Here is a 59,736-nt window from a genome sequence, read left to right as displayed (position 1 = left end):
AGTCTAGCTGAACTAAACCATCTTCAGAAAGGAGCAAGTATGGCACCAGTAGTTCTTTGGGTTGGTAACAAAGAAATTGGCATTTCCCTCCTGAACACGGTGTGTGCATTGTCCCCTTAAATTCCCTCTGTGTCTTTCCCAATGGGAACCCCTCTCTCCCCAGCGGACACTGCCTGCCCTGCAAACTTCTCAAGGAGATGTGCTAAGTAGCTACCTTGCTCTTGTCGGCCACTTCCAGATCGGTCTACCTCTTCCCTGAAACACTCACTCTTTGGTCTCATTCAACCTCTTCTCTCCATTGTTGGTGCTCACTGCCCGCCCTGAGGTCACTGGTCACTGTTACTCTCGTCAGCTCTCTTTCTGCCCTAATGACTGGCCATTTTAACATCCACATAGATGACGCTTCCACATTCATCATCTTATCGAGTCCCCTGACCTTGCCTCCTCTAGTGATCTTGCTCCTCCACTTTTTCTCCGTCACTCATTCTCATGGTTATTCCCTAGATCTCACCATTACCCATAATCACAATCCCTCCACTATCTCCAGGCCATGCATCCCACTCAAGGACCACCAGCTCCTGTCCTTCCAGCCAAATCCCTTTCCTACCTGGACTCCTTTCCTTCAACCACACTGGGACTCCAGGGCATCTCTGGACAGTGCCTTTTCATGTCCTGTCCCTCCTGAATCCTCACTTCCCTCCTTACCAGCTTATTGTCCATGGGCAATACTACAAGTTCTCTCTTACGTATCCCTGCAACTCCCTCCTTTAATGGGTTGCTCTCAGTTGGCCAAACCGATAACCCCAGCTAAACAAACATCACGTCTAGTCCATGCCTGTACCCACGCATATAAACATAGCTGTAGAAATCACACAGCTATTCTGAGGGCTCTTCCTTTAAATTCATGAATATGAACGTCAAGTGAGCCCTTACTATTTCCTGGCAAAAACACCTGATTTCTCTAGTTTCAGTCTCATACTCTCTTAAACCTCCTCAAACGTCTAACATCCCCTCCCCTAGCCCCACACTCAGCTGATGACTCTCCTTCCTCCTTCACTAAGCAATGAAGTCATTAGAATCTAATATCCACAGACTCCCACCAGCACATGCATCCACCTACCACACAGATGCATACGTTCTCCCTTCCTGTCTATTGCTACAGAGGAGTTATCCAAAGCTGGTCCTTCCATTTCTACACTAGATGCCATCGTCTCTCACCAACTCATATATTGCTCCAGGAATTCTCTCCTCTCCCTCCTACGTCAACATTTTTCCTACAATGTCATCATAAAAACATGCTATTATTTCTTCTATCTTAAAAACCATTCTAGCTACTGACATATTTCTCCACTCCACTTCACAGCAAAGCTCCTAAAGCATTGTCTCCACTCACTATCATAACTCTCCTCTTCTCTCATGAACCTTCTGCAGTAAGGCTTTTACCCCCATTCCCCTGGGCCTACATGAGTCTTGCCAGGTTACCAGTGATCTCCACGGTGCCAGATCCACTGGTTAAGTCTCAGGCCTCATCTTATTTGACATAACTGATGACTTTCTCCTCCGTGATATCTTTCTTCACTTGGCTTCCACTGCCCCAAACTTAAACATCATCCATATGCTGACAGTTCCCAAACTTTTCTCTCTAGATTTGTCACCTAAACTTCAGTCTCCTAGAGCCAACTGACTACTCACCATCTCCATTTGTATATTTGTATAATAGGCACCTCAACTTAACATGCACACAATACAATTCCCAGTATTCTCTCCCAATCCTGCTCCCTATTCCCTTGCATTTTCATCCTTCAAACTGCTCAGCCAAAAACCGTAGTCAACTTTAATTCCCCTCTTTCTCTATAGACAAACATTAGAAAATGTTATTGACTCTGTTCTCAAAATCAATCTATCTACCTGCATGCATACTCTTTAATGCCCTGAAGAAACCCACGTACATATGGCCAATTAATTTACAACAAAGGAACCAAGACTATGAAATGGGGAAAGCATAGTGTCTTCAAAATTGTGCTGGGAAAACTGAACGGCACATGCAAAAGAATTACACCATAATACACAAAAGCAACCCCAATAAAGACTTTGACTTAAGACCTGAAACCAAAAAACTCCTAGAAGGAAAATATAGGGGGTAAGTTCCTTGACATCGGTCTTGGCAATGTTTATTTGAGATCTTTCTTTTTTCTTAATGTAGACCCTTCTTCTTGTAAATTTCCCTCTAAGATATATTCGTGCTATATTCCATACGTTTTGTTATGTTGTTTCCACTTGCATTTGTTTCAAGCTTTTTTTTTTCTTTTTTTTCGCTTCTATGTCCTTAAGGATGACACTCACTGCTTTAGTCTCAATACAATAGCTGCTTGCTGCCTAATGCTCACCAAAACCTAGAAAGGGGAAAGGTGTCAACTGACCTACATGCCCTGTTAGAGCAAAGGGATAGATAAGATAAAGGTGTCCGAAAATTCCTGTGTCAAGTGGTAGCAAATGCCTAGCATATAGTAGGTGCTCAATAAATGTTTTCTTGACCATCAAACAGGACGAGTAAGCCTATTATGGAATTCTAACAGTGTACGTGGCAGACGTGATGGTGTGAATAACATCGTGGAGTACAAAAGACAGGAGGGAAAGAGGTGTGCGTGTATGGAAAAATAGAGGAAGGGGAGGGGAGAAGAGTGAGGTGAGGAAAAGAGAGGAGGGGAGGGAGGAGAGAGAGGAAAGAGAAAGAAGAGGGGAGGAGGGGGAGCAAGGGAGGGGAGGAGGGAGGAGAGGGGAGAGGAGGGGAGACGAGGGAGTGGAGAGGGGAAAGGAGACGGGAAAGGAAAGGGGAGAAGAGAAGAGAGAGGGGAGAAGAGAAGAGAGAGGGGAGAAAGAGGAGAAGTGAGGGAGGAAAAACAGGGGAGGGAAGGGAAGAAGGGGAGGAAAGGGAGGGAGCCAAGGGAGCCAGGGGAGCCAGGGGAGGGAGAGAGGAAAGAGAGACTGTGAGATTACTCTGAACCACCAGAGGGCAGTGTGTGGTCACATGTGAAGACTACTCTTGACCAAGGCAATCACTCTGCCCAGGAGGCACCCGGCTGCTACATCTGTTAAAAAATAGAGAACCTGGACATCAAATGCTACTCACTCCTTTTACATTACTAATAAAATATACAATCCTTGATGATGACAAATACTGTAATTGGATTAAAATGTGTTAAAACGGTAGAAGGTGTTTCATATTCATAACTCTATAATTGTCTTTTTCTAACGGAACAAATCTCCACTTCCTAATCATTTATAATTTTCATCACTCAGCTATAGGTCACAGCAGGTACTAATATCAGGTGAGAAGGAGTCTTCCGGCTTCTACTCAGCATTTATGCTGTTCAAGCACTTCCAACCGCTGCTTCCTTCATACAGAATAGTCTTGTTTCACCTCATCATAACTCATTGAGACAGATGAGAGGCAATTATCATTTATTGCTTGGCAGATAAGGAACCACGGAGGAGCTTTCTGCGGGTTGGGGAAGAATTGAAAATGGCCACCCAAGTTTGACAGGCTGCCCAGAATTCACTCAACTCTGCCAGCCAAATGAACAGGGCTTGGAGCACTGCCATTTCCTGGCAAAAGTCAATGACCAGGTGCTTTCACGAGTATGTTATCTGAGACACCTAGAGTTGTTATTCCTGGCAGAGCACTTCAGGACCTGTATAAAGAGCTTAGAGCCTGTGCTTGGCCCAAAGGAGGTGGTTCCCAGAAGCCTCAGCAACATCTTCACGAAGAACCATTAATGGGAGAGCACAGATACTGTTCTATGAATAAAAAGTCATAAAAGTTGGAAGGAAATAACCTAGGCTTTGCTACCTGGTTGTTCAGTCACTGGGCTTTCATTAAACGGCACTGCAGGAGTCATTGTGGGGAGAGCAGTGTATAAAATACTGTCCTTACCCTAAAGGAACTTAAATCTAATTATGAGAGCATGGCACACATTCATAAAACATGTGTTAATAATAATATAAAACACACTCTACTTCTGTGTGACAGAGTTCAACAGAGAGTGTCAATAAATATTTGTCAAACACTTGCTAAGTTCTAAATATGAATGAGATGCAAGAGTGGCTATAAAAGTCACTGTGCTTGCCCTTGCAGACTTTACACTCTACTTGTAGAGAGTATAATTTATATTCTGTTAATTTAGTCAGGGAAGATTAATGGACTACCTATAACATACCAGTGGAATATCACGCTAAACGAAAACGATACTGAATAACCCACAATCCCACTCAGGAGGAACTCAGTCTGGTAGGGGATGCAGACCTGTAAAAAAAATCACTTACGTTCAATGTATTTTGAGATTATTATATATATAAAATCTCAAAAAAATGTACACACTCTAAGAATGGAACTATATTAAAATTACGCTGATGGTAACCACTTTAAGCACCTCTTATAATTGCAGAAGTCAAACATGACTTGCATTCATCTTTTGTTATTGGTATATATTGAGTATTACAATTTTAATAGTTTTTGCCTTTCTTAAAATGTGTATACACATTTTTGGCACTGTGTGTGTGTGTGTGTGTGTGTGTGTGTGTGTGTATTTACTTTGAAGATTAAATGATAGACATAGAAAGAGAGGGCGATAAAGCTCAAGATGAGCATGAGAACTGGAAGAAATATCACCAAAAGGTGACATTTGAGGAGAGTCTTAAAGGTGTTTTCCAAGGTGGAAGGGTCTTCTAGGTAGAAGGAACTGAGTGTGCAAAAGCACAGAGTCCGGAAATGGCATGGTGGTTCATTAAAGACTAAAGCTCAAAGTAAAAGTTGAGCGATGATAGGAGTTGAGAATAGCAGCGGAGCAGAGACTAGATGGCAAAGGGAAGGGGCAGCTTTACACAATAAAAAGCCTTTAAAACACCAAGAGAAGACTAAGACAATTTCATTTGTGTGTTGGTAAGATTATTGTAATTGCTGTACGGAGGATGGTTTGGAGTAGAACAAGATTAGAGGCAAGTAATCAAGACAAAAGCTAATGAGAGAGATGGAATAAGGAATTATTTAGGAAATAGAATCAAGACAACATGGTAGCCAATCGATATTGGAGATAGGGGCGAGAAGTGTCAACGATTACGAATTTCTATTGAGTATTCTTAATTGCTATTGGGTCATGTCTTCAACTCACCCCTGGCCGCAACAATAGGAGAGGAACTATAAGAAAATGAATGGGAGTGGTGGATAAAGAGCTCAAGTCTAAATATATTGAGTTCAAGGTACACGTGAAACATCTAATGGAGATGACCTATAAACAGCTGAAAGCCAAGGTAGTCCTAGCATACTTTCTGAAAACATTTGCATTAATCTAGGTCTAGAAGAATGGGGTGGAGGTGGAGGGGAGGGAAAGAGTTGGGAATGGGGGACATTCCAAGTAAGGGAACATTCTTAATGAAGGCAAAGAGAAAGGAAAGGGATAGATGAGACCAACCTGAACAAAGCAGAGGAAAGAAAAAAGATGACATTCTACAGACAGAATACATCCAAGGTTGTGGTGAAAGTAAGCTCTGACAAAGAATATTCTGGTGATAAGATGCAATATGTGGTTTAGAGACTAGAAAATCTAGATCGGAGTGGCAAATGGAAGGTTAGTAAATTTTTCAAGGCATAAAAAAATAAGATGATGCTATTTATTTCCCTTAACAAAGTAAACGGCAGAACCTCCAAAATTTAGTACTGAAAAGTAGAGTTTTCTGGTGAAAAGGAAAGGTTGATACAATATTTATTATAAGGTAGGCACTGTTTTAGGCAGTTTACATATATTAATATATTTCATCTTCCTAGCATGTTGAATGGATATCATTATTATTGGTATCTTATGGAGACCCCGAGACACAGAAGTGTCCAGTAACTTGATAAAGATTATATGGCTAGTAAGTGGTGCAATAGGAAGGAGTCTGTCTATGCAGACACATCTTCAGTCGCTTCACTACCTTGCCTCCCAAGCCCCGTAGCTGCTCTGACTGGGGACCTTCCCTGTGAGCCCATGCACCACCACCACCACCACGCTGATTCCAGGGGAGGTCTGCTCTGTCCTCTTGCAGCACTGACACAAGCCAAAACTTGTAAAAGTCTTTACTAAGTCATAAAGGAGAATAACGTGGAAACACAGGAAGAGTGCTGAGAAACCTAATCTGACTAATAAAACACAAGTCTCTGATATTTTTATAGTTCGCTTGCACTGTTCTTTATGACTTCCTCTGAACCCAACACTCACCCCAACAGCTGATATCCCTACACTCCTGAAACCCTCACCTTCTAGCCTGTTCCATGCGGGTAAAACCATCTTTAACACAGGTGATATGGCGCAACTGCCGGCACATCTACCTTAAAGAACATTCCTGGAAGCGGAACGCCTTCCTCATTCGCACAGCTTTCCGTGAGGGCCCACCTGTTCTCCAGCAGGTGATGAACATCACACGTGACTTCAATCTATCAGTGAGGTCTCCTGTTAGGACCCCCATGCCCACGACCTTCACCTAGAAGTGTGCCTTCACGCTGCCAAGCGCGAGAGCATCCCCTAATACACTGAACCAAACAGTGTCCACACAGGAGGAATTACACACCTGTGAGATGGAAGTATTTCCTCATAAAATCATAGGCCTTAGACCAGGGAGGAAGCCTTGGCATAGAAAGGAAAGGACTGGACTTGACTAAAGGTGAATAAGTGCCTTGATATAAGAACTGAAGGTGAACTTAAAATTTCAAGTCCAGGGAGGTCCAAGACGGCGGTCATGGAGGAGGACAATGAACTCATCCCCTCCCATGAGCAAAATCAAAAACACAGGTGAGCAGGTAGCAAAGACTCCTGAGAGACCACTCAGCACTGAACGGACAGCGTCTGACGAGACAAAGAGATGGAACAGAGAAGGCTGGGGGCCCAGGGAGCCCTGCGGGAGCCGGGGGAGTCTCCTGGCCGGAGGAGCTGGTGGCGCCATCATTTAGGCTCCCGTCCACCTTGGCAGGAAGGCGGGAACTCTAAGGGCGGCCTCGGCCTACCTGCAGGCTCACCGCAGCGCCTGGAGCCCTCCTTCCGGAACGCGGAGCAAACCGGAACAGGAAGACGCCCGCACCGCCGCGGGCCTCCACACTGAGCGCGGCTCCTCCCGGCAGGCAGTGCGCCCGGCGCCTGGAGCGCATGCTCAGCGCCAAGCGGCTTCCCTCAGCTGTGGGCACTTAGCGCCTGCACCGGGGTCTCTTCTACGCAGGACCACGTTCGTTCGGTACGATAAACCAGAGAGAGTACAGAGCAGGCTGGGAGCGGGGAGCGCTCCAGAGTCAGAGGGGCTGGTGAGCATCATGGCTTCCGTGCCCCGACACCTCCAGAGGGCCAGGGAGGGCTCTCTCCAGGAGCTCTGGCCTGCCTGCAAGGTTGCTGCAGTGTGTTACCCGACACATCCCCCACGCCCGTTTCCGCACAGACAGAGGGAGCAGGCAGGATCAACAGGGCGTTACTACACGCACCTGGCCTCCCTACCTGGAGCGGCTCCCGCTCACTGGGCCAGTGGCCCGGAGGCCACTTGGCTCCGATTGGCCTGCCCACACCACCTGCACACACAGCCTACACAGAGGCCACATCTACAGAAGACCACTTCTCCAAGACTGGGAGAAGTAGCTGTTTTGTCCAATTCATATAAACGAACTTAGAAAGTCAAACGAAATGAAGAGACAGAAAAATAACTCAAATGAAGGAACAAGAAAAGTCCCCAGAAAAAGAACCCTAATGAAAAGGAAATAAGTAATTTGCCTGATAAAGAATTCAAAGAAACGGTCATAAGGATGCTTACACCAAACTTAAGAGTGAAACTTCAACAAAGAGTTATGAAGCATAAGAAAGAACCAAGTGGACCTAAAGACTACAATAACTGAAATGAAAAACACGTTAACAAGGAATCAAGCAGATCAGCTAACAGAAGAGCGGAGCAGAGACCTGGGAGAGAAACTAATGGAAATCAACCAATCAGAACAGCAGAAAGAAAAAAGAATTTAAAAAAATAAGGATAGTTTAAGGGTTCTCTGGGATAACATCAAGCACTCAAGCATTCACATTATAGGACTCTCAGAAGGAGAAGGAAGAGAGAAAGGAACAGAAACTGTATTTAAAGAAATGGCTTAAAACTTTTCTAACCTGGGAAAGGAAACAGACATCCAGGTCCAGGAAGCCTAGAAAGTTCCAAACAAGATGCACCCAAAGAGACCCACACCGAGATATATTGTAGTTAAAATGGCAAAAATTAAAAAGTTAAACAGACCATCTTGAAGGAAGCAAGAGAAAGGAGTTACATACAAAGGAAACCCTATAAGGCTAACAGTTGATTTTTCATCAGCAACTTTACAGGCCAGAGGCAGTAGAGGATATCTCTAAAGTGCTGAAAGAAAGGACCCTACAATCTAGAATAGTTTACCCAGCAAGGTGATCATTCCGAATTGAAGGAGAGATAAGCAAAAACTAAAGGACTTCATCACCATTAAATCAGCTTTATAAGAAAAATGATTAGGGGTCCTAATGGCAAAAGGAAAGAGATCCCAGTGTGTGTTTGGCAGCTGGTAAATTGTCTCCAAAACAATTGTCACCAGTGGTCTTCTCAAAGGATGCCTTATTTTGGATCACTTGGCAACTCTCTGCTTCCACTTCCGTCCCCTCTGTGTTAATTAATTCCTGTTAGTATCAACTCTATCTCTTTAGCCATTTAGGAATCTCATAAGTTTGTTCAATCACTCATTTTACAGAAATTTTAGTTCAACTATCTATGAAAGTGTAGAACAAATATCACCTTAGATTCATTTCTCTTTATCGCCACAAGCGAATACCACAATATTTCTAACCATAAATCAATCCCCAGTTCCATCTGTGTAGACACCTCATGAGCTCATTATGAGAACTAACTTAAGCATAAATATAAAGTGATTAGAGTGGTGCCCAGTGCATTGAAAGACTTCTATCAACATTGGCTATTATTAACCATTATTATTCATGCGCATTTCTCTTTTCATTCCACTCATGTGAGCCTCTTTTGAGGATGGAGCACTGAGTCTGAAGACTGAACATAGCATTCTAACTGCACTGGCACCTACCTACAAGAGTCTTTTTTTTTTTTTTTTTTTTTTTTTAGATTCTGTGCTTGCTTGCAGTAAATCTGGCTTTATTTTATTTTTTTCTGTGTAAATTCTTTTTTCTTTTTACTTTTTTTTGTTGTTGTTGTTAGTGGTCTAGTGGTTAGGATTCGGTGCTCTCTCTCCCTACAAGATTCTTAGAGAAGGACGAGCCCTCCCTCCTCCATGAAGCATTCCATCCGAAATAGCCCTGCTCTGTCCCACCGGGAGATCACGTGGCACACAAGGACCTCATTGGCTTCCCATGATCACCATGACTACTTTAACATTCCTGTCCTTGTCATTGCTCCTAGAGTTTAACATACACTTTGAATTATTTTTCTTCAAATTTAAAAAAAAAAAATCTTCACAGTTTTTTTTTTAATTGGTTCAAGTCCTTCACTACTATTTACTATTCCTTCAATTTAAAATTACCTAGAAGTTGTGATGCACTGATTATGCTTATTTTTTAAGTTAAACAGGTGCTGATTGGGGGTAAATACACAGGAAGACATGCAGAAATATTTAGTTAAGACAGTTGATTATACGCTGAGTGCACAGCACTGTTTTTGGAAAACATGACTGATACTTAAATATTGATTGATTCCTACCATGTGCAATCACTATGGCAGGTTTCTCACTTGGAAAAAAAAAAGTGTCATTTATGGGAAAAGGTAGTTTTTAACTAAAATATAAATATGCATAAAACGTCTAAGATGGTAACAGATACCTGCTATAAGGAATCACCTGAGGTAGCTCACCAGGAATCACTTGCAAAGGCCAATGATCTGGCATCCCCATCCTGAGCTCACGGCAGAGATCCGTGATTGATGTGGGTCAGCCAAGATGCATCCTGGGATCCTCAACATAGCTCCTCAGGCAATGGACATCCATCTAGAATTCATCTAGTCATTCATTTATTCAATAGTATTTATTGAACACCTACTCTGTGCCAGGCATTGTAATCCATGTTGGGTGACAACAGCACACAATGCAGAATATAGTCCCTGCCCTCCTTCAGGGTTAATGCAATGAGAGGCTGGCATTTAATGCAGAAGGTATTTCCTCCCTGACTTAGGCTATCCATGTGCTATTGCATCTTCTCCCTTAGAAAACATAAGATGAGAAAAGGGAAACAGACACAATTATTCTTACCATCTGTTAATTCAGGGTCTCCAGGACCTGAACTTCTGGGTAAACAGACTGGTAAAAGAATATTCTAGATTATGCACTAGAAAAGAGGCCTATTAATCAAGATCTCTTTGGCTGTAAGTTAACAGAATCTAATATTTTAAACGGTAAAGAAGTTTACTTCCTCACTGTGTCAGAGACTGAATTGTCCCTCTATATCCCATAGTCATATAACCCCCATTATCACCTGATGGCATCTACTGTCCCAGGCTCCCTCACACAAAGTTTTAGCCAACAACTTGTCGGATACAGGTTTTAGTGTATCTGACACCTTCTAAGACTCTTCCTCAAGAGACAGACGGTACATACACTTGGCCTTCTTCTGGTACATACACCATTCCTCCTTCTAGCTGCCTGACAAACAGATGCCATTACCTTGGGCCTCCAGGGTAAGGGCCACATCCTAGAGAGAGTGGAATGATAATCTTGAAGAAACTTCGGTCTCTGAGGACTTCACAGAATGTGGTCACCACACCAGCCCTGACCTGCATTCTTACAGACTTTTACATGAAAAAGAATTGAGCATTTAATACTTTTAATTCCATGTAAGTCATTGTTACTTTAGGGTCTGCCATGACTCACAGCAAAAGGTGACCATAGTGATGTATCCACACGACAGGAAGTCCTGCAGTAGGGTGGGCTTCAGGGGCGGTGTGACCTGGTGGCTCTGGCTACACCCCTCTGTGACACTCTTGGCTTCTGCTCTCCTCCGTGAGAGAGACTCATTTCGGACTGGTAATTATATAGGTGTAGTGCTTCTGGACCTTACTTCTGCACATGACAAAAATCTAAAGGGAGAGGGGAAAAGTTACTTCCTGAAATTTTCTCAGAAGAACATACCGGCTAAAAAGAACAATATACGGTACAAGATCTCCAGGAAATATTGTTGATTTAAAAAAGCAAGTGACCGAACAAAACACATCGTATGACCTTCCTTTTTGTAAAGCAAACATACATACATACACACAGAGCAATGTCCCATAACCCCTACAAGTGAATATGTATGTAAACATGTAGGAAATGTTCTAGATGGATCCTCAATGCGCTGATAATAACAGTGACCCCTAAGAATGAGTTAAGCTTAGGAAAAGTGGTCAATGGAAACTCAGACTCGTCCTATCATTCCATTTTTACAAGGAGAATGTATTCATGTATTACCATGTAATTAAAAATTAATTTGGAGATGAGATCACAGAGCTGTCTTTGTAGACAAACTAGTCCCACTTTCCAATCTTGCTCTCAAGGTGACATTGACCAAACACCCCGATCTGTCTCCACTCAACCAAATCAGAGATGGAGACCAGACAGAACTAAGCCAAGGCCTTCTGCCTCCCAATAAACCAGGGCGACTGAAGCTACTAATCTGATTAAACATGTGACATGGAGGATCCTTCAGAAGTACCTTTCATTCCACACAGGGTTATCTTTGTAACTAACTACTCAGATTCAGCCGTTGCTGGGCAACCCGGCAGGAAGGATTTTCATTGCAGCAAAAGCTTTATGGCTTTCAGAAAAGGCGTGTGTGACCACTCCACCAAAGTAATAAAGAACAGAAAACCCAAGTGTGCTTTTCTTTCCTCATATGTTTTAAGTTCTCACTCTAGTATCATGGAACTGGAAGTGTATTCTGCTAGGAATTGTTCATGACGAAGTAGGTCTTCCATTGGGATTCGCACCAAGGGATATAGCAGCAAAAATAGCAAGGTAACACTTAATTTTCTGTGCACAACCACCATTAACTCATGCAATTCTTTTTACAAATGCCCGTAACCAACCCAAGAAAACTTGTTGAAGTCACACACAAGAAACTGCCTAGAAGCCAAAACTTCTTGTTAAATTGAATTAAGTGTTTTATGTGTCACTTTTTGAAAAGTAAACTGCATGACACATTTACCAGACCAGAAACTGCAGAAATACTTAAGGCTTTACCCTTCCACAATTAAGACTAGTATACGTCTTGATTCCATAGCTGTAGGTTTTCCACCGAGGGAGGAATTACAGAATGGAATACTTAAGGTAACTATGAGTTATTATAAAATGGGTCAACTCCTGCTACCTGGGCAGTTTCTCTGGATAACCAAGGCAGCGTGGCTATATCCAATAAGCTGGTTACTTGGCAAATTCAGTTTTCTGTGGTGACTCAGCATGTCATTCATTGCTCTTAGAATTGCTAGCATTGTCATTTCTTCTTCTTTCTCCTCTGCACATTACTTAGAACAGAACAGTACAAAAATAAACTTTTAAACAAAAAGGCATTTTGTGTTTTCCCTTTCAAGTGCCCTTAGTCCATCATCAGTATGGGTTTTATAAATAAATATCAATCTTCCCAATACCCACGAAATACAATACAATACATGCAAACACATTTTACCAGGTGGTACATAGGAATCGTAGAAGGCAACAATGGAAATTCAAATATTTAGAGTTTGGGTTCAGAGGCTCTTAAATTCAAAACATCTGAAGAAGGTTGGGGGGAATCCCTTTTGGTGTATCAATGCCAAATCACAACACGAGATGCTACTATGATCCCTTAGATGTTGTGGCTATTTAACAAATAATATATAGAGGTAGCCAATCAGAAAATATTTACCAGGCTTCTTCTACATCCAACACACATTGGGGAATACAGAAAAGAATGAATCCAGAACCCAGTACTATCCAAGCAGGTTGGGTAATTCTCACAGATGTTTTCAACATCTTGGCTGTTGTGGTCACCACTTATGGTTCTGCCTCAATCTTCTTCCAACAGGTTTCTAACACATAGGTTGCCATGCTTTTTACCAGGTGACCCCACCTAACCACAGCTCTGAGAATCGGTCGCCTGGCGGTAGAGCTCGGCCCAGAAGAGGCACATCCACAGAATGAGGTCTGGCCCGCCCAGTGAGTTATTCTACATTGGGAATCTTAACATGACCCAAATACAAAGGGCATATGCAGACCAAAAAGGGGTGGAATTCTAGGAGGAAAAGCAAGGATATAAAATTTGTTGACTGGTGTAGAAAGAATTGTTCATACACCTTTTTCTTAAATGGGTTTTTGGATTAGACTCCATTAGATTCATTAAAAATGAGTGATACACAAGTTTTATTTTTGTGTCAATATTTATAAAATACTAGTAACAAAATCCTTGACAACTATTTAAAATTATGATTAAAAATATTAGACACTTAATTTTAAATCTTCAAAATTCAGTTAAGGGATCTGCAAGCAAACTCTTAAAGACCGGTGCTCCAACTGGAAAACTGTGATCCAAAAGCCACGAAGGGAACTTGCTGTACTATAGGGAAACTGATCAGCAGAACATCCATTAACAGTACACCACCAACAGAAATCAAAGTGACCTTTATTCAGTGCAAGAAGGTCATATTTAGCAAAGTTTCGAGAGGTGAGGAAGGGCAGAAAGGCAACACGGAACCTTCCAATACACGACAGTTTCGGTCACTGCAGGATGTCCAGGTACCCGTCAGCTTGCATCCTTCACCCATATTTCTCCATTACTGATTGTCCACACGAAAGGATTCCCTTTCGTGATTAGCCTATCACCTCAACAAGTGCTGCCACCAGGATGATGATTTACTTATTATTGTCTCAAAAAATCAACTCATTTTTAAAAGTTTAGATTTACACTGAGGAATCATATCCCTAAAATAACAGATTTGATGTGTTCACTATACTTTTTCCTGATATGTAATAAAATAATAAAACTTTAACAATAAAAAGTCCCCCATGTGTGCCAATTAAACACATTTTGTTTGTCCACTGGTGACACTACCAAGAAGCACCATTTTGACTGAAACGGCCAGTGGGCTAAGCCTTTGATCTTCCCAAAACTGGTGGTCATAACTATCTTATTATTACTCAGGAAGGCGTTGGGGCTATTTCATCAACCTGAAGGAGTAAAGTCTGTCTCAGGCTCAAAGAATGTGTTTGCTGAAAGGCAATGCCCAACAGTGACCAAGATGGTCACTTTTTTCTCTCTCGACAAAGAGAGAAAACTATACGGATCACCAGCTTCATATAGTGGGCTTCATTTGCTACTTGGCCTGGGCAAATGTTCTGTTATAAGCAGCCGGACCTCTTCTAACCCAAGTCAGCTGAACATCAATGGCACCAACATAAAGAACGGAAAAAGCTCCCAAACGTTTCTTTAGCAATATTTGAGTCAATCAATTCAAAAAATAATACTTTGCATGCAGCCAAACATCTGGCAGTAGGCTGAGGCTTTTACAACTCAAAAAGGGGAGCGGGGCAGTCGGGGATATGCAAGTAAAGAAATGGTAAAGAAGTAAAGAAATGGGAAAAGGGGCATACGCTAGATTGTATGACTCTATGGAGAACCAATAGCAAGTATTGGGTCTAGATAGTTATTTACATAGGTATTTCCTTCCCATTTGCCATTACATCCCCTAAATATCTTTCAAAAAATCTTTTAGACAGTTAAATATACATGTTATATACATATATATATATATATATACACAAATACAACTAAGTAAATATATCTTGGAAAAGGGGACATAAGGCAGTGAAAACAAAGGAAAGAAAATTTAATTCAATCCACTTCACACATTGCCTCAGACTCTGTACACCCACTAGAAACGGGCAATGAATCTGGATTTGACCACCCAGCAGCCATTACAAAAGCAACCTGATCCCAGAAGCCTTATCAATGCCACAAAGGACGCTGCAATTAGAGACACCTGCATTTGAACGCCAGCTGTCACCAGTTCTGTGGCCTTGAGAGCAAATCACTGAATCTTTAAGCCTCAGTTTCCTCCTTTATAAAATGGGAATGATGATACCTGCCTTTTAGAGATATGACCTACATGAGCCAAGTATCTAGTAGGACACTTGGTATTCAGCAAATGCCTAATACAAGTCATCAGTTAAACAGCTCTTACGATCCACGGAATAAAAAATAAAACCAGTTACTCAGGACCAGCCAGCAAGTAGCTAAACCTCCAATACCAGAAGGACGTCCATGGAACTCAAATAAAGAGAGGCTAAAGGTCCAACCCCATTTCTTTAGCGACATTTGAGTTTTGAATCAATCATTGTAAAAAGTAAAATAATTTACATATGGCCAGAAGTTTGGCAGTGGTTTCAGGCTTCAAGATAAGTCCGTTGGGTTTGGTTGTGTGTGTGTGTGTGCATGCACGTGTGTGCATGTGTGTGTGTTATGCTCTTGCTTTAATTTAGTAGTCCCTTGGCTAAAAGTAATCCATCCCTTCACAGATGTGTACAGGTGGCTTCCACACTAACCTTCCTTCTTCTATTTCTTCAGGAATGAAGTGGACTTCCTGGCTCTGCTTTCCTCTTCCGGCATCACTGGAGACTGTGAGCTTTCTGTGGCTGAGAAGGCAGGTGAGTCTGGTGGACCAGATTAACATCGTTTTCATGGACCAACCAGTGACGAGTGCCTCACTAACTAGGTGGCAGACCGCCCCTCCCAGTCTCCCGGGATGACTCCACACCTCTTTCAGTGCCAGACCTTCTGGGATTCAGTCAGCAGGTCCTTGTGTCTCATTCTACCTCTGAAATCCCCCACTGCTGAGCTGTGATGATTTTTCCACACCTCACCCATGTGTGTCAGCACACACAGTATTTCAGATCGTTCGCGCTCACGAGAATAGCTATGCATCTGGGGTCTGCTAACTCTGTTCTCCAGCATCTACTATCCTGGCTCCCCGCACCCCGCTGTCCCCCAGAACTCACAACCCCAGTAGATCCCATTAATGAAGACATGGCTCGCTGTCCCTGGTTGTCTGGAAACAATAAGGTCACATGTAATTCCCACTTGTGCCTGGTTTTATCTTCAGTGGAGGAATAACCCAGGCTGCCTCCCATGTTAGCATCCCTCTGAGGCCATAAAAGACATGACTCAAAGCCAAAGTCACACTTTCCCACAGGGGCCAAAATTGCCATATTTCTCAGAAAGCTGGATATCTTTATCCAGCACTGATTTGAAATGGTCCAAAAAAGAAAAATTTTAAAGTATGATCAGAAAAGTAAAAATAAAAACACTCCGTGTCCTTTACTTGGTAACTTAGTACTTCTTGGGAAAAGATACATTTGGTGGGGAAAATATCTCTGGGCCTCAGGAGACAGCAGCATGAAAGGAATACATTTTTATTATCAGAGATTTTAGAAGCAATGGGTGATAACGGTGAAACGCATCAGGACTGCCGAGCCCTGCCCGTGACTACACAGCGAAAAAGCATCAAGGCTAGAGAGCCTGAGTTTGGGAATCAAGTCGATTTGGGGATCATGTTCTTAGTACGGGTTGTTAACCGGGCTCCCCGACACACTAACTGCATGACTTGGGGTGAATAACTTAATTACACCTGTTTCTCCCTTGGTGTATGGGGCTAATTCTCTCTCTTCCAGAGGGCTGCAGTGAATTCAAAGCACAGCTTCATATTGTCTGTTAGGGTGGCACACGTGTGCAAGTGCCTATTATGGGAGGGGATGGACGGTTGTATAAGAAATGGGGACCCCTCGATGTGCACGCAACCCAGTGGAGAGAAATGCAAACGTCCAATTATTATAAAATGCAGTACGCCCCTAAGTGAGGTGGAACGGACCGCCTGGCAGTACAGAGCCATCTCGGGGTGGGGGAGGGACACAGACGTGGGGCCTGACCCAGCGCCTCCGCTCTCCATCATACATCCTGCAGGGGGCGATCCTTGAGCAAGGACAGGACATGATGGTCAGATGGGCTCCCAACTCTGCGTACGATGGGACAAGATGCCAAATACAGTTGGTCACTTGCCGTGACCCATTGGGCCCACTGAAACCTGTGCGATCTGTGTCCTTTTCACAATTTGGAAGTCTGTCATGAAATAGATCCTTCTTCAAAGGACTTTGATCACTTCTTTTTATCTTCTTAAGGACGTTTGAGTCCACCCCACCTCACCTCGCCGTTCAACAGGACAGACTCTCCCATCAGGATCTTCCCGTGAGGATGGAAATGCCCAAATCGATTTCCTGGAGAAGAAACAAAAATGGCTTATTTTTCTCCCCCCTAAAATTGCCCGATAATACAATTTCTGAGAGTAGAAACAAGTCCTAAGAGCTCAGATGGAAGGCTCATTTAAAGGGTTGTTTTCATCTGCACCAGGGAAAGCCTGGAGAAGAAACTCCACTGGGCCCGGGAGGACAGACTTTATATACCGGAATTCTTCCTCATTTCTAACAGTTACAATTCTTTTGCAAAGTGCTGGTTGTATCTCAAGTCTAGGGGGTTGGCAAGGTGCTTTACACAGAAAACTGAGCAAGCTGGCATCTCAGACAGAGGCTGGCATGACATCTGCAGACAGCCCGGCGATGGGTGAGGTACGGCTAGGTGCCAAAGCCACTTGGAGAGGCCCAGAGCCCTGTTAAGCTGTCTGGAGCTTCAATCTAAAAAGAATCCTAAAATTTGACTGGAACACATCTGAAAATACAGCTTATTGTAACTCAGACCACGCCCCGCCCCGCCCAGCCCCCCCCTCCAGGTCTCCGTAGAGAACAGGTTCCGTAGAGAACAGGTCGAATGTAAACTGGTTCCTTTGCCACAAAAAGAGACAAGGTTCTGTAGAGAATTAAAAACAGGTCCCCCAACCCCCACTAAAGTGTTGAACAGAAGTCAGACTGTCTGCTTGAAGGGAGGCCAAATTTCTATCCTGCCCCTGGTCCTCACTTCCACCCCAGCCAGGTGACCCAGGAAATACAGATAACTATCACCGAGTCTCAGGATAGAGAGGCTGAGGGCACCATCAGTCTGATAACCAGCAGTGATCATGACAGTGGGCGGGGCCCAGGGACCGGAAACCAGGGTCCAGGGCAGCCTGAGCCTGGCAGCCGGCAGGCTGCACGTGGGAGGGTGATCAGGGCTCGAGTTTAGGGACCCGGCAAGGCTGGTCTCAGTCAGAAGGGGTGATGGCAGTGGCAGCTCCAGAATTTCCATTTAGGGAGGGCTTAGAGGCAGCAATTTGTTTGGAAGAGGACAAAAAAAGCTGAAGTGTGATGCGCCCTACATAAAACTGAGAGAATGTCAGGTATCTCTCTCAAAAACTAAAAGCTAAGGAGATTTGGGAGGGTAGCTAAAGTCTCTGCAAAACACGCTGCCAGCCCCCCACCCCAGACACTGTAGAATCCGGAAGTTTCCTGCATTCCAAATTCTCAAAGATCACTGATCTAAGGTCCCAGCAGAATGGCGGGTTTAGAAACCAGGACCCACAGTGGGGACAGGCTCAGGCTTCAAGCCAGCCACCGATGTCCTGTCCCAGCAGACAGGAGGCAGAGGACAGGGAGGGCTTGCTGCAATCCCCATACCAGGCGGCCGCCCCGCCGTCAACAGAGGGACATGCATCCTTGGTTAAAAAGGTGAGGACAGACGTCTGGACGTGAAGGTCTGACCCATGGGGAGGGAGCCCTGGAGTCTGCTTAATTGTTTCCTGCCTCGGCCCAGATTGGTCTGGAAGGAGGCAGGGCTGAGTTGCAGGTGAGAGATCTGTGTGGCCAGCTGTGACAGAGCTGAGAGGCTGAGTCCAGGGGAAATGTGATGGGAGGTGGGGTGGGGGTGGGGAGGCTCTGCCAAAACAAATTCTCCAATGTTCTAGGGAAGGAGACGGGTCACTCAACGTGGGGAAGGAACTTCCTCCCCTCTTTCTTTCTTCTCCTTCCTCTCTCTTCCCTCAGAGGCAACAGCTAAAGGCAGGATGAGCTGTCTCAAGGAAGAAGAAACAAAAACAGCTTTTAAATTACTGGAGGTCATGTCCTGTTTGAAACAACAACAAGAAAATAGAGCAGAGTGCTACCTCCCCTGCAGAGACCACGCAGCCATGACCTCTGGCCAAAGGGATTACGTAAGCACGTTACTAGAGTATGTGAGCACGTTAGTAGATGACGTGAGCATGTTCATAAGGTCTTCGCAGCCTGGGGCAAAGGCGCGAACCCACAAATCTCTGTTCCTCACTCTTGTAAAGAAACTGCTAACCACTGCCCTGTCAGCCCCTAAAGCGCACGTTCCTTTTACTGCAGAAGTTTCCTGCCCCTGACAGCCAAGCACCGATGCAATAATCCCCGAGGCGGTGTCGGGGGTTCTTTTGTCCTCGGCCCATGTTCCTACACGTTGGCCTGGAGCACAAAGAGGGGACCCCCAAGGACAATAAAACGGAGTGACTGATGGTTCCTCAGCTCCCCTTCTCCAACTCAAATCATTTACGATTGCCTACTAACCTAAGACATAGTCACCGCTTTTTCATTTTCTGATGAGACATACTCTTCAGAGTGTAAATCTTGTAAAGCTGGCCTTTCCATCCAGTCTTCAATCCGGTGGCAAATATTTGTTAAACCTCCCTGGTCTCCAGAGGGAGGCAGAGCATGCTGGTGACATACTTAAATGCAGCAACAAGCCCCCCGGAGAAACTTAAACACACAGAGGTGAGATTGACTTCCAGAGACAAAAGATAAAGTCGGTACCTAGAAAATAGGCCTAGTCATCTAACAGAGTCAGAATAGCTCTCTGGATATGTCAATCATTTCCAATGTTGGGCGGGGACGCAGCAGGCTGGCCAACCAGCTCAGGACTGTGGCGAGGCTCGACTGGCTCCTGTGTCCCCATGGCGTGCGGACCCCCATAGGGGACTCGGTGCATCGGACAGACTGGAGCCCAAGGCATGAAACATGCAGTTGCTCTAATTCACCGGGCCTGTCTGAGGCTGCTCGGGATACTCCTGGAGGCCTGCGCAGGAAGAGTGCACCAGCGGGGGGTCCAGAGTGCCGTCTAGTGCCCTCGGCAGTTCTGGTTCTTATAAACTGACTTGGCTACTTAATTCACAAATCATCTTGGTTCCTGTAAGTCTGCCCCTGAAAGGCTGGGTCTGCTGACAAATGCAGTGCCTGTGGTAAACTCAGTCAACACAAACTGAGTGAACAAATGACTACCATTAGGCTTCTGCACCTGCAAGAAGGAAGGTTGCACCTGGAGCCATGGGACATCCCTGCGGGCAAGGGCTCTCGGTGAGCGGCAGGAGAGCTAGCCTGCCCGTCTTTCGCATCCACCACCCATGATCGTGGCTCCCTGGTCAAACACGCAACTCACATATTTCTAACTCAGACCGACACCAGGAAAGCCAGCTCTTCAACCAGGGGGAAACGTGCGTGCTTCAGAGAATAATACAAAGCAACGAATAACCGCTCAATTGCACGGTTCATGGGCAGGACTGAAGGAATGTCCGAGAAGGGCTTCGTGGAAGGGATGAGCTTGAGTTGGCTTTGTAGATTGACACGGATGGAGAATCGGTCCACGGCACCTGGACGGGGATGCAAATGTGTGGGACCCAGGAGGAAGTGGGAACGCTTAGAACAGACGGTTTCGGTTTGAAAGTGCTGGATGCGAAGGTGGGGACGCAAGGACTAACCAGACCTTGCGGTGTCTTACACACCAGGCTGCTGCAGGCTCATGAAGCAGAAACAGGCCTAAGAATACTGACCTGGTGACAGTGCAGAGGCTGGCGCACAGAGGGCAAGGACCAAAAGTGAGAGAACAATTACTGTGTCAGTACAGGAGCCTGGTGACAAGGGCTGCGGAGTCTATTTTCAGCACATTGTTCCTCCCTTCATCTCGCCATGTTCTCTCCTGTGCTGACCTCGGTCATCTCTGCCCACTCTTGTTGACTGGCTTCTGCTGTACACATGTGAGACCTCACTGAACTGTCCTAGCAAACGTGAGGTGCATGCTCTTGTCCCCAATGGTGAGGTGAAGAACAAAGCGGCCACGTGCAAGGTAGTTAAGTGACTTGCCCAAGGTCATGCAGCTGATTAGAGGCTCGCCCTGAATTCCAACTCAGCCCTGCCTGAGCTGAAGCCCAACAACCCTCTGTGTGTGTGTGTGTGAACAGTTTTCCTGTTATATGGGGAAATCAGGAAATATGGTTTCTTAGCAGAACCTTTAAAAGTCAAGTTCTATTTTTAGCACCTAGGTTTTTGTGTGTGTGTGTGTTTTTTTTTTTAATGCTTTTATGTCACCCTCACATTTAGTCCAGGAAGAATTTACTCTCAGCCAGCATTAATTATGCATTAGGTAAGTCAAATTCTCGAATATCGTCCATGCTCAATCATATGAACAGGGTCAGCATTAATTAACAGAGCAAATCAGATGGGATTAGTGGCTTAAAACCACATAAAAATCTATTGTTCCCTTGCAGGAATGCAGTCCAGGACTAAGCAGTGTACGGTGGTGATGGTGGCATCACAGGATCAAGACCCCACACTTCTATCTTTCACCTCCACCGTTCTAAGCACAGGAACTTCCATCTTCAAGGTCGCCTCAAGGTCCAATATGGTGCTGAAGCTCTAGCCACCAAGTCCAGCACCCAGGCAGGCATCGGAGGAAGTGGGGATGGACAAGGAAAAATGCCCTATCATGAGGTGCATTTTCCAGAGGTCCCTCCCCACAAATTCCATGTGGAACTAACTGGCCATTCTCAGCCACAAGGGGAGCTGAGGCTGCGGGTTATTCTAGGCAGCAATGAGCTATGCTAAAAATCTGTCACGTGGGAAGAAAGCGAGAAGAGATACTCAGTAGGCAACTGACAGTCTGTGCCACTCAGATAACCTGAATCAGCAAGGAATCCAACAATTAAGTTAAATGCAGACAGTAGGCTAGGATCCATTTGCATGTGAATAATGGAAATTGGAGCCTCTTACAGCACTTTTCTGCAGGCCACAGAAGGAAAAGAGTTGAAAACCTACTTGAAGGGCTTCAGGAGTTTGTTTTTAAATTCTTTTTTTTTTTTTTAATGATCCTTTGGTATTTAAATGAAAGAATTTGCTCCTGTCCAGTAAGCTTAATTTCCTGAGACCTGTCAAAATTTTCTCTTATTCTATTTCCAATGTAAGGGCTTAGACTAATGAGGGCGGGATAGGAAGTGTGAGAAATACAGCTGGAGGGGTTGGTTGATGCTGAGTCTAGGGAGTTAAACAGTGAAATGATGCCAGGATGACACAAACACTCCCCAACCTGAAGCTCTGCCCTGAGACCTCAGCCTAAGCACAGAACTAAGTTTTATCTTGAGATTTTCAAGGTGAAAATCGTATCATATTTTTAAAGCCAACCCCAAAGAGGATTATCTTGCTTCCTTAGAGCCACCAGAAATGGCCTCTTCTTGGTCAAGTGGCCTCCTCTGTACCCTTTGTTTCATTCCTCAATGGCCCAGTGTGGTTTCGGATTAAGGCAGCCTCGGAAACTCTTCAAGAAGATCAGAGTTCAGCCATCCTCCAAGCAATTCTGACTTAGAGAACTCACGAGAAAAGAAAAGGACCAGCTACCTCCACGATTTCCCAGACTTGGCCAATGTCAATTTAAAGTAAATACCTGAAAACAGCCTCTCAACCGTTATTCCACATGTTCTGATTATGCCAGAAAGAAAACACTGCAGAATTTCAAAGGCCTACCATTTTTGATACTTTCCATAATAACATAAGACCATTTTTCCACCTTACACTAACTCCAGACAACCGTTGTCAGGCAGTACTGAGTTGAGGTGAACAGTTCCAGCTCCCTTCTAAGGAAAATAGTGGCCTATTTTTAGAGCCCAGGGGTTTCAGTGTTTCACCATTATGGGAACAAACATCATTATCATTCCTTCTATTTCAATGAGCACAGCTGTCTGGGTAGGGATGTAAACATCCCCCAGAGTGTTGTGAATCTAAATGCAACAATGTCAGACTGCTGTGTGAGAACCAGGAAACGGAGCTGAGGACGCATTGCCGCGGAACTCATATAGTCTCATGATCTAATCTAAATGGAGTAAAGCCTACAAGGTATGCTATATACGTGGCCTCTTAGAAATTAGCCCTGATGTCAATCCATGCTTCTCATAGAAATGCAAAACTCCTGATGGAAGTCTATCAACCTTATTTTTCATTCTCTATAATTTTATGATGTTTTGACATCTTGGGGGTAGGGGGTCTAGCTGGCCAGGGCTAGCTCACTCCTAAGAGAATAACTTACTTGTGGACACACCTTTCATATTCAAACCAACCAATCCTTAGTCCATACCCCTCAACCACTCCTTTCTCTAACTTTCACACATCAAGTCCGTATTTTCCCTGCTTAAGCCAATCCAGGCCCATGTACCAGACAAACAGGGACAGCCCCTATGCCCCGAAGCCCACAAGGATCATTCAATCCAGCCAGTTATAAGCTGTTTCCCTGTCCTGCCTTGTGTTTCCTGCAGAAAACACAATAAAGGCTCTGGCCTATGTTTCCCTGTCACTCCTTTCTTTCTCCTGACCAACACTGGTGCTTCCCCAGGTGGCCCTGCATGGCAGGGTGTGCCCCCTTATCTTAGGAAATCTAAGGAATAAAAATCTTCTTCCAATGGCATTAGCCTCCCTGAGCTGTCACTCACTCACCTCTATAAGAAAACCCGCAGGTACCATCATTGCTTCAGAAATGGTACTAAATGTGCCAGTTCTCTCTACGTTCATCGCCTAGTCTTCTGGCCCGTCTGTGTGCAGTTGAGTACATATGACATCTGCCAAGAGAAAAACATTTTCGCAGCTGTGTAAGAGTGCCAGAAAAACTCATCTCACAAGGATCCAATACAGTTGTGCCCCAACTTTTCTCCTCTGCTAAGAACAGAGGGGGGAGTCCTAAGCAGGATAAAGGGTGCAGACTCAGACCCCCTTAACCCTCCGCCTAGACCACTGTGGCCTGCCAGTAACCATCTGTGGAGGGTGGGCCACGTCTGGTCAACAGATGTGTCTTATTTGGCCATCACATTATGTTTAACTACACTTAAGCCAACATTTTAAAATCATGAAATTTCACACAAAAATCCAGATTTCCAGCTTCTTTTAAAACTTGAAAACTTCGGTGGTGCCAGCCTATTTTCCCACATGGCAGCCACCAACTAGAGCTAAGGAGGAGGGTGCCCCTTAGCTGGGCGTGTCCTCTCCAGCCTGCCACAGGATCCCCCATACCCGTTTGGTTCAGGACACTGAGGCCATGTGCCCTGTTAACCTTGTGCTCGCTCAGTTGGCTGTCTTATGCTAGAGGTGTTTTCTGCACGTGCACACACACACACACACACACACACCCATGGTGAAGAGCCAGGGGCTCTGGAACCAGACATAATCTGGGTCCACACCCTGGGCCTCACACTTTTGTCACAGGTTTGACCTCCCGCAGTTTTGCTCGTCAACCTGCATCTTGACAACCTCACCATTAAAAAGAGGGATAATAATGGCACCTACCTTGTGGGGTGGTTGTGAGGATCAAAGATTTAAAAGCACTTAGAATCGTGTCTAAGTGGCAGAAAGTAAGAGTTCAATTAATGCTGGCTTTAAAAAGCCCACATTTATTCTAAATTGGGTTGGAGGAGGACTGACAGGACCACGTGGTCAAAAAAGAACTGAGAAAATGTTTCTTTGTAGAACGAAGAAAACTCACTCCCACCAGCCAGCTTCGTAAGAAAACTCACTCCCACCAGCCAGCTTCGTTCGTTCACTGCCTGTGTGGGCACCAGCGGCGGTGCTGTATAATGGAGCCCAGCTCCAGGCTTTCTCGTCCCTGGTCCAACATGAGAACTCTCCCCAGAATAATCTTCCTAGAGCAAATCTCTACTCATTTCCCTCAAAAGCTTAAATAGGGCCCGCCTCCTTAGCCTGACATCAAGATTTTTTTTTAAATCATAAAAAAGTAAATATAATTACTACCTTTTAAAGTTTTTCAAAATACAATATACAATGACATGAGATATCATATTGCCCATTAAAATAACGGGCTAGACCTTTTAACCATCAATTTTATAGCTAACATTTATTCAACACCATGTGCTGAATAATATGTTAAGTGATTTATCATCACCTCAATTTGTCCTCATGTCATTCCATTTACATTTGAGAAACTGAGTTCAGCAAAATTAAGTTACTTGTTTCAAGCCTCTCAGATAAGAAACGGTAGCGGTCAGGCCCATCCAGACCCCTCAGATTCCACAGCTCCAACTGGGATTAGCCGGTATGTGGTCTCCTCACCACCCTCCTGCAGAGGGCGCTAGGAGAAACCGACACGTGTTGTCCGTGGAAGAGTAAAAGGCACAATCTTGCTAGAAAGCAATTGTGCAATGTATATCATGGGCTTTAAAAATGGTCACATTCTTTGCAAGGACTATCTCTACGAATATAGGCTGAGGCAGTAAGTTAAGACTTATCCCAAAATTTATGAACAGGATGTTCACAGCGTCATTACGTTTTATAGAGAGAAGGTGGAAACAGCTAGGCATCAAAGAAGGGAAATGGTTACATAAATTATAGTGTTTCGGTTTAAAACGGTTTTCAGTGACTTCAATGACACAGCAAAATATTAAATTAAAAAAGCATACTATGAAAGTACGTTTCGTAATTAAGTGAAAGCATATTTCACATAATTCTGTTTTGCAAATGTAAAAAAAAAATTATTGACATACAAATGCATAAAGAAAGGTCTGGGAGGTAAATCACACAGTTGTTACTTATGGTGAGATTATAAGTCTTTTTGAAAATGTTTCTGCTTTCCATATTTGTTAGGATGAATATATTACGTTCATAGTCCCAAAAATAAATTTTCTTACATGAGATTCATTCTTCAAAAGCCTGGTTTCTACTCAACTTTCTGGAATGCACCTACTGCCTCAAAAACACCTTTATTGAAAAGGAATATTCTCATATTTTTAGACTATATAGAATATATAAGTCCATGTTAAGCAATATGAATGTAAATAATGTAATACAGTAAATTTAACTCACGTGGAGCCCCCCCAAATTAAAATGTGATCATTATTAGAACTAAAACTGGAAACTGTTGTATTTGCAGCAAACGTCTGTTTATCTTGAGTCCAACCTACTGGAAAACTAAGATAAACATAATTATTCCGTGCTGTACAATCGAAGGATAATTACTGCTCGTAATGGTGACTCTAAGGCATTGCAAGACCCTGAAATGCCTTCCAAGCCACCAAAGAAAGATTGCATTACATTCAGAATAGTTTCGTTGTTAAGACTGCTTGATTGTGCTGAATTCTGAAAATTGGCTAACCTACATTTGGCAGGTATAGTTACTTTCAGTAAGCTAAAACTGTCTATTAATCAGAATCCCTATTCCCTGATGCTTTGGAATAAACTGGAGAGCACGAAAAACTCATCGGAATTTGTTGAGAAAGTGGCAGTATGAAATGCCTCTGGGCTTTTTACTTTAATTTACCCTCTTGACGTGGGGGGCTGGGAGTTACAAAAACAGAGAATTTACGGGACTGGTAAAAAGAGCAAGAAATCCTGCCGGCGGCTGGAGAGAACCTGGGAATGGCGCTGTTTAAAGATAATATGATGTGGGGACTGTCAAGTTCTATTAGCAAAGGCATGTGAACGGGCGCTTCAGCACAACTGCTAAAAAGAGGTCAGAAGGCAGAAGAATTTTGGCAAGTGTGGAGCTGTTTCCGGCTATGGGAACCACATGGTGCTCTGGGCAGGGGATCTTGGGGGCAGGAACTATTCTTTTCAGTGTTCCCTGGGGGAAACGCCATGCGCTCCATCCTGAGAAACGACAACAGGGCCACAGGGCTTCGGGATTGGGGTCACCTCCCTGAGCATGCTGTCCTTCTGAGAAGCTTCTCTAGGTTTCCTGAAATCACATGGTTGCTGCGAAGGATCAGACGGGGAGTAAAGGACACAGAGAAGCTGCAGGTCAGTGAGCAGCAGAGGTGGTTACCACGGCCTAGGGTCCAAGAGCCACAGAGAGAATGGCAGGATAGCCAGCACCACAGCTGCCTTGTGGATTTCTAGATCTACCCCTGAGCACACCTGGAGTGGTTAGGGCAGTACTTGTCACCAGAAATAATTACTGTTGTCCCAGGAAATCCCTAAATGCAGTGGGTCCGTCTAGAGCTGGACTGTCCAATATGGCAGCCACCAGCCACATGTGGCTATTTAAAGTAATTAAAATAAGGTACAATGAAGTTCAGTTCCTCGGTCACCCTAGCCACATTTCAAGTGCTCAAGAGCCACCTGTGACCAATGGCTACTGTACCAGACTGTGCAAATACAGGACATTTCCATCAGCACAGAAGGTTCTGTTGGACTTATACTGAAGCCAGCACTGATACATATACATGAAGCAGAGTACACGTGTCTTATAGATTTGTAAGACAAGATACAACAACTCAAAGCATGTGTGTGCCTGCACCTGGCTGCTTTGAGCCGAGCCCCTGGACCTCCAGGCGTACCTGTGCGTCCTCCTCTGGCTGGGAGCGCTTCCCCAGGAGAGTGTGAGAAGCACTGGCAGTGGTCAGCATCTAGAACATTACATCAGGTATCCCTTACACACTGCACAGTGGTTTCATGAACCAGACGAGACGTGAGATTTGGAGGTAAGACTGTTCTGTTGGGGCCCATCCTGCTTCCAAGCTTCTCCTTGTCCATAGGTAATAATTAGCACTTCCCAGAGGCGGAAAAGTCAGTTTGACATTTTTTTTCCACCCTAGGTCTTCAAGACCAGGCTATCCCCTCCCCCCTAACCACCATCCTTTGGCTGAGCAAAGCCCCTGGTGGAGAATCCCAGGCAGCAGACCCAGTCCATTCTGCTTAAGGGCAGGTCAGCTCTGCTCAGAAAGGGGCAAATGTTTGTGACTCAAGGTTTCTTTCCCGAGTAATTTTAGCATTTATTAGTCATTGTGCATTCTAGAATACTCAGTGTCTCTAAGGACCTCCTGTTTCCTGTGGCCATCATTCACCCCCAACCCCACCTTGGTGAGGTTCATGCAGCTCGAGAAGAATGCTCTCTAACCCAACAATTGACTATATCTGAAGCACAATAAGTCAATCTTTAAAAAAAAAAAAAATGGGGCTGAAAGTCAAACCTTGTAAAATAATTCAGACATTTTAGTGTTGTTCTGATTACATACAATTCCCACAAGAAGGGAAGTACCTTTAAAATAAGGACTATTCAATACTAGTACAGGATTTCCTCTTGTTGTTGATAATTTCCTCCTCACAGAAGACACAACGCGATCCAAACCAGATTCAAAGGAGGTGGCCAGAGACAACGCGGCATCTACGTTCTGCGGGGAGCATTGTTCAATCTAATTGATGTTTTCCTTGCAAGGCAATAGAATGAGTGGAACTATTTTTATCCAGAACAGAATAAGCTCCCCTCAACTTAGGACTCCCTTACCCCCTACTAGTTTTATATATAGTCAGAATCACAACATGTACCTTCCCAAAGTCCACATTTCCACGGCAGAAGTTTATCAACAATAGACAAATGTAAATGCCAAACTATGTTCTCACTCAGCAGGCAAACGTTTATCAGCCACACAGTTTTGAATTGTGGAAATTCTGGTCCCACCATTACCTTTTCCACGACTCTCTCTTCTCAGTAGGTGTGGTGTCTAGAAAAGGGTCCTCAACCTTCACGGAATTAAATGCCTTTCTCTTTGCTACGACAACAACACATATCTACTAGTCACTTTAAGTTACCTGTAGAGGCTGATGCCTTCCAAGACACATGGCGGAGTTTCTACACAGACCGTAAACCTTGTGTATACAATGGCAGTAAATCAGTAAGCACGTTTTGGCAGAACATTTTTCCAATTTCCTCCCTTCAGTCAGAGAGGCACAATTCAACCTTCACAATTTGGCCTGACTTTCTTCTAGAAATAAACTAAGGTTAGCCTTTTGTCCAACGACGTAAATGCACCTAATGAAGAAGGTGGTTACAACTTTACATTGAATTAGACAAGAGCTACGATCACAAAAAACAACACTGCATAGGAGAGGGAAAAGGTAATGAAACAGTGACGGGGAACCTACAAGAGCTCATCATCACATGGATATTTTTAGAATTTTAACGTGAGAACTTCATAAAGTCTGGTTGTCCTTGGTTTTCCTCAGTTCCTTCTTCCCCTGAGTTCTTCTAGGAAGTCACCTGAGTAACTCCCACCACAGCTACCTTCCCCCAGAACAGCACAGACCCGACTACAGCCTTGGGCAGAGCCAGCCAATGGACCCCCACCACACCCTGCAGCAGAAGTGACGAACAATTCTTCAAGCCTTAAATTATTTGGCCAAAATATCATGAAATACTACTTAGTGATAATTACCAAACTAGCTCCGGGCCCTCCCAGGCTCTGGAGGGTTGTAGCAAGTGGAAGATTCCATCCATCAACATCACTACACTTTTCCAGGAGATGGCGACCCAAACTCCCCAGGGCTCCCCAAATTACAGCTCTCCCATCTTCTCATTCCCCACAACATGTCTTGTCCGGGGTAGCTGTGTCATATATGCACAGGGGTAGCTCTCCCTGTGCATATGTCATTATCATCCGGGCACCCTGAGAGCTCCAGATGTTTCTTTTCAGTAAGACAGGACTTCTAATGGAAAGCCCACTCAGGGAAAAACCAGGTTTTGTAGGGCCTGGAGCTTATACAATTTGGGGGCCACTTAAAACAGTGCACAAAAATAATTTATTTTTACCGAAACACATGACCAGGTTGACACATTGTCACCGCCTTTCTAGGCTTCCAAAAGGAGCTCACACAAGTGTGTGTGTGGGGGGTGCAGCGCTCCTGAGACTCACGGTGCATCCACCTGACTTTCCCTGTGGTTCTTGCCGCCTCCTGCGCGCCTGTGTTGCAGACGCAGGGCCACCGGCCACCGCAGTGTGAACACAAACAGAAATGCTCGGTTACGGTTGTAACGCTACAGCAGCCGCGTAAGTACCGCGAGAAAAGTGCCCCTTGCTGACCACGCTCACACCCAAAGGTAAATTTCTGCATCGTTTTCCCTTGATTTGGCCCAATGTTCCTAAGTCTCTGGTAGTCTGGGGCTTTTGTGTTTGTTTGTTTGTGAGTTATGAATTCCGTTTCTTTGCTGTCCCATGTACCGAGAAAGTCTTTTTTATCTTGTGGCACTGGACATCCCTGGCCGTCCCTTCTCCCCCACCCTCCCAACCCCAAGAGGGGAGGAACGGAGTATTGTTTGGCTTGGTTTGGTTCCTAAACGCTACAAATAATAGAAGAAATGATATTGTTTGTCGTGGGTGCACCTGCTTCCCTCAGCCAGGGCGAGGTGTTTTGTTTCTTTATTCCTCTCCACCCCCACTCTCCTTTTATCTTGGCTGCGCGGGCTTTGTTGTTTGGTGGGAATTTAAGTGGCTCCTGCTTTCTTAGGGAACTTCCTCTCCCAGGGAATTCAGATTCTCCCCAGGGGCCCCCAGAGACTGTATTGTTTTATTGCCCCCACCCCTCCCCACCCCCGTTCCACGTAAACCACATACACATGCACCCAAACACACAAGATGTTTTTTTAAAGGAGCAAAAGAAATGCAACCCTGAGAGGGATTCCAGCAGATATGGGCACTAATGTGTGTGTGTGTGTGTGTGTGTGTGTGTGTGTGATACTGAATGTGTTTTACATGTACGTGTGCATGTTACAAAGAGAGAAAGTGGAAGTCTGCATGATTTTCTATGTGCATTCTCTTTAGTCTTGAATACAATAAAAGTAAATACGATAATTTCTTCTCTAGCTTCCTTTGTTTTTCTCCAACTTATAAGAAGCCGCAGGTGATCAGCAACTGGATGCCTGCCCTCCCCCCACTCCCCACTAACACACACACACACAGACACACACACTGTCCCATGCCCTTCTTTCCCCAGGGTTAGCTTCCGCCCTTGGGGTCACTGGACAGCACCCACCACAAAGCCCACCCAAGATGGCTGGGTGCACAGTGCTGGCCATCTATTCCACTGTGCAAACCTCTGGGCCGCCAGACACGCCAGGCAGGCTTCGTCTTTGTGCCACAGCTCCTGGCAAAGGGCCTCCCACATAGGACACGCCCAGCACATGTCTGTAGCATGAAGGTTGAATGAAGTGACCTGGGACCAGTCACTTCACCGCTCTGCCTCTAAGTCTCTTCCTGATAAATAAGACCATGGATTCCTTGAATTTTTTTCTAACTCTAGTGTGATACTCTTTGTCTAAAATGGATTGGATTTGCCTCAGAAGAAGCTGCACTCAGAATCCTGCCACAGACCTGTTGCTGCTTGATGGCCAGAATCAAGGTCAAGAAGGCAGGTCCCCTCTCCATCCCAACCCCACGTTGTCTCTGCCCTATGTCAGAATGTAGGTCTGAGAACCTGGCCTCCACTGTCAGAAGTCCCTCTCTTTACATACTCAGAACAACAATTTACCTGTTAGTCACTATTAGCCTCCCACTTACCCCAGACTGTGATATCGTAGTTCCTTTAACCTTGGCACGTTTAGTCTAAACATTCTATCTGTGCTGTCCCCCTGGGAGCCCTGGGCAGATGTAGTCTGTTCCCATAATAGAACTTCTGTTCTCTCCATCCCTATGAATCTAGATGCTGTGCTCCCCCACCCTCACCCCAAAAGACGGGACTAAATTATGGCAAGATCAAAACCACTGAGACCCATTAACCAGAGAGAAGGTGGAGGAGGTGAAGATGAATTAAGAATTGAATGTTGGGAGAAGATATTTGCCAAAGATACATCCAATAAGGGGTTAATATCCAAAATATGTAAGGAACAAATACAACACACACACACACACACACACACACACACAATCTGATTTAAAAATGGGCAGAGGACCTAGGATAGACATTTCTCCAAAGGGGATATACAGATACCAATAGACATATGAAAAGGTGCTCAACATCACCAATCACCAGAGAAATGCAAATTAAAACCACAATGAGGTATCACCTCACGCCTGTCAGAATGGCCATCATCAATAAATCAACAAACAAGGACGTGGAGAATAGTGAACCCTCGTGCAATGTTGGTGGGAATGTAAATTAGTGCAGCCACAATGGAAAACAGTATGGAGGTGACTCAGAAATTAAAAACAGAACTACCCTGTGATCCAGCAATTCCACTTCTGGGTGTTTATCTGAAGAAATCCAAAACACTAATATGAAACGAAAAGACATATGCACCCCTATGTCCCCTGCAGCACTATTCACGGCGGCCAAGACATGGAAGCAACCTGGGTATGTACATCAATAGACGAATGGGTAAAAAAGATCCATACATACAAGAGAATATTATTCAGCCATAAAAAATAATGAAATATTGCCATCTGCAACAACATGGATGGACCTACAGGTTATTATGCTGAGAGAAATAAGTCAGACCGAGAAAGACAAATACCATATGATTTCACCTATATGTGGAATCTAAAACCTGAATGTCTTTAGGGAGAGGAGGGTCTTTAGCGGGGAATATAAAACAGGTGACGAGTGTTCCCTCCATCCCCAGTAAGCGCTCACAAAAAAGGAAATCGACTTGAAGAATCGTGTTTGAGTTAGGTTGTTCTTTTTTTTGAAGCTCGATTGTATAATAGTGACGAGAACATACTTAAGTAAAACATGAAATTAACTTCCCAGGTAGTTTCTAAAATAAAAGATTGGGGGCGGGGCAGGGGGATCGAGACATACCGGTTTGGATGTGTTTTGCTCTGCTGCTTCGCTGTGGTAACAGTTGGATTGGAGTCACGAATTCATTCAAGAAGCGTTTACCGGGTGCCTCCTACCCATCAGGCACTGTTTACATGACAGAAATATGGAAGTGAATGAACCAGGCAAAACAGACAGTAAACAGATCATCAATGAAGTATATATTCTGTCAGATAAAGCTAAGTATTACAGAGAAAAATAAAAGGGGGAAGGGAGGTAGGGAGGGGCAGGAGGCCTGTTGGGGTGGGAGTAGTTGAGTGTTTTAAATAAGGTTGTAAGGGAAGACCACAGGGGGAGCTTTGAGCAGAGCCCCACGTAGGTCACAGATTACAGTAGATTAGCAGTTAGCTGGGGGAAGAAGCTTCCAGGCGGGCGGGGAAACCCCGTGGCAAGGCCTGACAGTGAGAACGCACTTGACATGCTCCGGCAACGGCAATGGAGAGAGTACGTGCGGGCCATGGAGGGGTGAGTGGCAGGAAATGAGGTCCAAGAGGGTGCTTAAAGGCTCAGACATGTCATCCTTTCATTTTACGATTCAATTCCGCGTTTATGGAACCTTCCTATACCCCACAAACAAAACTATGCCCCAAGGGAGATGATATGAAAAAAAAAAATAGGAATAACTACAGAAAATTGTCAGTAATCAACTCTGTCAGGGGGAACAGCCCGTCTCTTTCTGCCTAATATGATGTGTTCAAGTCTCTTCTGCTACATCAAGCGATAGACCAACTGCCCAGGAATCAATTACGTTTTTGGACGTGGCCGTGGCCTTGAGTACACGTCAAATCCCAACACAAAGCACTTAGTGACACCTACTAACACAAGAGTAAATACGGAGGAGAAATTGTACCCCACAACTGAAGAAGCATTGCATCACCGCCTATCAACACAAAACCTGAAGCCTGCCCTCCAGCCCCAGCTCTCCAGACAGGACAGCGTTTACCTCCTTTCTCTGGGACTCGGGGGCCTGGGGAAACAGCTGTGCTGCCAAGACTTGTCAGGACCTACCCACCGCGCCAAGAGGAAGGCCCGGGGTCGTTTCCTTCCTTCTGTCTCCCCCCTCCCTGCCCCCACCCCACAGCAGAACACTGAGGCGGCACTGAGAAGCCAGCCCCGCAGCCTGTCCAGATCAAGGCCAGCGTTATATTTCAAGTTGAGGTTCAAACAGCTTGCTCTTGGCTGGGACTCCTTACTTCCTGAAATCAGACGGCGCCGTTTGGGACGTCAGTGTGCTGAGTCACCAGCTAGCTGCACACTTGCTCTTTCAGTGAAGACCACCAGGCTGAGCCCCCAACTTCCTCCAGGGTGAAGGGCACAGGAGGACCATGCCGACAGCCCCTTCGGAAGAGGTTCCTGTGACATGTCCAGGCTTAGAACAAAAAGAATGATTTAAGTGTCTCTCCCCTTGAGGTGATTTGGCGGCTTAGAAGTAATTACAAAAACCCCTGCCCGTTATCTTTACAGGGTACTCTGCTCCATACCACCTCCAGCTGCCTAATTACTGAGTTGTTTATTTTAAGTTAGGTGAGTGTTTATCCATTGAGCATATTCACAGGCCATGCATGACAAGGATATTAGAAACTTCTAGCCCTCAGGGAGCCTTTGGGATTGCAGCCCTTGGAGCTGAGACATGGCTGCTGCCCAAGGCCCAGGCTTACTGGCAGTCAGGTTTTGGTAAAGTAGTTACTAACCTAAACAAATTGGACAGTCTTGCATACACATCTAAAATTGGAGATGCTCTCGAGAACTTGAAAGGTCTAGCAACACTGGACCAAAACTCCTACGTAGAAACAACTGGCCTTCAGACAGAAGGTGCTGGAACGCGTGCTCCCTGGGTGGGCACCCACTGGCCCGTCCCATCCCAGTGCGTTCCTCCCCGTTGGTGCCTGCTCCCATGAGGATGCACCCAGACCCCCATCTAGTCCAACCGCTTCCCATGAGGAAAGCGGGTCTAGAGAATTACCAATGACTCGCCCAAGGTCACTCAATTAGGTAAAAGCTGAGTAGGAACCAGAATCCGGGTCCTCTTCTCAATACACCCTGGTTCCCCCCGGAGCTCCAGTTGTGAAAGAAATGAGGCCACATTTGAAGCAGTGTCTCAGATGACGTTGGCTCTGAAGTCCTTTTAATTATAAATCATCACCGGAAACTAATGAAAGGCATCAAAGCTGTGATACTGGTATAGACCAGAAGGGCTAGGGAAAAGAAGAACTCGGAGGTACATTTCCTGAGGGGTTTTAAACATAAGTCATCTATATTTAAAATGTCATGATTTTAGTGAGTAACAGAGTGGGGCAAAGCAAGCCTGAATCAGAATCGCACCCTAATTTCACTATACTGAATAAATAAGACATGGTTATTTCTTGGATTTTTCTTTTAGAGGTGTTTTTAAATGCAATAATTTTGCCCATTAAGTCATGGCAACGCATATAATGAAAATGAGTGGTTAATTATTGAGGCTTTCAGGTACTTACGACCAGTGATGCATACGGTAAGTTTATAAATTTATCTTAAAACTGTTGGTAGAAGTATTACAAACATAGGTATAATTTTAAAGCATGCGAGCACTGATGACGCCCACAATTTTTTTCTTACTGCATCATCACTTCATAATAGAAATGAGAATTTTCTTACATTCATGTTTCCTACATGCCCCTGGCTTATCGTCCTAATGCCACCCTGTTTTCCCGGGAGGTCCAGACCCACCTGCACCATCTCCACAAACCTGTCACCTCAAAAGGCCTTAAAAAGAAACCAAAGTACTTCTTGGTAAAACTACTACGTAACCTTGAAAATGACCCTGCACACACACACCCCCCCAAAAAAAAACCCAAAAAACAAAAACGAACTGACTAGATCAGGATATAGAGATCATTGATGTGACACGTGAAACATGCCACATGCTTCAGTCCTTCCTCACCACCTGAGCAGCCATCAAAACCTGGGTACCAGTAAGAGAATCTAACAGCGTAAGACAATGCTGCTCGTAGCGCTGCAATGGCATCTAAAATCGCAGTTGCTAAAATTAAACTGGCACTTGTCATAACACTTTGCATCACAGCACTATGACAGACAGAAAGCGTCTGCATGGCACAGGACGTGCTCAGAACAGAGCTGTGCCTTACAAGAGAGCCCCACATCTGAGACCACACAGAAAACGGTTGAGTGGGAGCATCCGAAACCCACAGTCACAAAAACGCCGCAGTCTCCATTCCCTTCAAAGGGACCCAGAAGTCACCGCTCCAGGTCCAAGCTCAAACTTCTCTTCACCTTCCTGTCTTCGTTTTCTAATCAGAGGGAGAAGGAGGAGCTCAGTGGTTGGGCAAAGAAAAGTAAGGCTCTACTTTGTCACCTGCCAGAGTGGGTTTCCTCCCTCTCTTCCCTACCACCCTCAGGATCAAGGCAAACTCCTTCCGAGCCAGCAAGCGAGCGAGAGGACGGGACACTCCTTAATTGCAGGATGACTTTTAAGGCAACAGGAAGGCACTCCTCTCCCCGGGGCCCAGATGACTGCCTCTGTTCTGGCAGCGTTTTGTTCTAACCCGAAACATACCTCAGCCTCCTCACTACACAGTTCAGGAGTTAAATGCCATTAAAGGGTTAAACAAATTCCTTGGGAACAAGACAAGGCTCCTGGAGCTGTGCAGGTGGGGAATTACAGCCTGCCACATCTCATCATGCCACAGATTCCGAGGTCTCAGAGAGAGCAACTCTTGGCTCTTCTTGTTTTGCCATTTAAAAAGAAAGACATTTTCTGTTCTCTCAGTACAGAACTGAGTACACAGAAGATGCTCTCAGCAAATATTTGTCGAAAGGGTCGACAGTTCTGTAAGATTTCATCGGAGTTCTTTTGCACCCTGCCACTCCAGCCTGAGGTTGAGATGTTTAGGGCCAGATCATCTGACGTAAGAGCTAAAGGTCTATGTCCCCTCAGGCCGACGCTCTGCCCTGCGATGAAGACCCTTTATTCAATAGCACAGATTCGCACAGTTTAGAATTCCACCAATAATGAAATTGTTACATGAAATTGTAAAGAAAACTGATGATGGGGCAAAATGAAAATGAGATAAAATCGATCTTTTCTTAGCCAAGAGAGAAAAAGGCCAACGTATGTAAGACGTAAGCAGAATAGTCGGTTCCTTCTTTTTTATTTAGTCACAACACATGGGTACAACGGAGGTCAAACCCAGTTCAGTGGTGGTCGTTTAAGCTGCACCTGCTAAAGGAATAAACCTGTAAAGTGATGCTTTCATAGGCCAAACCAAATGGAATAAACGAAAAAGAAGGCAGCAAAGCCCTTCGAAAATATCTCAATAGTCACATTTCCACGCACCGAAAAGGAAAACGAAACATAAAAATTTCCAGTGAAAAGCAAAATACGGCAGAGGGAAGAATTAGGTTGTATTTTTAAGAGGTTCTACTGGACCAGCCAACTGACCACTTGCCCACCCTTATCCGTGTTAACATTTGTGAAATTGAGATCTGGGAGAGTAAAGATGCGCTGCATTGCTTGGGGCTGGTAAGTGCAGGCATGTTCTGCAATCTCTTCAGTCTCCTCCCAGCCACCTGGGGACCTAAGGTACAAGTAAGTGCTCTCTCCTAACTCAGCCAGAACTGGGAGTCCTGGCAGATGACAGCAGTTGGCCACAGGGACGCGGGCCCCTGACAATTTGTCCATTCACCCCACTGCTGTAGGAGGCAGAGAGTTAACTAGTCTTCTTTCTTGGATAAAGCTAATCATCTGATTTGTCAACGCTTTGTTCAGGAATATAAAATTCAATATAGCCCCCCCCAAAGAATATTATTTGTACAACACCTTAATTGTCAAAATATTAACAAATAGCGTCATGTTAACATTGAACATAGTGTTTTGGAAAATTAATTCTAAAAACAGACTGTAACTATACAAGAAGAAAAATAGCCCCCAAATACTAAATGTTAGAATTCCCAAAACTGAGGCAAAAACGGTATCATTCTCAGACAGATAGGTTTACACAGTCAATTAGGCACAGTACAAACCTATCACCAAATGTTGTTTTATACTATTTCAGTTTAATGTTTGGAACAAAATTTAACAACTAGTTATTAAAAACTGCTAATACATGACATTAAAAAAATTAAAAAAAGAAAAAGAAAACCAACAAACCTTTAGTCTTTCAACAAAATGTATCTAAAAGTGTACCTTTTTCCTTTTTATATTACTGACGACTTTAAGGTGATGTTGGCAACAGCCCAGCTCAGCTGGGATTTTAAGCTTTCCCCTCCCCTCATTCTACAGCATCGGTTCCTTAAAAAGCTCCAATCTCTGTCCCCCACGGTCTATAGGGCTTGCCAAGGTTTGCGGCCTGCGTGGGTGCCGAAGGGCTCAGTGCATTGGGAGAGAGTAAGTGGAAGGAGCCGAAAGAGAAGGGGAAGGCCGACAGGGAGGCCACCGAGGAGAGCAGGGGCGGCGACAGTTTGGAAGCGGAGGTGACCACGGGAAGCACCGGTCCAAGGCCGCCGCTAGGGGGCGCTCGCAGGGCGGGAGCCTCGTGATGTGCGGTGGCCAACCTGCCCTGGTGGTGCGGGTCCGTGGGCGAGGCCGCCGAGCCAGTGTTCCCGTGGGCGTTCTGGGGCAGCAGCAGCGGGTGCGCAACGTGCGGGTGATGTCCGAAGGCGCTCCCCCAGGGAATGTGTCCGAGGCCCGCGGCATGCGCGCCGCTCGCCGCTTCCCGCTGGGAGGCGTAGTTGTTAAGATGGGACACCAGGCGAACTCGAAGGGGGTCGGAGGCATCTAGTCCCTCAATGATGCTCAGGTAACGGGCGACTTCCGCCAGGCATTCCCGGAATCCCAAACTCCGATAGTCCATGGCCAGAGCGTGCGCGTCAAAGTAGCCTGAGGCAAAGAACAAAAGAAAAACCTCTGACCTCTGCTCACTGCCCACATTTCTCCAACCCCAAAGGCAGCCCTTCCTGGCAAATACCTACATCCTTAAAAAACGGCATTCACGGGCTCTTCTGAAAGTCCAAATATTTTGGAGTTGACCAAAATCTTTGCATTAATCAACAGAAGTATGTGTTCACTAATGCAAGTTCAAAGCCCAATTAGAAGCCGCGGAGCAGAAACTGGAATTATACCCTACCAGCAGATGAAACTATGTTCGTTCTTTTAATGTTTTCCCTCAACAACAACAAAAAATACATCAAGGGCAGAGAAACCACAGAGCAGTGAAATTCATTAGACACACAGATGTAAGTTATCGTCATGGAGTTTTTAGGCACTTGGTCCTGAGGACAGCATTTTCCGGCTGGAGACAGACACACAGACCTTGGTCCCCCAACTTGTTGGGTTTTCTCTGCTGAACCACAACAGGTTTCCTTTCTGAAGTCATGTGGCAGCTCTTTTTTTTTTTTAATAATCCTGTATATGAAATTAAGACCATATACTTTTTTTTTTTGAAAAAGCTTTATTCTCAAAATGGCAATACACGAGCTACCTGATCTTACTCAGGGCTGTCACAACTTTAGGGCACCTCACACAGAGCAGGTATTTTCCAAAAGAAGGTGCATTAGCTCAGTTTGCAGAGGGTTGGGGTGATGAATTCACCAGAGGAAAACCTATGTGCACTTGAAAATGCACTGCCAGGCTAGGGCACACACCACCAACACAGATCTCTCCCCACCCCCAAAGCACACAGTAAAAATAAGGCAGCGACTGCACCAATCGTGGCCTGCAGAGGCTCACTGCACCCCAACACTCAGGGCGCCACACAAGGGACTAGTGAGATGTACCTTTCCCTCCTGCAGTGTGCAGCATTTTCAGGTGATCCACCGTCATCTGCAGGATCTCGGCTTTTTCTAGCTTAGCAGATCCCTGGAGAAGGGAACAGCAAAAGATTGATTTGGCACCAACGGCCCTTGGGGAACAATTGAAAATCTATATGCACATTTGTACGTTGTGCGTCGTAACAGTACAAACTAAAACAAAACGAGGTTTCTTCGCAAAACGTGTTGACATCTGTGTATGAATTCATCTCCGCACAAGCTACACAGTTATTTTCCAAGACACAGGGGGTTCAGATGAATGAGGGGAAGGATTCTGGCGTGGACAGCTACACTGGGAGTTCTACCTACTTTCTCCATTACCTGCTTCTCAAAAGCACTGGGTACCAGCCTCCTCAGCTCAGACAAACTGTTATTGATTCGGTCTCGCCGACGCTTCTCAATGATCTGCAGAAAGCAGGCAAAACAAAGGAGAAAATTTCCATGACGCCTCTAAATCCCAAAGTGAAGAAAGGTGGTTCTTTCCATTAATTTTAAAAAAAACAAAAAACCAAAAAAACCAAGTATAAAAAGACTCACGCCTCTCCGTCTTTTCCTGGCCAAGATCTGGGAAGATGTAGTTGGGGACATGGAACCTAGCGCCGAACTCAAGTTTCTGAATGATGGAGGAAGCAAAACAAAACAGGAATCGCCGTTAAGGAGGGGGAGATGGGATGAGGGGTCACCCCCAGGCTCTTCCCGCACTCAGATTGTTTTGGCAAGTCGGGCTTGAAAGCGCCTCGGGGGGGTCCCTCACCCCGGGCGGCGGCGGCCCGCAGAGGTCAGCGCAGGGCACCGGCGCGTCCGGGCCCTCGGCCGCTGTCACCGCAGGCAGCCCGCGCCCGCCTCCCGCTCCGGCTCCGCTCTGCCGCCGCCGACTCACCCATTCTCGTCCGCACTCTCCTTCTCCACCTCGATGGTCTCGTCCAGCTCGCTATCCGAGGAGCTGTACTCGGGGTGGGCTCGCTTCATGTTGGCTGCGCGAGGGCTGCGGGGAGGGTCGACGCGGCGGGCAGGGAGGAGTTAACAGCAGCGGCGACACTCCGCGCTTGGCTGCTCGCGTTCCGCACACACTGATCCGGCTCACGCTCTGCCTCCGGTTAAAACTCAACCATCCCTTTCCCACGCTGCGCCCCTTCCCAGGGCCCTGGGGAGGGCGGGGGAGAGGAGGGGCGGGCGAGGGGGCGGAGGGGCGGGGCGGTGGCTCCCGGGCAACCGCCTCCCGTCGGCCAATCCGGCTTCCCGCTCCGCTGATTGGCAGCCGCTCAGGGGAGGGCGCGGGCGAGGCTGAGGGCCAAGGCGAACCCCGCGCCTGCCCCTGCCCGGCGGCGGTGCGTCGGCTCCGCCGGGGCTCAGCCGGCCGCCACTGAGGGGCAGGAGGTGGCGCGGGCGGCGGCGGGCCGGCGGGGGAGGCCAGGCGGGGACACCAGCGCGCCGGCGGCCGCGGCCCCGCCCCGCCCCGCGCACCCCGATTGGCCTGGCCGCGCGCCAGGGCCGCGCCTGCAGCGCCGCCGGTGAGCCGCACGCGCCGCGGGCCGTGGGAAAGTGCCGGCGCCGCGGCCGCCAGCCAATCGGGCGGCTGGCGGCGGCGACGGCGGCCGCGCTGGCGGCTGGCGGCGGCGCTGGGCGTCCGCATGAATGGAAAAGAATGGGCGGCCGCTGCCGGGCCCCCCGTGTGAACCTGTAATCGGAGCCCGGGCGCCGGGCGGCCCCGGAAGCCGCCGCCCTGCGCCGCGGTAAAGCCCGGCGGCGGGAGGCGCGCGGGCTGGCCAGGCCCGGCCGATACGCCGGTCGCGCCGCGGAGGGTGCAGGACGCCACCCGCCGTGGCCACCTGCCCTGGGGCCGGGGGCACGGCGGGGCCGACGCAGCGTCGGGGAATGCTCTTTTCGGTTTCGGGGGCCATGTCCCCACTTGCTGCCGGTCTCGCTTCCGCAGGGGCTTCCCCTGCTCCAGAATGGAATGAGCTGCCCTGTGCATCTGATTTCCCGGGAAGTGGAGCGCTTGTTTTCTCGGCTGACCAGGGGAAAGAAAGCTCCTGGGGACACGCATTATGTTGTTTTGTTTGTTTTATTTTTTCAGGCGTCGGCGGCCAGATCCTCTCGGCGGGCGACAGGGTGGCGGGGCTGGGCGTTACGTCTGAGACCTCCCTCGCTACGGGAATGCACGTCTCTGACCCGGAGATAACACGCCATCTCCCAGCTCTGGCCTCGGTGGTGGTGTGATGTGTATTGGGTGCTAAGTGAAGTCCCTAAGAAGACAGATTTAAAAAAAAAAAGTTGTCGATGTCAGCCCGAGTCCTGATCCAAGGATTTGTAGCAGCAGCCGGAAAGGTGGTTTTAAATTTGAAAACGCAAGCTTCTCCATCCTTCCCAGAGGAGCAGAGCGATTCGAGGTCCTCTGAGGGCCCCTGTAGTGGCTGCTGACCTTGCAGGCTGTCAGGGAGGGAACACTGGATAAATATTCTTGAGGATGACACGAATTTTCTCATGCAGATAGCTTCTCCGTTTCTGTCCCTCAATTGTTGAGCTCAGTGCCATCTTCACACGTTTTGGAGGCTGCACACTGAGTGGCCTGAGCCTAATATGTATGTTCCATACTGAGCCCCTCTGCACATGTCATGACAGGTCCTGGCTCCCAAAGAAGGTCTTCGCACTTCACATTCACCTCCAGCCCCTCAGCCCTCGCTCTGGCCTCCTCTGCTCCCCTGTCTCAGCTGGGTGGGGGGGTTATAATGACAAAACTAAAAGTCAGCCTCCCATGCTCCTTTCCAACACTCCTCAGTCAATACGTCACTGTCACCTGCCTCTTCCCTCCCAGAACCTGATGGTCCAGGCATAGGAAACCACCAGCCACTCCACTCTACCTTCCAGAAGTCCCTCTGACAGTCAGTTGCCTCTTCCACGTGACAGGCCACCCTGCCCCGGAAATCAGTATGTCCACTACCCTTCTGTGATTTGGTGAATTTTCCCAGATTCTCTGCGATGAGTCAGCCTTTTCTGCTCTGGCCCATTTCTGCTGCCCTGCAGAAGCACGGACAAGCACAGATAGGTGGCCGAGAGCAAGGAGGATTCCTGGCTCCACACTGGCACCTAAACAAAATGTTTCTCCTACGGTCCATACTGTTGTGTCCAAGACTAGGTCTGCATTAAACTTTTACACTTCTCAACTCTGACTCTTATCCATCCATCCAACAAGTCATTTTCAAATGTCACAGATTAAATAAGATCGATTACTAAATCATTTTACACAGTACATGGCTATTAGAAACACTGAATATACAGCAGCTGTCATTATTAACTATTAATGTACCTGATTGACCAGTGAGTGAGTAAAGGACACTAGGCTACCGCTCGGCTTTCTTCTGATACCCTGTCACCCATCCACTGAGGCTCCAAGGAGGGTTACATAATTATCTATTACCATAATTGGACATATTCAGAACAGTGTCTCTAGAAAGGAATCCCCCTTTAAGGTGATGAGAAAGGACCAGTGCTTGTTAAAAGCACTAGATAATTCTAAGAGAGCTAAAACATAAGCATCTGCTATTCATTATTAATGAAGGTGGTGCTTTTTGAGTCTTTTATGTAGGAAAACCCCAGAGCACGCGGTGCTGTAAATATGTGTCTAAATAAGTAACGTACTTTCGGAGTTGAGAGAGGGCACTTTCATGGGAACATACCAAGTCAGACACCACGAGGTAGAGTCGCCCAAAAGTGGCACACCAGAATTCTAAGTGCCCGTTTCCCTCTGTTCCTCATGCTTGCTGCTTTCCCTACATACTGTCTCTGACACCAGATTGCCTCGTGGCCTGTCATGCCATGCCATGCCAAAGTTCATCCTGAAGGGTGTTTAATTGGAAACCCAGTGCGCCACAGTATGGTATAGCGGGAGAAGATTCCAAGTCCCCTGCTTGGGTTTGTCACCCTTTCCTAGCTGGGTCACCTGGAGCCTCGGACCTCTCTTTTCTGAGCCTCAGCTTCTTCATCTGTAAAATAAGAACCCTTCATCATTTGGGTTGTTTTTTGAAAGGCAGCGTGAGACAAGGCATTTTGTGAAATACTACACAAATGTTACACCTGAGGCTTATGAGTTACGATGATGATGATGATGGTAGTAACACGGGCTGCTTCATCCTGAGTTCAGCCAGGCCACCTAAGAGGATGCTTCTGTAGGTTTTCTTGATCCTTCCAGGGAATTTCTTCACGAGGGACCAAAAGATTTGTAAAATGCCAAAGGGCATTTCACAGAACATTAATCTCTCAAGATTCTCTCTAGACAAAAGAATCTGTTTCCAAATATACTTAGGAAAAGGAGAGCTCAGGGCGCATGAGACATGACCGGCTCTGAGAAGTAGCATGCATGCAGAGGTGGGTCTTTCTGCAGCCCCCACCCCAGCCCTGCATGCATACTGACCACCAAAGGTGCCCTGAGGGTACAGGGAAAGGCACCAGGGGGCTGTAGGGGGTGGGGCAAGGAGCCGTCTTGAGGAGGGCCAGGTGGTGACCTTGGCCCAGAAAGTCAGCAAGGCACTGTCTAGGAGTGGCTGAGAACCTGGAGAGGGGCCACGGTCCCACAGGCAGGAAGGGCTCAGAGTCTGTAATTTGAGTATGAATGTGACCCTGTTTGTACTTAGACTAGGGGTGCCAGGCAACATTCCAGGTACAAGAGGAAGAAAGAAGTGAACGGAGTTTGGATATCCTTCCTGCTATGGACTGAATTGTGTTCCCTCAAAATTCATCTGTTGAAGCCCAAACCTCCAGTGTGATGGTATTTGGGGATGGGGCCTTCAGGTTTAGATAAGGAGATTGGTGCCCTTACAAGAAGAGACGCCAGAGAGAGCAGTCTGTCTCTCTGCCGAGTGAGGCAGCCAGATAGAGAGCTCTCACCAGAACCTGACCCTGCGGGCACCCACCTCAGACTTCGGCCTCCACAACTGTGAGAAAATACATGTGTGTTGTTTAAGTCACCCCGTCTATGGTATTTTGTTTGTTATGGCAGCCTGAGTTGACTTGGACAATTCCTATTTCAAAACTTATACAATGTTAGTAAATCTTTGTAAGTAGGCATTTCTGTTATAGATGTGTTCTATTTCATAGCTTTTAAAGTACATTTTACTTGTCAGGAATTGAAAGAGCTAAACTAAAGATTTTTACAAACTTTTCCCACTTAAAAGGTGCCATTTATACAGCTGCGAAGATATGTTTCTATTTTTTCAATGACTTTTCTTGTTCAAATCCCTTATCAATTATACATTAATGAAACAGGACAAGCTTCTTTCCAAATCAATGGCAAAGGGCTTGGTATTTCTGGTTAGCATCACCATTTACCAGGAACGTGGGGTTTCAGTCTGGAGTCTTCCTTTCTGCCCCACTCCTTTCTGAGCTACTCATCAAATGACAATGAAATGAGGAGATGGTTGGCCTCTGCTACAGATTTTCACCGTAGAGAACGGGCACATGACACAGACAAACCCAGGATCCCTCTCTTTAGGCTTCTACTGTGTGTACCCATGACACCCAATACCCAGAATTCAGCTTTCCTCGTGCCAGCCTTGTAACTGTGAAGAACCTCCCAAGTGCCAGGCAGATCACCCACCCTCCCTGAAGGTACACTTGGGAACACAACGCCCTTGCTCAGATTTTAACAGAATGCATTTCAAAAGAGCAGTTTCATTAACAGTCTTCGGATTTTGTCATTAGATCCCCTTAAAACGCGCACGCACACACACATACAGACTTTGCTTCGCAGTTAAGCATTAAGAGTTTTCTACACAAGGCACCCTATTATGGACTATAAATATTCCTCCTTCTTGATTTGGATACTCTTAGGCCCACAGCACTGAACTGTGTGGATGCACCAAAAAGCTTAGAGAAGACTAAACAACAGTATGTCACAGTGTCACCTTTGTCAGCATTTTTTCTCTGATTTTCCTTTGTAATAAGACCAACAGGTAAGGAATCCACAAGACCATCCATGCTGTTCTCTAGGAGGAATTCTCATGTTGCTCCTTATTCAGGGAACCTGGTCTCTAGGACCGACATTTTTTAAGTGTAAGCCAGAGAGTACGAGTATGATGACAGATGGTGAGTGAAGAAAGAATTGCGCCGGATCAGACACTTCAATGCATTGTGTCCAGAGCAACTCGCTGCCTTTATTCATTCTACCTGTATTTGTAGCATTCATGGAGTTGGGAGAGGGAACAGGAAAGTGTTTGGTGGGTGAGCCATGGCGGGGAGAAGAGGGCCTCGAGGATAAGGAAACGGTGGGAGACGGATGATCCAGGATGATCCAGTGAAAAAGGATTGCGTGCCCATGAGGAAAAAGCAAGTGAAACAGGATTAGACAACCTCTTTGGGTTCAGCACAGAAGGGGAAGACTGCAACTCCTCATCACACATAGTTGAGGGGATTCAAAAACAAGGGACACTAGGAGAAAAGTCCTAGAGTTCGCTGGGAATCTGCTATGAACGAACGTGGATTATGGCTACAGTTTCAGGGAGGGAAAGAAAAAGGGAAAGAACATCGAGCAACCCTTGTCATGCCATTAGATGGAGATGATACTGTCTGGCCAGGTAGGAGATTCTCTGATGGCTAGCTCTAAAACCATGGTTCTCAGCTTTTAGCATGCCTCAGAGTAAGCTCAGGACAAGGGGATGCTTCTGCTAATCCAAGGATCACACTCTGAGGAGCTCTATTCTAGAAGGCCACATGTCTTTGCCAGTAGAGAAGCTCGGCTCTAACAGAGAACAGTTGAGGAGAAAACAGGGCATTTGGCTTCAAGTGTGTCAGAAGACCATGAGGATATACGCAATACTTAGTTATGTATCTTTGATGTCAGCCAGAATCTTTCAATGATAAGGACTTTGCACTTTTGTAATTAATTCAGCGTATATGTCAAATTCTGTAACGGAGCTATGTGAATTTGGGGATGGTTTTGGTGTTGGTGGTAATGGTTTGATGTTTGTTTTAAGAAAGTCACTGCCTGCTTGCAAAGCATGGACTCGCAAAATAAGTTTCCCATGGGAAGGGCTCCACGGAGAAGAAAGGAAGCCATTGTTTCCTCCATGTCAAATGAAATGTTCAGGCCTCTGAAACCCAAATAAATTGAGCAAATAAAAGATAAAAGCATAAAGGAGACCATCCTTTCAATCTACAAAGACAAAATAATTAAAAACTAGGTGAACATTACATTGGTCATAACAGAACTTAATAATACATATTAATTACATAAACCGAGAAACGGTTCCTCCAGGGTCTACTCCATGGTTTTGTATTGAACTAGGAGTCACCTTCTATGTATTCAAACTTCAGACCCTAGAACTATGCTGTTTAGACCAGTGGCACTCAAACTTTCAAGGGCATCAGAATGACATGCAGGCTTAAAAAAACACAGGTTCTTGGGCTTCCCTGCTCCCACCCCACCCACCCCACAGTGTCTGATCAGTGAATCTAGAGTGGGCTCACGAATTTGCATTTCAAGCAGATTCCCAGGAAATGCTGGTATCTGTTCAGGACCAAACTTTAGCAATTGCTGGTTTAGATCTATAGTTCACAACTTGGCCACATATTAGAATAACCTGAGGCGCTTTCTCTTAAAACATCCCAATTCTTGGTCCACACCTCAAAACAATTACAGTCAGACTCTCTGGGAATGGAACTCAGGAATCGGGATTATGTTGGAAGTTCTCAGCGAGTCCAACGTGTAGCCAAAGTGAAGAACTTCTAGTTAGATCAGAGCTGTCAAATGTGAGCCCACATCAGCATCTCCCAGAGGACGTGTGCGAACACGCTGCTGGCCCCTCTTTGGATTCAGGAAATCTGGGCTGGGCCCACGCACATGCATTTCAGTCACGTTTCCAGGTGACGATGCTGCTGGTTCTGCAACCACACTTTGAGAACCACGGGCTAGACCATCCTGAACCCTGGCTGAACTTGGACTCCATTGGGGAATCGGCATAAGATACTGAAGTCAGACTCTGCCCCCGCCCCAACTACCAACAAACACTGGGCATTGGGATCTAAAGCATTGGGGGAGGTGTGTGGTGTTAAGTATGCTTTTCAAACTCCCCAGGCACTTGTAGCGTGCAGCCAGGACTGCGCAAAGGTGGGGATGCAGCGAATGCATCTCATGTTTGCTGCTCACCTGGTTGAACATGAGTTCTTCCACCTACAACATATTCCTGCTTTAATCATTATATGCAACATATATCTTTGCTTAAGAAAAACACGACATTGAAATAAACGGAAGGTTATGGCAGTCATTTCTGAATTTGAGAAATAACTAGTTAAACCAGGAGGGGATGCTCCCCCCTTTCGTTGCTATAAATACAACTTACTGTCTGAATTTTTTTTTTTAATGTAACATGGTAACCCACCCCTTTGGTGATCTGCAGCTAGTCATGTAAACAGAAACATTATAACTATTATTATAAAAGCAGTTTCCTATAAATGAGAATTTATGCTTATATCTAAATAAACTTGAAACCTGATCAAACACCCTGGCTCCAGGAAAATAACTTTGGGTTTGGACAACAGAAACCAGGGTAACGTTTTACTGCCAGTTGAAGTTTTTGAATATACAGGGTCATTTTTAATCACATAGTATGAGAATAACTTGTCTGCTACAGACAGTGGAAGCTGAGATTTGGGGATGGGGTGGGGTGGGCCTGGGGGAAAGGAGCAGACGGAGTCAGCTCCTAACTGCAGCTTTCTTGGCCAGCTGCGTGATATCAGCCAGATACGTGTTTGTCGATAATTACTTTCTACCGTAGTTTTCTCCGGAAACAGGGACACTATTGTGTTTTAGCAGCTAATTGCGTGAGCTTCCATTCATGACCCTTCTGGAATATAATACGCCAAGTCCAGTTCGTACACCCAGAAAGGCTTTAGAAATGTATCCTTGGAAAAGCTGAGATCCCACTTCACACCCACTACAGGGGCCATGACAAAGACAAGCCATAGCAAGTATCAGCGAGGATCTGCAGAGAGGGAGACCCCCGGGCACTGCTGGTTGGGCACTTACTGCCCATTTCGAAGCAGTTTGTCAGTTTCCTTCAACATTGAGCATAAACTGAGCACACAAACGAGCGATTCTGCTCCTAGGTATTTCCCCAAGAGAAATGGAAACATGTTCACACAAAATCTTGCCTGTGAATGTAGATAGCAGCATTATACACAATGCCAAAAAGTGGAAGTGTCCATCAAATGTCCATCAACTGATCGAGAAACAAAATGTGTTTACAGACAATGCAATGGACTACTATTTAGCAAGAAAAGGAGCGTACTGATATGCTATGGATGAACCTTGAAAACATGCTAATTGAGAGAAAGCAGTCACAAAAGAGGAGAGTACATGATTCCATTTAGGTGAAAGGTTTAGATAAGCAAGTTTATAAGAGGTAGTACCTGAGTGATTGCTTAGAGCTGGGCAGTGGGGGTGGAGGGACAGATGCAGGGGGAGTGAAAGGTAAGGGGTACAAGGCTTTTTTGTTGTTTTGAAAGGATGAAAACGTTCTCAAATTGACTCTGGTGATGATGGCATTTATCTGTGCATATACTAAAAACTATGGAACATCCGCTTTAAATGGGGAGTTGTATGGTACGTGAATTACATCTCAGTAAATCTATTGTATATGGAATGAATGTGGCAGACTGGGAAATGTCAGAAGCAAATTTCCATCAGCCTATTTCTGACATCACGGTGGACAAGACTCTGAGCGCATGCGCAGGGAGCTCCCCACAGCTCGAGAGCGCGCGGGGCCAGGTCCTCGCTGTCCCTCCCCTGCTGTATGTGCCCTTGGCTGTCCCCTGCAGTAGCCCCTTGCAGCCACAGGCGGAAAGCGCGGCGACGACTTGTCCCACATAGAACACAACCGAGCGCGGTCCCTGGGCGCCCCGGCCTCTCACTGCAGATGTCCCCGTCGCGGGCGGGGCATGTGCTCCCGCGGGGGCGGCTCCTTAAGCTGTCGCCAGGAGGATATCTGATGACTGTCTTTCTTCCCTCTCTTCCCCAACAAAGGGTAACCGACCTGCTGCGTGACCTGGCAAGAGCTGAGGTTCCCTAACCACGTTTCCCCCCATTGTGCGAGGGCTGTCACAGAAGGCAGAGAATCACCGGACTCACCAGAAGGACCGGGACAGGGAGGCCTGGGCGCCCCGACCGCTGGCCCCTCCCTGGCGGGCGGGGTGCGGGGTGGGGGAGGGGAGCGGTAACGCAGCGCGGCCCCGGTTCCCACGCTCCTGTTGTTGGCGACTTAGTTTCCAATTCCCATCACGTGTGCTAATTAGTTAGCGATGCTGGCTGACCGGGAGGCGTGTGGCCAGCCCCACAGCAGAAGGATCACTTCCTGTAGGGAGCCGGGCAGGCTGAATGCTCCTGGGGCTTCTTTCTTTCTCCTACCCCAGGGCCTCCTCTGCCTCCCAGGAGGGTGGGAGTGGGAAGGGAAGGGGAAGAAATGCTGACTGTGGAGTAAATGCCACCGAATTGCAATGGCAACCAAAAAGCTGGGGGGTGGGCGGTAAGTGGAAGGGGATGAGTCAGCGCGGGAAGAGGGGAAGAAACGGGATTAAAAGAGAAAGTTCCGTGAGACTTCTAATGTCAGAAATGCTTTACAAAATTCCTTTCACAATTTTGTTCAGCGAGTCTTTTCCAGGAAAGGTGTTATAGTGTGTTCATAAAACAAAATAAAAAATGTTTTCACGCAGAATAAAACAAGCACATGCAACAAGAAAGAAGTCAAATGTAGTAAGTGGTGACTTTTGAGTTAGTGACTTGTTGGGGGACTGGAGCTTCTGAGTTTTATGCACTTTGGCGCTAAGCGGGAAGGAGGGGTGCTGGGAGGTGTGGGACCACTGACAGAGGACACAGTAGGGGGCTTGACAAAACACAGGGCCCAGTGAAAAGCAAGCGTGCTTTCTATGTTTCTTGGCTTTTCATGGGGTTACAGATTTAGTAACGCTTCGATTCTCACCATGGAAGTCCCCACTTGGAAGATAAAATATTATCCCTACTCCACTATAAATAAGAAGGAAGCTGGCTTTTTTAAAGGACTTGCTGGATAACCTTGTATGCTCTAGCAACAGAGAAGTTTCTGCCCTTTCCTTGATAAGTGACAGAGCAGTGGAGAAAGAAGACCCAGGGTCACTGCCTCCAACGAGGATGTCCTGAGCATCTCCTACGTGCCAGGCATTTGCCCAGGGCTGGCGATGGCGAGATGAGACGACCAGAACCTGTCTTTAACAGCTTACAACGCCAGTTGAGGAGACAGGTAAATGTGTAAAGCAATAATTAAGGATGACTCAATAGCGGAGGTCCCTTCTGGGGACTGAGGGCCCGGTGAGGGGCATCAGATCCAGGCAGAGGGATTCGGGAAGGCTTCCTGGACAAGGGATGATGCGTCTGACACTTGAGTGACAAGTTACAAATGGCCAAGAGAAGAAGGAAGAAAGGACATGTGTAAAGAGGTACCAGGCTGTACAAGTGGCCCATGGGCCTGGACGGCGTGTGGGGTGGGCACAGTTACAGCACAGGGATAGAGGGTGGGGGTCATGGAAAGTCTTGCTGAGGACTTTGGACTTTAACCGAAATGCCATGAAAGATTGTAAGCCAAGGACTAAGCTCATCAGATTTGTCCTTTAGAAAGATAACTTGGGCGGTGACGGATTGAAGGGACACGAGCTAGAGGCAGGGAGAGGAGGTTGGGGACGAACCCCACGAGAGACTGAAACGAGGAGTGGGATAGAGAAGATGGGCCAGGTTCAAGAGGCATTTAGCAGGAGGAGCTGACAGAACATGGGTTTACTTTGCAACAAGCAACGAGGAGGAGTCTGGGACAACTTCAGGTTCCTGTCTTGTATACCTGGACGAATGATGGTGGGGTTCCCTGGGGCGGGCAACTCGGATGACAAAGAACAGGCTTGAAATGGAGTGAGACGATGAGCTGAGTTTGGGCCACATTGTATTAGAAGTGACGGGGGGGCATCAAAGCAGATGGATATATGACTGTGGGACATAAATGGGACAGGATGGGTGAGACAGGCCTGGGAGAGGAAGCAGAGACAGAAAGGCAGCGTGCTTTGCCTCTGACCCACAGAGGTCACTCCCTCTGTGTGGCGTCCCTCTGCAAGCAGTTCCCCCTGAGTCCAAAAGGGACTCAGGAGACAGGGCTGTATGATCCCACTTATGTGACGTATCGAAAGTAGTCACGTTCATAGAAACAGAAAGCGGATGATGGTTGCCAGAGATCAAGGGGAGGGAAAAAAGGGACGTTGTGTTCTAATGGGTACAGTTTCAGAATTGCAAGGTGAGAGAGTTCTAGAGACCCGTTTCACAGCGACGTGAATATACTTACCACTACCGAACACGTAAAAATGGCTAAGACGGTAAATTTCATTATTATTTTTTAAATCAAATTAATAAAAGGCTGGGGGTACCGGGGGAACTTGGGAGGGAAGGAGATAACTCTACCAGCTTCCTCTGGCCTGAACTGGGATGAGTTCTTTGCCTTCTGCTAATGCATTTTCGCCCAACCTTGGGGGCAAGGTTAAGCTGGAACTGATGGATTAGACAGCATGGATCAGGAGCCTTAAAAACTGTTTATGCGCTTGGATCTACACATTCCACTGCCTAAAACCAATCCTAAATAAGAAACCAAAAACACTGGGGGAAAAGATGATTGAAAATATTAGATATAATTTTTACGTTACGTGTTCAGTAATAGAAAAACAAATACTTAAACGTAGTCAAATACCATACAACTGTTATACATTTTTACAAAGAATTTACAACAACATGGGAAATACTTATATAGTTAAGCGAAACAAAATCCAGGACACAAAATTGTATTGATATTTTGACCACAACTATGTCAAACACAATCTCTACAGAGAATAAAAGCCTGGAGGAAAATACACTAAAATGTTTATAGTAGATATTTCTGGTTGGGGCCATAGGTGATTCTTTTCCCATTTACTTTTCTGTATTTCTAAATTCCACATTAAGCATATATGATTTTATAATGGGAAAAATAACCTATACAAATTCTTTCTCCTTAATTTTTCTACAAAATTTTCCATCACTCCTTTGACTTCAGAAGAAGTGACTGGCATTCAGTGCAAAGCTGCAGCAGATTATTACATAAGATATTTATAAATGTGTCAAAAGCCAAAGGGAAGGAGAAGCTCTCTTTCAGTAAACGCTTAGAAAGCCTTTGAAAATTCCTCTAATATTCAAATATCTGTGTTTCTCTTTGCTGCCCTTGTGTGGGAAAGATGAAGCAGGAAATCTCAGCATCAGGAAGTGATGGCGAACATTTTAGCTGATTATAAGTGCTACAAAGGCAAATTAAGACCTTCCCTTTAATTGGATGTAATCAGTTAAATTCGATAGTGGGCCACCTGTGGCCGGGAGGGATCTGGGGAGCCCCGCCCCTACCCCCACCCCCACTCCCCAGACCACAGCTTTGGTGCAGAGCATTCTCAGGTCAGTTGGGATGGGCTTTTTGATTCCCTATCAAGTTACACAGGCTGTGTCACAAAGACATATTCAATCGCAAGCTGAGTGTATGATTTGGTTTCCAATGTCTTGATAAAGGGAAGAAAGGATAGAATTTTTTAAATAATTTAAAAATCATCAACAACTAAGCCAGTAAAGAGCACTTCCTACGTGCCAGGGCCCTTGCTAAGCATTTCCCCGTATAATTAACTTGCTAACAGGCCTGCGAAGTAGAGTCTATTAGTATCGTCATAATCATCCCCACTTTGCAGATGAGGAAACTGAGGCACAGAGTGAGACTGACTCAAGGTCGCACAGCTTCTAGTGGTAGAGCTGAGACCTGAAGGCTGACAGTTTGACTCCATCTCTGGCTCAGGTTATGTTTTATCAGTTAATTGGGAATTCCAAACACCCATAGGCCAGAGCTTGCGTGGGGCAAATGTCTGCAGTACACTCCGCCCTCTGCACGGTAGCGTAATCGTTGCACAGGCAGCCTTTTGGAGGTGAAAGGCCCATCAACGATTGAATCAGCAAACCTAAAACTACCAAGAGATGACAAATGTCACACTTTACTCACACACCATGGCCTTTGGGCTTTGAGCATGACGCTGAGGGCATTTTATACGGAACATGCACAAGTCCCTACTTTGGAAGCAGAAAAATGCCCTCACGTGGTTCTGCCACCATGTGGCAGGACCATCTTTCCCACAGCTCGGAGAGCATATGGGTTGGCAGCGGAAGTGCCTCCTTAAAGAGTGGGCAGCTTCTTGGGTCCATACCCTTTGTAGCTAAGGATGTGTCAACAACAATTCGTCAGTTTTAATTTGCGCGTGGTTCTCAGTAGCATGAGGACATGTCACACCATCCCGCTCTGTCCCACCGGAAACGCATCCTCGTCCAGCGTCTCCACGCTGCCGACGCTCCCCTGGGTCGTCAGTCAGTGAGTGGCGGACTCGGTCATCAGATCGACTGTCGGGGTATCACACTGCAGGTGTTCAAGCACCCTTCTTTTACTTCATAATGCCACATTCACATGGCTTTTATTGCAGTATACTGTTATAACCGTTCTGTTTTATTATTCATCACTGCTGTTAACCTCTTACTGTGCCTGTTTTATAAATTTAACTTTATCATAGGTGTGTATATAGGAAAAAACATAGTATATATGTAAGGTTTGGTACCATCCATGGTTTCAGGCATCCACTGGGGTCTTGGACTGTGTCCCCACAGATAAGGGGGGACTGCTATATACATACATCCTAGCCAATCTCCTACATATGTTGCAAACATCATGTCTTCACCAACAGAAAGAGCTAAACATGATAAGGTTCTGAATAGCCTTAATGTTCTAAAAGCATAGCCAGCATTTTAGGGGAAAAACAAAAACAAAAACAAAACTAAACTTCAGGAATGGAAATGCTAGAGAAGAAATTCCATGAGTTGTTATAACCTTGAGACAGTAGGTAAATGGGTGCCTAAAGATACCCGTGGCTGATTGGAAGTAAAAATCAGCCAAATACCTACACAACTGAGAGCGGATGCCTTTGGCATTTCTCCAAAGCCTCATCTTTCTCATAACCTAGATGTCACTGCACCCTTCTATCCAAGGTCACCTCTGCTCAGCCCTGTGCTGTCAGAGAGCTGAGTCTTGCCCCAGTCTGTCATCTCTGCCTGTCCTTGGAGTTCTCCAGGGGACCCCACGCCAGAATCCACACCAGGGCCCGTCTCCCTGCCACCACTCCCGTCAGGCACCACGGCTGCCACATGGCATGGCAGTGAATGCCCAAAGCTCGTCACCGAGGAGCTGTTGCCATCTCTGAGGACAATCAGTAGAGGAGGCCAGAGTGGCCTGTCTGGCTCTTGTCAACTGCCCTTGAACCATATAAAGGAAAACCTTCAAGGCATAGGCCGCTCAGGAAAGGATCCACTCTAACACGTGCCTTGTCATTTGTGTGTCCTCATTGCTTTTCTAAGTACCCACCACATGCCAAGCCCCGGCTGGCACTCGATACACATCAGTGAATGAAAAGATCTCACGCCCACCTGGGTCCCAGAGCCACAGTGAGATGGGTCTTTGCACTCAAGTTCAAGCTCCCGCACCAGCGAGGGACCCAGCCCTCGTGTTCCCTCACTCTGGACCTCAGGGCATCTCTGTGTAACAACAGTCCCCTCTCACACTAGAAGTGCTCATGTGTCTTGGCACTGCCTGTCTAGTGACACCCTGACCACAGTTTTCCCTTTAGCCGACTCCAGTCCCGCGAGCCCGAGGCCAAGCTCTAAACAAGCGCGAAAACAGCTAACGCCTTTTGATTCCGATTATATGTCTGACGAAAGGAGCTATGCGTACGGGTGCGGGGAGGGCTGCATTTTCCCCACGCCCCAGCCCTATCAGTGTTTTGGAGGACAATGGGAAGATACTGACGTTTTCTGGGAAGGACTCGGAAACATCACTGGACTAAATTCACATTTCTCAGGCAAACATGGGGAACAACCCGTAACTAAGTGACAACAAAGACCGTTCTGTCACAGAGTCTGAATCAATGAGCTTTTGCCGAATTTCTGTTTTGAGGGTAGTGATGCCAGTGGTTCGCTGAGGGTGAGGGACTTGCCGTGGTGACTGCTCACTCGGTGTCCCGACCCCTCATTCAGCGTGGCCGGGGGCCCGGGGTTCACAGGTCAGGCTGCCTGGAGCAGCACACAAGACACCGACACCCTCCGCAGACTCCAAGCCCTGAGGTGCCGGCGTCACGGGGTGCAGCTGTGACCCCACTTTCACCTGGAACACACTCGTCAACAGCCACCTGGGGCAGTGCTTTCAAAACTGATGGTCACAGCCCACTCACTTCCACGGGTTACGACACGCATTTTTGAAAAAGAAGGAAAAGAACAGAGTTCAGTAGAAGATAGCAGAGGACACTGGACACAGTGGGTCAGCACTGTTTTCTGAACCTTTAGTTTGGGTAGGAAGGTAAATTGGAGACGCGTTGTTATTGCGGGCTGTGTCCTAGTGTCAGGACGTTTTTACCGAGGAGCTTGGTCAGTGCAGACCAAGAGTGGCCAAGGGCTGTTCTCAGTAGTTCTTAGGCCTCCCTTTCTCCACTGTGCTATTTTTCAACTCTGCTTTTCAGTGCTGACGAATTAACGGTTGCTTCAACCGTTAAGTCTTCTCTTCTCTCTAACCGTTCAAGTCTTTCTCTTGCACTCTTATTCCCCAAAGCTACCCACACCCAGCTGGGATCTTATCTGCCAGAAAGAGGTGATCTCAGGATATACGCTACCTCTGAAGATGAGAGAGCCTGGGTAAAAAAGGGTCATTCAGAAATTTCCAAAGATGTTACAGAACTTAAACTGGACACACACACACACACACACACACACACACACACACACCCCACCCTTTTCCTGGTCCGGGTAGCCAAAAGTAGAATGTTTTCAGGACTGGCCTCAGACTCATCAGAGTCCCGTGCACCACGGCTCCCTCCACTTCTAAGCTTCAAAAGCCCTGCCTATTTGCAAAGGCCCTCGGTGGCTGGCGAACCAGACTGATCACACAATCCTCCAGCATGTGCGGTGGCTGAAACAGACCCACTCCGGTGACTCGGCTGCAGCCCTTGGAGTAATCCTCCCTGAGCTGACGCCTGACACGGTGAAAAGCACCCCTTCCCCTCCCAGCTGCTTCAGCATTTCACCAGCCTGACAAGGAGCATTACGTCTGACCTGAACCTCACCTGTTGCAATGTGACTCCACTCATTCACTCACTGTGTCAGACGGTGAACAGATCTTTTCCGAGCCCCTGCACTGGGCTGCCCACTGCACAAGACTGCAGAGTCTGGGGTACAGGCCCTCACAGCCCAGACACGGGGACCACACACTCCTCAATCTCAAAGCCAGGCCCCGTGTAGCTAAGGTCGCTTGTGCGATGAACACAAGGGGCCCTAGTGCACAGGGAGGGGACAAAACGGGTGGCCTCAGGGAGGGGGTGCTGCTGGTGAGGGCTTGAAGCCGTGGACGTGGAGATGGACAACGGCTGGGATCCTCCTCCTAAGCGTTTGTCCCTGAACTCCTTCTCTGTTGCGTCTCAGTCCAATGCCCTACATTAGTTTTAATCTCTGTACCCACCTTGTAACCCTTTCATCCATTCCCTCGTTGAACTCGATGGCTTCTCTCTCTCTCTCTAACGCTGTAAGCGGGATGAAAGCAGACCTTGTTTTGGTCCCTGCTCTATCTTCAGCGTCGGGTACAGTGCCTGGCGGTAAATACCTGTTCAATAAATATACGTACCCGTTTTCCCTGAGCTTCATGAGGCTGACGTGGCGGCTGGGCTCATGTGTAAAATGAGCTCCTGTTATGAACAATGAAGTCCCACTCCGGCCCCCTGCAGGGGTCTCTCGTGCTTATTTCTGAGAGTTCCCGGAGACGCCCTCACGGGGCTCAGGAACAAGATGCCGAGACGCAGGGGCTACACCGGAGGCCTCAACAAGCGGAAGAGCTTCTGAGCTCTTGGCCGCCCTCTCCGCACCAGAGCTGTGGCTGGGAGCCATGCAGAAGGGAAAAGAACACCACGTCCTCCGCTGTGTAACCTCTTTCACACAGGCACTGAAGCAGTATGGCCCTGTGCTTTCCATCTGGAGGATCTGTGAGGAAAATACTTCTTCCCATGTTCCCTTACAGCACCTTGTTTCCCCTGGACCCAGACGGGAGTCCGGGAGGAGCTCGTTGGGAGATACGGGCAGTATTCAGACTCTCTTCTCTCTGTGGATCATGGAGACATCGGTGTTGCACTTGTTAGCCCAGCTCTCCCTTATGGGGAGAGGTGCCCATGAGGTTATTGAGTGTCCCCTGCAAAAGGGACTTGTCTGGTAGCCTATGGTCATTACCAAGCACCTCTGGATTCCAGCAGTGACCCCGGTCAAGCCTGAGAGCCACCACTAAATCCCTTCTTTCCAATGGAAACTTGGGCTGGCACTGAAATTTCTCACGAGCCTGAGCAAGCCCGTGTATATGTCATTCGTATCTTACATAACATTCTAGAGATTGTGGATGGCCAGGTCCAGACAGCGTGGCCAGTGGGCGAACGCTGTGGGAGGACACTTAGCTTCTCTCTAACCCACGGACGTGCTGCTGTTCGCGTTGTTACAAAGGCAAATGGGAGAGAGAGTGTGGACCTCACAGAAGATACCATCAGTCCTGTCAATACACCTCCAGGGAACAGACTCACTATTATTCCTCAGATCCGAAGGACAGCTCACTCAGCAGTGTCTGGATGGAATGCCAGCAAGCTGCACGGGACGCTCATAATTACACTGTGCTTATCTGGTGCTTTGTGAGTGTTCTGTGTGTACTGGAAACCCACTGATAACAGGGAGGCAGATTTTGCTTGCTCAACAATCGACACATAGTTATTGAATGCCTACTATGTGCTAGGCACCATTCTAACCACAGTCATAAACAAAAGACATCAGGTCACTGTTTTTGTGCAGCTTATCATGCATAAGGACATCCCACAAGTTCATCAACAGATAAACACCAAGAATAGTTCAGATAATCATACCTCCTGTGAAAAAATTAAACAAGGCAATAGGACTCGGAGATGACGAGGACTGGCTGTCCCAGATTGCTCCCCTCTTTTTGCATTCGCTAGTATAAATGATGGAAAAAATGAAATGCTTGTGTCCCCAACACCCCTTTCTGCTAGGGGGAGCAGTATGACACACATCCATGATCCAGGAAGAATACCCCGCCCAATGCAATGCGGAGTCAAAGGAAAAAGGCTGATCCTTTGAACTTGCCCTTCTTCTTGTTTGGGACACAGACATAACGCCCAGAGGTACAGCGATCTTGAAGTGATAACCACAGGAAGAAAGTCCAGACATTAAGGGTGGCAGAGCCAACGGTGAGAGTGTCTGAGTCCCTGGTGGAACCACTGACATAGCCCTGCACAGCCCTGACTAACTACCCTGGCTGTTGTACGATGTGACACCAATAAAGATCTATCGGTCTAGGCCTGTCTTAGGCTTATTCTTATTCTCAGCCAAATACTCTCCTAACTAATGGAGGAATATAGAACTGTGGCTGGGAAGCTCCTTTCACCAAGGTATTCAGGGAAATCTTCTCTGAGACGACATTTTAACTGAGACCTGAGTCATGAGAAGGAGCCAGCCACGTGAAGATCTGGGAGAAAGAATTCCAGGCAGAAGAAATAGCAAGTGCAAAGGCCCTGAGACGGATAATCGGGGAGACCAGGGTGCCTGAGTCACACTGTGGTGTGCTGTGGCCATACAGGGGGTCCTAGAGGCAGGCAGGGCCCGGGCCATGGGGAGCCTTGGAAGCAAGGTCAAAAACACCGGATGTTATGTTAATCCCAAGGGGAGATTTGAGATCGATGAACTTGCGATACGTTTTGGAGGTAAAGCCTTCAATAGGACTCATCGATATACTGCGTGAAAGATAAGGAAAGAGAAGGAATTAAGGACAACTCTTAGATTTTTATCCTCATCAGCTGAGGGAGCCATTCTGTGAGTGGGGAAGAATATGAAAGGTCTGGGTGGGGAATGAGAAGGACATGCAGGGTCAAGAACTGTGTTTTAAGTCAAGTGAGAGATGTCTGTTAGAACTGCAAGT

The 59,736-nt window shown here is 46.5% G+C and overlaps 1 protein-coding gene and 1 long non-coding RNA gene across 2 annotated transcripts; both read right to left on the bottom strand.

Annotated features, from left to right (window-relative positions):
- Positions 1 to 16,484: 16,484 nt before the first annotated feature.
- On the bottom strand, positions 16,485 to 33,943 carry LOC117034019 (uncharacterized). The gene is made up of 4 exons (XR_004424998.1): positions 33,765 to 33,943; positions 32,804 to 32,908; positions 23,726 to 23,847; positions 16,485 to 17,308 (listed from the first exon to the last, which is right to left on the bottom strand). It is a non-coding gene; the product is annotated as an uncharacterized LOC117034019 (long non-coding RNA).
- A 3,010-nt stretch (positions 33,944 to 36,953) lies between these two features.
- HEY1 (hes related family bHLH transcription factor with YRPW motif 1) lies at positions 36,954 to 40,994 on the bottom strand. Its single transcript, XM_033126544.1, has 5 exons — positions 40,506 to 40,994; positions 40,163 to 40,238; positions 39,947 to 40,030; positions 39,593 to 39,674; positions 36,954 to 38,696 (listed from the first exon to the last, which is right to left on the bottom strand). The coding sequence occupies exons 1-5, from the start codon at positions 40,592 to 40,594 to the stop codon at positions 38,110 to 38,112; spliced, it is 918 nt and encodes a 305-aa protein (XP_032982435.1). The 5' UTR covers positions 40,595 to 40,994; the 3' UTR covers positions 36,954 to 38,109.
- Positions 40,995 to 59,736: the final 18,742 nt, after the last annotated feature.

The sequence above is a fragment of the Rhinolophus ferrumequinum genome, chromosome 14 (genome assembly GCF_004115265.2).
Source record: "Rhinolophus ferrumequinum isolate MPI-CBG mRhiFer1 chromosome 14, mRhiFer1_v1.p, whole genome shotgun sequence".
Classification (NCBI taxonomy): Eukaryota; Metazoa; Chordata; class Mammalia; order Chiroptera; family Rhinolophidae; genus Rhinolophus; species Rhinolophus ferrumequinum.
The sequence above is the reverse complement of the archived record's forward strand: the minus strand, read 5'-3'. Positions and strand labels throughout refer to the sequence as shown.

Bases quoted from the DNA above. Each gene is read 5' to 3' on its own strand.
- HEY1 (XM_033126544.1), bottom strand. From the start codon at position 40,594: ATGAAGCGAGCCCACCCCGAGTACAGCTCCTCGGATAGCGAGCTGGAC. The intron at 40,239-40,505 runs GTGAGTCGGCGG...TCCATCATTCAG, and splicing joins GAGAGTGCGGACGAGAATGG to AAACTTGAGTTCGGCGCTAG. The intron at 39,675-39,946 runs GTAATGGAGAAA...TCCCTTCTCCAG, and splicing joins CCAGTGCTTTTGAGAAGCAG to GGATCTGCTAAGCTAGAAAA.